Raw genomic sequence first — 72,089 nt, forward strand, 5'->3', positions numbered from 1 at the left:
CCAACATAACTGGAGATAAATCAAATTAAATAAAATAATTAGAAAGGACTATTGTGTGACTAAATATAGATTTAAATAATATAAATATAATTAAATAAAGAGATAACAATTGAATGAAAGCAAATAAAATAATATAAAATTTGAAATAAATAAAAGATAAATATGACAAACATGAGTTTACCAATGTTAACATAGAAATAGCTTAACCTCACTCCCATTTACCTTGTGTTAATTGTGGAGACATTCTAACTATACTTCTAGAAGACTAAGATATCTTTCAAATTTGTTGCTTCAACTTTATCTCTTTCTCTCCCTCTCTCTCTCTCTCTCTTTCTCTCTCTCTCTCTCTCTCTCTCTCTTTCTCTTTCTCTTTCTCTCTATCTTTTCTTCTTTCTTTATTTATTTATTTCTTTCTCATATAACTCACCTTTCACTCTTTCTACATTTCTTCCATGTATTCATAGACTTTGATAAGATTCCTTTCATTAATGAAATGTAAGCCAAATTTTTCCAAATAATCCATGTGTATTAAATGTAGTACATGTGGATTAAGTCATCTTATCTCATCTTTCCTTCATCATGCATTTCATTCATTTGTTTATAAGTCATACATGTGCCAACTTGTCAAATAATGAATGCATGTTAAATGTAAGATTATCAATTCTAATTATTTTTATCTTCCATAAAATTCCTTTCATTAATGAATAGATATATCTTTTTCGCTGTCTTTTTTTTTTTCCTTTATTCTTATCTTATCTATTAGAAGATTCATTAAGGGTGTGTTCTTTTGTGGGTGATGATTTGAGGGAGAGGGAGAGGATTGATTTGGGTTGATTAGAAGGTGATATTTATGTTGTTCTTTTTTATGGATTTGGGGGTGATATTGGAGTGGATTTGAGAGTGATTTTTGTGAAAATTTGTGAAAGATTTGACTGATGTGACTAAAAGAAAATTAAATTTAATAGATGAAAATGTATAATTACCTAATTGTCCTTGGTGTTAAAAAGGTATAATAAAATGATATTTAGATAAGTTATAATTAGTTTCTCATATATTATTATCATAAATAAAAATATTTTAAATATTTATTTATTGAAAAAAAAATATTAAATTATATTTGATTTAGAAAATTTAATATTTTAATTAAAAAAAACATTTCCAACCACAAAATTAATAAAAAGTCAACTCCAAGCATAACATAATATATAAAAAAGTACACACATGACAACATACAATATGATGAGTGATACAATCAAAGTCAAGCCTCTCTACTCATATAAGTTTGCAACCTATTCCAACGATTTTCTGCAGGCATCCCATCAGAAGTCGGGTATGAAGTGGATGTGAACAAAGAAAGTCGTAGCACTCTCTTAATAAGTTGTCATCTGAAATGTTCATGGTTCTTAGTAGCTCAGAAATTTGGTCTCCTCTATATTGAGCTGAAGGTGTTCTAGGAATTAGGTTGTATTGGTCATTAAGTAGTGCATTGCGTCGTTCAATAGCTGCAAGTTGGCGGTTAGTAGCTGCAAGCATTCGTCGATCAAGAGCATTTGCTTCCTCAAGTAACTCTATTATTTTGGAATCCATCTTATTTAAACACACATAAGAATCAATTAAAATAAAAATGATAAACACATAATACAAGATGAAAATAATTTCAATTCATTCAATTCGTCTGTTGCTTGATTTTTTCCCTTACGGCTTCTGGATCTTGTTGAGGAAGACGCCATGCTAAAAAAACTTCAAGACATAAATGTTAATTAAATTTAACATACAAACTATTTGCACAATAAAAGCACTATTGCAAATATAAAGGTTTAAAAATAGTCATTAACATACAAGATCATAACAATCTTTCATACACAAATTAAGCAAACAATGTCATGAATTAAAAACAACTAAGTCAAGTAGTCCCTCTCATCATCTTAACTAACTTATTCCATCGTAGACCCGAAGGTAGGCCCATTAGTCGTTTTGTATGCCCTGGATTTGCGCAGAGGAAATCATAACATTGGTCCATGACATTTTCATCAGGTATGTTCATGGCGGCTAACATCTCCCATATGTCGCTCTCTGAATATTGGAAATTTGTCATGCGCCTCATCATGCTAACTTGTTCAATAAGAATTTCATTGCGCTTCTCAATTGCAACAACCTGCCTTTGTGCTGCCTGTGATATGTTTTCGAAATGTGAGTTACCTGATCCCATGACATCCATGAACCCATCTAGCTTTGTTGTTAGTTTCTCGATTTGTGAGTCCATCAAATCAACCATTGGTGCTTTTCTTTTGGACCCTCTTGACGAAGAGGTCCCACAAGACGGAACTGATGGTTGTGATTGAGTTGGCCCAGGACTGTACTCATCCATAGCAGGCGGTGATGGTGGAGTTGGGTAAGTACCTCCTTTATACAACGGTGGATCAGGCACGTATTCCATTTGATCATTAAGATCAACTTCTAACCTTTGTTGTTGACGCTTATATCGTGCTTAACGTGCTATGCGGACACCACTTCCAGTGGCTCGATCTGCTCCCCATAATTCCTCCATTAGGTCGTAGTGCCTAATAGTAGTAAATTTCCATTTAGCTGCAGTGGGCTTTGCCTGAAATTATAGTACAAGACCATAAATAAATAAATAAATAATAATCTTTTGATCATTATTGTATGCAATTTTAATTACCTTTATCAAATCAGACCATACTTCATCCTCTGCTTCAAAGCGCATTGAAAGTGAATTCCATGCAAATCCACTAAGTGAAGAGAATAAATGATGCACATCACGCCATCTCTCTTTCAAGACCTTTTGTCTATTTTTCACATTGTTTTTTGTAACTGTAGTAAACCCCGATTCATGAAGATGTAGAACCATGTTATTGTATGCTTGGGTTATCCAACTACCGTCAACCTTGTTGCCTAATCGTGCTTCATCTATCATGGCATTTAGAAGTTTTTCATCCATTTCCTCAGTCCATTTGGTGAACTCTCAAGGAACCACAGAAGAACCGGCGAGTGTTCCCTTACCCGTATTCATCTGTTGATACCTAAAGCAAACAAAGGCACATGATAAAATGGCAATGTAATAGTTCATAATCAAACAATATTTTATTTAATGGATCCATATCAAACGTGCGTAGTAAAGTACATGTAGCTAATTGTTTTGGTAATCAAACCACATTTGTTGTGCTAAATCATCTCTAATATTACAACCAACCCTATAATCATCATCACGGTCCACTTGAGCATTTCCTGTTTCATTAGCATGTTCCATCAATTCACGATCAACCTCATCGATTAAATATTCATCATTATCAGAACCTCGTAGGAAATTATGGAGGATGCAACATGCTAAAACTATATCTGTCATTGTCTCCAAAGGGTAATGAGGCTCAGTTCCACTTGCTATGATAGGAAATCGTTTCTTCAACACTCTGAATGTTCTCTCAATTACATTTCTCAAAGAAGAATGTCGAAGATTAAAAAGCTCGCGTGGATTTTGTGGCCCTCTTCGTGCATACTCTTTAAGGTGATATCTTACACCTCTATACAGAGTCAGAATTGATTTTTTTAGCATAAAACCAGCATCCCCGAGATAGTATTTGCCTACAGTAATGATAACAATTTAGTTATCGTTCACCAAAGACCTAAATGTAATTAAAAAAAACAAAATTAACCTTCAGGTATGATCAAAGGATCATCTCTAATAAGAGCATCTTTCAATATTCTGGAATCAGATGCTGTCCCCTCCTAGCCTGCCAGCACATAAGTGAATTTCATATCAAAATCACATGCGGCAAAGACATTTTGAGTTGGCCAATCCTTCCTTCCTCGATATCTGGGAGCCTCAGATCTAGGGACCCTTACCCGAACATGAGTTCCATCTATGGCCCCCACGCAATCCTATATCATTTATATTAAAATTGTTAATGAAAATTGTTCAATTTTAATCAGTCTCTAAAAAATATATAAAGTAATATGGCCGATGATACCTTGAAGTACGGGTAGAATCGACTATTGTTCAAGACATGATCTTGCACCTCTATGCCGGACGGTTGAATTAAGAACTCTGATTCCAAACTTAAGACTGCATCCAACACATTATGAAAATGTCTGCTAACAGTCGAGCCAGAACGATAGAAAAAAAATGACACACTACGATTCTTGACATTATGCCCAATGATGTGCAGAAACTTAGCAACTTGTTCCCCCAATGTGCACCTTACAACATCTTTCACTAACCCAGTTTCCCTTAAGCGCTGACATAGGTTAATAAATGCCTCTGGTCCCATCCGAATAACGTCGCGACATCTATTTGTATGTACTAGGTAAGACATCAGCTGCTCTCGGCGACGATCTCTGTCCGGAACAAAATCTGTAATACTATTTCTTGACGTAGAATATATGTTCAATATATTCAACGCATGCGCAACAATGCATAACATTGTTAGCTCAGTTATGGCTGTGCGTAATTGTAATTGTCGATGTAATTGTGCAACTATATTGAAGTCGACACCCACAACATCATCTACTAAATCTTCAGCATCGAAAAATGACATATCCAATTCTTCTTCCATCTAAATTACCCGAATAAAAATTATAAGCAACTACCAAACAAACAGATATAAAGAAAGATAATATATAAATATACATGTTATATACCATATCAAGTTAAAAAACAAATTATGAACCCCACATGAAAAATGCATACAACAAGTCATACTTCACATAGTCATAATACATATAATTTATACATCTTAATTTACAAGTATGAAGTTCCACACACGCAATATTGAAGTAAGCACCTCCTTCCAATTCATTTAAATTTGCTTAGGATTCAAAATCTAGATAGAAGGGGACTTGTTACTATAAAAATGATGACACATCAATTATGATAGAAGAGAAATCGTATTTGGCTCTTATCATGGTTACGGTATGCCCTTCTTATATGGCCTCAATCATGGATCTCTATTAATTACTTTGGTTTTCTTCTTCCATTCTTAATTATTATATTTGTGTAAAGTAATGGTTTTCTTCTTCAATTCTTAATTATTCTATTTTTATACAATATCAACTAACTCAATACTCAACTATTTAATTCTTTGTTTTTATCTTCTACCGTACTCAACTTTGAAATATTTCTTTTTACTTTACATGACATAATTATTAATATTTATAAACTTTCTTTAAATAATTATTACAAATTTTATTATATATATATATATATATATATATATATATATATTAAAAGCATGTTTCTTATACTATCCGTCGATCACAACGAACCATTTCTTATATGATTTAAAAGCATGAACCATTTCTTATATCAAAAAAGCATAACTTTCGTATACCTAACTACAAACCAAAACGAAGCATTTCTTATATATATACATATATCAAATGCATATGTTTCTTACAGCTACCACCAACCACAACGAATCAGTTCTTATAAAAACATGTGTTTCTTATATAACCACCAACCACAACAAACCCGTTCAAGCATTGGACACCAAGACAAAAAAAATACTCAAATATAAGTAAATATTTAACTCACCCCGCACCAGTTCACCACTTCCGAACCAACTTTAATTACTGCTACACCACGTCCAAACTTCAAAACCCACTTCAACTCACCGTTGCACCAGCAAGGATGCTCCTCGTCCTCCCGCTGTCGTGAAGCCGTTCACCAACCAAAATGCGTATCAGTATGAGTTTCTGGTACACAAAGCAGATCAGTGAAGTGAAATAGATTCAAAAGAAAAGAGAACCAGTTAAACAATGCTAAAATGTAAACAATTCCATTCTGAAATTAGAATGGGATCCAGAAAATGTTAACAGGTTCCATTTTGAAATTGGAATCGGATACAAAAAATGTTAACATGTTCCATTCTGAAAGCACAAAAATAGATCCCATTCTAGAAACAGATGTGGATCCACCACTACGTCTACACTGAACTCCTGCACTGTTAACTCTTCCACGAGCCGTCAACCTCCTTCGTGCAGGCCACCGTCCCTCTTCTCAACAACCAGTGGCCACCGTCCCTCTTCTCAACAACAACCAGTGGTGGTGGAAAGGTACAAAGTGCAGCATAATATTCAAACAAAGATAAACAAAGGAAAGATGAATGATAGTGGTATTCAAACCAACAAAAAGAAAGAAAAAATGCATGGGAGTGGTAGGGAAGAAGCTCACCCCTGCTGAAGTGCAAACTGTTCGCGAGAGTCCCAGAGTTCTTCCCAGTCCATACATACAAATATAATACACCAACTATTCGAATTTATTAATGACAATTCAATGCTGCATTGAAGATGCTCAACGATGCTCAACGGTCAAAACAAGTCAGGAATCTACACTAGTCATGCATCAGGAATCTATCCTGTTCATGCATCAGGAATCTCGACTGTGCTTCTTTTCATTTGAATTCCACTCCCAGCAGCATGTTAATTTATTTGAAATCATGTTAATTTATTTGAAATAAAATACTGAGGGTAATTATGTAAAATGACCCTTACTCACTCTCTGATCTTTGCCTATCAGAGGGATGCGAGAAACCCATTCATCCCGCAAATCATCGCTCTGGATCGCTTTTGTATCGTTGAAAAAGAACACAAACATTCTGTAAATTCATCGTTTGCTATCACTCATATACAGTATTTAACCCCATAAAAACACGGTCTAAAAGAATCACTTATATATATATATATATATATATATATATATATATATATATAATTTAGTTTTGTTCTTATGATCTACTTTTATCATTATTTTTATTTTTCTTTTGTTATAACATTTCTTAAAACTACTTCATTTATTTGTCAATGTTCAAACTAAATATAATATGAAACATTAAACATATAAGATTTTCAAATTTTTCTTTTAAAGATAAGGATAAAATAAATAATATAATTATTTAAAAGTAGGGATATTATAACAGGTGTTAGGACAGGCCGGATATGTACATCACATCTTCATCTCCATCCTCATAACCAATCTAAAAAGTCAAGTATCTTTCAACCCATATTCATACTCAAATCAATGTAGAAATTCCTTGTCAAAACATGAGTTCGAACAATATCCATGACAGGTTTATTTATAATCCCTAGTTAAATGTATGTTTTAGGATATATAAAAGGGTAAGAAGAGGTACAAATTATGATTTATTAAGTCAGATTTAAGAAATGTGTTATCATTTCGTCAATAATAAAAAAAAAATTTAAGTTGATACCAGAAAAAATTTTCAATAAAAAATGATGGTAAAAACTTCATCTATAAAGTGCTTATAGATAAATGATATATAGATAAATGATATAGCTAGAACGTTACCTACAAAACTGAACAACTACTTGTTAAGAAAAATCATTTATTATTAAAAAAAGTTAAGAAAAATAATTTATTATTAAAAAAAGACAAAACAGAAACCAGAAAACAATTAAATAATTAAAAAATAAAAATATATGTATTTATAATCAAGTAAATAAAACTATATATTCAAGTCTGATAGTAAATAAAATACTAGAAATATTTCTTACAAAAATATATAAATATATATATATATATATATATATATATATATATATATATATATATATATATATATATATATATATATATATATATCACTTACAACAAAATTTTATATTAGAAACCAATTTTAGTCATTTTATATATAATGACCGATTTACAAAATTAAAAATTATTAATTATTAAAATAATCATTATTATAAATAAAAAATTATAATTCATCATTGTTTTAGTAATCAATTAAATAAAATTAATTTAATTATTTGTTTTTTATAAAAAAAAAACATTAAATTGAGTATTTGGTATTAAGTTGTAGCCTATAGACAACTACCATTCATCAAATAAAAATTAGAGAAGACATCCGATTTGTAATATATCATTCTCTCTTTGAAAAAAAATAAAAGTAACAAGAAATTTTAGAAATGAAATAAGGATCCGATATTAGTGAAAATAAAAGTGGATATTACAGTTTCAAAAGACGTAATGAACACAAATCTTTGTCATCATGCTAACATGCAAAAGGAGTACTAATTTAAGTTTTTAGCATTAAAAAAAGTTGCATAATACGAACGCAACAACAAAACCCATGTCAACTTCAACATAATCCAAAACCAAAAGAAATTAAAAAAGCATTCCAGAATGAACCAGATTCACAGGCAGAAAAAGTTTGAATGTAGCTCCATCACATTTGATGTAAACTCATTGAAATCTACCATTTCTGAGTTTATAAATTCATGAAAGTTAGTTTTGCAGTTGTGAAACCATGCATGAACATCAGAAGCTCCCCTTATGCAGAAACCTTACTTTCTTTCGACTATACTCACTGTTGTATTCGTCACCTTCATTTTCATGATCCAACTGTGAGCTGCTTCCATTAAGATACTGTTGATCACTAGCAGATCCTTTCTCCTATATATGAACCAATAAATCATGGGTCATAACCAAAATTAAGGCAACAGGGGTGAAACAAAGTGTGTGACTCGTTAAAACAGTTAAAAGAAAGTACCATGTCGATTGGAAAAGTAGCACAAGTGACACAATCATTGTTGTTGCCATTGTTGTTGCCTGCACCAGTACTGAAAAATACCAACACTGTCATCAGTTTCCAATATAAAATCTCTCAACAACATGCTTATGCTCACTCCTTCCCAACATAGAATCTCTAGTTACACAGAAGAAATATAAATAAAACTTTACTATAGAGGATGACATCTATAGGTACAAATTGGGTGATACTTATATGAGGTTTGAATTGTTTAGTTACTCAGTAATATACATAGTCGATGACGCACAGATACATACATGCATCAAATACAACAAATATTTGATACGTCAATACTCTTATTTTCAAAATGATAGTGATATATATATTATTAAAGAAAAAGAAGGGAGACTTACTTTCCCGTTTGCTGATACACCATCCCTCCTTCTGATACTGAAATAGAGCGATTGAGGTCAACAGTGTTATGAGGTAAACCATGAGATCTGGGCTGTGACTCTGCACAAGGAAATGTCAAAGTTAATCGTCTTTGTACAGTACAAACTTATTTTACTTTGAAAAAAAATAGGAATCATAAAGTGAATTGTGAAGATCATGTACCCTCAAAATTAGGTATTAACAAGCCAGAATATGGAGGTGGAATCCTGGTCAACAGCTTATGGCACATGATGCTACCCTCAAAATTTAAGAAGGTGTTGTCCAGAAATTTAGACCTCTCAAAAAGATTCATCTTTTCAAAACCAAAAGAGTCCATCCATGTCCTTAGCGTACTAGGAACAGCAGGTAAAACAAGCCTCCCCACACCTAACTGCATCAGCAACTGAACAAACCAAACTACAACTCAGAAAATCATAACTTCAATGAGCTTTTCCTTCACAAAGTACTTGCATAATTGCTTTGTTTAAGGATGTTAAACAGGATTACGATTTATGGGAGCAAAATATGATTATTGGGACATTAAAATGAAGACATTTTCTTCCTCTCTTTATGAGAGATTGTCGAAGATGACTCAAAGGAAGAGTTGAAGGATAATAAAAAAATTAAAAAAAAAAAGACTCAAAGGACGTTATATTTTCTACGTCATCAATTGCTCCAAGATTTGGTCATTTCAATACCAAGCTTTGAAGTTACTATATCAAAAGAATATGATGACATGATTACCATACCTGAAAGAAAATAATTAAACTTGTGAAGGATTTCGTCTAAGGAAGCAACACAAATTACCATTTTGAACAAACAATGAAGAAAATTAATGTTCTTGTTGAGAAACAAAGTGGTAGACATGTAAGTTATAAGAATTGATCGAAGCAAAGAATTTAACTCAAATGGGTTCGACAAAATTTTGTTAAAATGAAGGAATAGAGGAACAACTTAGAGTTGCATATTTTCCGCATCAAAATGGTGTGTCTGAAAAGGAAGAATTGCACAGTCATGGAGAAGATGAAATCAATGGTAAAAGAGAGAGACTTGCCTAAACCATTTAGGCTGAAGTGGTACACATTGTCATAAACCTTTCTAAATGATGTTCTTGAAGAAGAATATATCTAGAGATTTATAGGTAAAGGTAATTATTTATGGAAACTTTGTCAGTTTGTCAAAATAAAATTTATCAAAAAATAATTTTCCTTCTTTATAACATTAACGTACTTCATTATAATAATAGAAAGCATATGTGTGCGTATTACACACTATATTCGGTAATAAATTATTGCCCCAATATTTAAATTAGAATCATGAGAAGATAGTTTATAAAACACGGGGTATGACAATAGATTTAATCAAAAGTGGAAAAAAATCTTTGTTTGTGTGTCTTCAGAAAATGACGCATGCAGTTACAATACAATATATTAATAAAAAGGTTCAAATGAAGGTAAAAAGACAATAAAAAAAAAAAACCTGTTCAAGACCACTCATCAGAATGCGACAAAATCCATGTTGACGGTAGTGTAATCTTGTACCAACAAAAGGTACTTCTGCCACCTTATTCCCGTGGACCCTTACATATATTGCCACAAAATATCATTAGGCTCATAAATTGGTGCATCAAACAAATCTTAATTTCAGTTATTTCAATATAAAAATAATTTACTAATCCATTTTGACCAGATGAACATTTTCATCAATTTTCATTCTATAAAAGTAGAGACAGTGGTACTCAGTTATTTTGGATAACATATTTCATTACCTTTTTATAGTATTTGCTGTGAAGATATATAATAAAATCTTTTTATTCATACACACTAAAAATATGCTCTTCTTTTGTTACAATTTTATGTTTATTTTATCTCATCTTCATTATCCTTGTATCTACGATGTTCTTGTGTTTTTAAGTTTGAGTGTACATATTTAGACAAATATATTATGCAAACATCGAAAAATAAAACAAATATTAAGTTGTACATTTTAGACTTCTCCTTCTAAGATGACAATAATTCTTCTCATACTTTTCAACCATTTGGAAGCATTTTCTTAATGTTGCCTAGCTATTATTGTTATAAAGGTTTATCAAAGAAATAACATCTTTTTAGAATAATAGGATGTTTATTAAAAAACTATAGTTAATATAAATACCAATGTTTAAGATGAATGCAAGAAAAACATTGTATGTAAACTTCATGAAGAAATTATAAATCTCAATGTTTCTTATGTTTAGGACAAAAAAAATATATTTTTATATTGCATAGGTAAAACACGTTAAAAACTAATTATTTTTCAATAAGGATTTAAGCATGAAACAAATAGATTAAGAATGATTTAAACATTAAGTATTGATCATCAAATTTGTTGGAATTTAGAAAATAGTGAACAGTTCATCATCAATATATATCATCCATAATTAAATTGTTTAATTCAATGTAATGCAATCTTTTTTTTTTCAGTAAATGAATTTCATCTAATACACTTCATTTTTTTTTCAATAGATAAATGGAATAAACTGGCTCATAAATGGACTCTGATAATGATAAAAAGAAGAAAAAAGGCTATTATTTGATGGTGAAAAGATCTTAAGCTCACCTAACAGTAGCCACAGAAACCACTTCTTCATTTCTCGCAAGTAGTACAGTATAGAAACCCTGGAAATTTAATCGCCTTAGCTCTGACCTACAAAGTTCCAAAGTACAGATATATCAAAAGAACAACAATGTAGCAAAATTAGAAACACAAAGTTGTAAATAAAGTAGATGACAGAAATACAAAGATCAGCACAAAATATTATTATTTTGAAGGATATATAGCAATATTTGACCTTCTGCCAAATATAACATCTTCAATGATATCTCTGCTAGATAAACTTTGCTCTAGGGACTCAAAACATTCATGCATGACCGAAAGGGCAAGATTGAGTTTGCTGTAACTTTCTGCTACTATGCTATCATCTCTAATTCTAACAACATCATCACACTCAGGCTCAATAAACTTCACCAGTGTCCATGTCAGATTGTCCACACCCACTGGAACTGCCTTTCCTAATAGCCCATGAAGGCCCTCGTGTATCTGCAAAATGTAGACACAGTAACCCTCATGAGTAACTCTTCACCATAATCACATATGCAGAAGCACTAAATATAGGTTTGTTTCAAAAGAATCAGTCAAAAGTAAAATAATGCTTCCAAAAATGATGGCTACAGTTTTCGAAGAAAGAATGGAGATGGAGTTGTTGTACCTTTTCGCAGCTTTTTCCACAGAACCAGTTTTCTGAACATCTTGATAAATCTATGCCTCCATTTTCCAGGCACCTAACATGATCTGCACAAGTTTGACAAATATAACTCCGGATTTATAAATACACACTCAAAAGATATCAAGAAATGGATGAAATATTAAAGTAAAAGTTCATGGTAGCGTTGCTTACATTTATGTTCACACTGTACACAAGTAAGTGCAGCATGGCCATCCTCATCTTCATCCAGTTTGCTTTGGCAACAAATACCGCAACGACATTGTGGGCAAAGCCATTGACCATCAGGGATATGCTATACATAGAACAAGTTGGAGGAAACAACTAATCATTGATACGAAAGTACAAAATGGAAGTAACATATAGCAGTAAAAACAAAAACAATGATTGAGAAGGAGAATGGTTAATCTACCTCCAACCCAAGACACGTCATGTGAAATGAAGATGGACACTGATCACATAAGATAAGTTCACCACCATAGAGGCAAAGGGAACAAATCAAGTCATTCTCGTCCAGAGGGAAATTAATGCTTGGGTTTTCGTTAGTTTCTCTTGTCAGCCGATTTTGCATTATTTCCGTTTGGCATTCTAAGAGTGATTTACCATCTCTCAAAAAAATACAAGCAGATGGTGTGCAGGTACTGATTCCACTGGCATGATGCTCAAACCCAGCAAAGCTGTAAACTATGTCACAACAGTGACACTTGATTCCACTGCGAGTTGCTTTCCCTCTAGTCCAACTAGAAGTTGCATGGTGCCAAGCTTTTTCGTTGTAATAATACACGGTAGATCTTGGAAACACCATTTTGTTGTCGATCAACCAAGACAAAATAGTTAGAGGTTTATCCGGAGGTAAAAGACTAGGAGCAGACACCTTTGTTGATCTTTGTGGAGGCATTCCACTGCTTTGACTCATAGATATTTTGCCCTTTGAATCCCTTGAGCTTTCACATCTCTCACCAGACACTACTTCAGGAGCACCTTCAAGGTCAATTTCTATTTCAAACTCAGGTAAAAGCTCTCGAACACGAGGACCAGCTTCTTTCTGCACAAAATTATCTCTCTCAGACAAGGCCATGTTCAAGTCAATACTAGCCATTGGTTCAACCGATTCCTGTTCTGGTGGAAAGTCTAAAACTGAGAAAACATTGTTCACTCTGAGTCTTGAGTACTCACAAATTATCATTCTCACAGCTTCTCTGTACAATTCTTTCTCATTATATGCCCACTCTCCCCTCATTCCAAATCTCAGTTTTACCAGTATATCATACCATATTTGTTTTGCTGAAACACTAAATGCCCCATCCTGGTACTCCTCCAGCAATTCCAGAAACACCCAGTTTCTTCGTAGTTTCCATTGTCGTGTAACTTCATTCCAGTCCTGAGTAATCCGCATTTGATGAATTTCAATCAGCATTTCATCACCCAAATCTGGAAAAAACACGCTCCTTCTCAGCATTCCATCGCAGTGATCAAATATCACTCCTTCCCACCAAGCTCCCTGACAGTTTACATCCACGCACAAACCATAGTTAAGGTTAAATCTCCCAAACTGAATCAGAGGTGGCGGTGGCCGAATGAAACCGCGCATGCTATACTTTGAAGATTCCGATGCTTTTGAAACCCTCACTGCAGTCACAAGATATTCCGAACCGTCGCTTTTTAGAACATTCTTGTATCTCACAAAGCACTTCACTTTCCCACACTTGAGAACTATCCCAGGGTGCCATGATCCTAGAAACCCCTCCTCTACACACCTCACCTGAAAAAACATCAAAACATCCTCAATCCCTACACATGCAAATCTCAGATCAAAACAACTCAACTCTTTCGGAGAAAGTGATCACAAGAGAAAACATTACCATCTTCATTTGAAATACCCTTTGCATGCGGGACAAAGAGAAGAACAATGCATCGGTAAGCACAAAAACAAAACCACAAATTAAAAAACCTTTTGCATGAACCACATTGAGAATCGCCCAAAACTCATCCACCGGAAAAGACCAAAACTTAATAAAAAAACAACAGCGGCGGCATGCTTAATGAAGCTAAAAGAATTCAAACACAGTAACAGCTATCAAAAGTGCAGATTAACAACTCAAAAATCACATGCACAAAGTGTAACAACGGGTAGAACACAATTTTTTTATGGTTTTTTTTTTGGAGGTCAAAAAATTCAATTAAAAAATTTTACATCTTTATCAAATATTTGATATTACCTCCACCTCTTCATTCATTTGAAATATTCCCTCATCAGGGCTTCCATTAAGCTTGTTGCTCATAGAACCATGAGCATTTTCCATGGTCAGTAGAGATAAGGTGGTGAAGAGATAACACAGTTTTTTTTTCTCTTTCTCGCTTCGTTTTCTGCGATGTTTCCAATGCTTGAAGCTCAAGAATTTTGACACCTTGAAGTTTGATAATAAATGCTAAAAAGAAAAATAAATAAATAAAAATAAAACAAAAAGAAGTTTAACGGACGATATGCTTGAGGACTTACTATCTCAGAATCTATGTAACAAAACACTACTCTTCTTAATAATAAATATCTTTTTACTTGTATTAAATTAATACTCCCAACTTTTATGTTAATTTATTACATATATTCATGAAGTATTTATTTTTATTTTTTTTATATATGATCATCTTTTTGTATTTTTTTTCATCTTCATATTTCGTCTTAGAATACTTTCTTGAGTCTTGACACTTTTATTTCATATTAATTTTATTATCTTTTCTATTAATTATTGGTTTAAAATAAATTTTACTTTTTAAATAATTAATATGCTTTTTAATTAGTCTTAAGTATATAATAGAATATTTGTTAATTAAACATGTATACAATATCTGTCTGGATATGCTAAGAGTTTCTCTGCTCACTTCACGTCTATCTCAAACAAAGAAAATATTTGGATACATAACGTTCAGTAACTTTTGAATTTTACTAAAAAATTGTTCATCAATATAAATAGAAAATTAACTTGTCAAGTTTCTCTAATTTCAATCTTTTGGAGAGTACATATATATATATATATATATATATATCCTAACTATCTTATATTTTATTATTAATAAGGATGTGAAAATAGATAAATTGATTTGTAAATAATGTAGGAATCCACTATTCATACTAATTAAAAAAATTTATAATAATATTTATTTTTCATTTTATATTTTATATCTTATATATTGTATCCTATATTTTATATTATCAATAGGGATACCAGTAAATAAATTGATGTATAAATAATGCAAGAATCTATTTTTCATGGTATGACACAAATTAAAAAATTGATTAATTATAAATTTTATAATATAATATCAATAAATTATTTTATTTAAACACTGAATTATTTAATTTAATTGAAGTTTTTCATGTTATATTTTTTTATAACTATTTTTCTATAAGTTCTTTTATATAAAATAATCTAAATAATTTTAGAAATTTTAATAATCAAATTAAATTTTAATGAATTCTTTCCATTTCTTCTCACTTAATCTCTTCCTTCAAATTCTCAGTTCATTATCTCTGATAGTCGCCATTCAAACATGGGACTTATTAAAGCTTCATTAATATATCTGTTAACTAACTTACTCCTACTCTAGTAATCTTTCAGTCTCTATATTTATATTTACTTATTTTATAAATTTATATCAAAATTTTATAATATAGATTTGGTAATCTCATTAAGATTTTTAATATTTTGATTTGAGTTAGCATTACATTTAGTTAATTTAAGACAATTTTGTGTATTCATTAAACACTAAACACTATCAAACACACTAAATATTTAAAACATTTTATGTCAGACAAGTATATAAAAATACCATACATATAACTATTTGACCAAGATTGATTAATTACATTGTTTTTTTTTTTTTAAGAAATTATCAAAATATAAAAGTTATAAAACTTTTTTATAAACGCTAGTAAAAATATATAAAATAGTTTGATAAAATCAGTTTAGTCCAAGATCACTAGTATAATCTAAATATGTCCTAATAATTAATTAGCTATTATCTTTTATGAAAATTAATTTATGGTCAAAGATCATAATGAGCGACCATATCAAACTATAGGGGTAATTATTTTACTTCTTTTGTGCATAAGCTTAAATGAAAAAATATTAATTTCTTACTTCTGCTATTATTTTTCCAAGTTTCACGCAAAATTATGCATCATAAAACTATTTCTTAAATCGGTATAAAAAAAAGTCAGGTAAGACGCTTAAAACTAAAAAAGAAAAAAATCAATTTTTTACATACTTTGACCACTAAGCAATTTGTTTTTTTATTAGCTTTCATTTTTTTAATCTTAATAAATTTAACTTAATTTTACTTCATTTTATGTTGATTTGTCACTGCAATAACTTATTTTCTTATTATATTTTTTCACAATCATAAATGATTTTATTTTCTTGTTATTTGGTTCACATGAAGTGAAGTGTATATATCCCGAACAACCATTTATTAATCCTTTTTTACTTTTCATCTGATATAACTTTTTAACTATGATCCACTAATCTTCATAACTATAAATGTGGTTAAGTTTAACTATAAATTTATGTTTGTTTGGTTTATTTTAATATTTATGTTTAATTAGTTTTCAGTTAAATTTTTTTTTTAGACCATTTTTATTTAAGGTTGTTTAAATGAGTTTTTTATTCTTGTTCGATTGGAGATTGGAAGTCTATAATTAGAGCAATTTTTCACGTAATATTCCAATATTTTAGATTATTGATAATTTTGACTTTTATTGTTTGTTTGAAGCATAATTTTTGTTTAAAGTTACTCAATTGAATTTATTATAATTTGTATTGTATTCTTGATTAAATTATATTTAATTTAAATGTAAGAACCTAACTTTTGAACTTTTATGAAAGTTGTAGTTTTATTTTTTAAAATCTCAAAAATCTCAAACAGTTGTACATGTGCTGTTAAGTTGTTATGCAATATACTTGAGAGAGAGTGATATAAAATGTAAAGTATGCATGTTGAGTTTGGATTAAGATACAGTATCTTTGTATGTTATGGTGTGATGATTTAAGTTCATATGAGAACGTGTGATATGTTATATGAATATTAATTTGTTAAATCATGGTATGAAAGTGATGATGATGTAGTGATTTTCAGGGAGGAAATTCTATCTTGTTTGTAAATCACTAGGTGTGCATTGCAGTAAGGATTGTTCCATCATGTGAAGTTATTTTGAACTCTATTAACCATTCACATTCATGTAGAAGAGAATGATTAGTTGGTTAGAGTGGTAGGAGGTCCTGTCATAAGGACAACCATCTAGGGTTCTTATGATCGTGATAGGAACTAACGTGTGGTATCTCGGTTGATCAGTGTATTACCTTCATAAGTGTATGGCTTCACGAGTCTGACTCAAATGCACGTATTTGGATAATTGAGTTTAGAAGGGTCTTTGGTAGAATGGCTTATGTCTTTATAAATGTCGAGATTACTTTGTGATACAACATGTTCATTGATATATGATATTTCTTTTGTAAATTAGCTTACTCTCGTATGTTGTTGGTGTTGTTTGGGTTTGTTTCTTTATTTTTCAACGATCACTTTATTAGTGTGAGTAGATGAAGATGCATATATAGAGACACTTATGAAGAATTGGGAGACAACTATATAAATTGTTAGACGTTAGAAGACCTTGAGTTGTATAGTTTTGCATCAAAGCTTTAGTTATAATAGTAGGAGATGTATAAAGGTTATATTATTATAGTTTTGTTATAGTTTTTTCTTTTAAATGACTATTCTAGTATACTTTGAATTATCTCCTTTCTGAAAATTAATTTTGAGATGTTTTATATCAGTAATAATATACTATTAAAATAAGATATGTTACATCCATTATCATCATTGATAACATAAGAATAAATATATTTCTAAATGTGGACCAAACTTGATTGATTAAACAAGATGAAATAATTTGTTACTTAATTTAATTTGTTTGGTAAGGGTCCCAGCTGACAGTATGCCTATTATATCAAATGGGAGTTGTGTGGGAAGTGAACATGAGAGAGACCCATGCTAAACAAAAATTCGAAGATGATAACACTTTGGTTAAACCAGAGTGCAATATTTTGGTTAAATTAATATAGTTGTTAGAAGTCCAGATAAATGATGTCAAGTTGGTTTATGCAACTTTTCAACACTCTTTTTGTACAAAAAATTTTAAAATTCTATTAAAATATTCAACCTCTTACCTTACTTTGTGTCACTCACTTGTAACATCGTTTCTTTCTTAAAAGGCAACAATTACTTTTTATTATTAGTGATAATAAAACATGTAATTATACTTTTAAAGTATAATACATAGAGAAAAACAAGACATTTAACAATTGTTTGCATTTTTTTATCATACTCAAAACATTTACCCTCAAAAGGTCTTTACCCCATGAGTTATATGCCAGTAAACACTTAAGGATGTTGGTTTTACCAATTTGGTAACATTTTTTGACAACTCCACTTTGTATTGTACAAGAAGATGTTACCCTCTTAAAGCTTGTGGCACCAGTCATTTTTGCATTTCATACTGCAAAATCATAGGATTTTCGTTCTATGATTTTTCTAGTGTTCATATAATATATACTCTTATACCATGACTATAAGGTTGAGATTTATTTTCATGTCATCTTGTGTCTTTTTTTAACCTGAAAAAGAAAACATAAATAAACGACCACTATGGAAATCATAGTCGGCTCAAAAATAAAAGAAGTAAAACACTCGCTTTAGACCTCAAGGAGAAGAAGTCCTCAATTTTTTTTAACTACTAATATTTCTCTATTAAATTAATTTTAAAATTATGTTTAAGAAAAAAAAGACCTCAAATTTTTTTAGTACTAATTAATATACTTCTATTAAAATAATTATAAAATTATGTTTAAGATAAAAAAGGCTTAAAAAATATTTTATTACTAGCTCTATTAAATTAATTATAAGTTTATGTTTGGGAATAAAATTTAATTAAATTATTATTAGTGTATGTTAATTTTTATTGGTAGTAAAATGATAATTAATGAGTTAAAATATGTTTTTAGTAAATTATGATTTTGTTTACAAGAAAGAAAATGATTAGCTATCTTTGTTCTCTATAATCAAGTTGGATTCTATTTTTTTTCTTTTATCTCTATGTGACTTCTTTTGTCTCTCCTAACTTTCTTCTCTTCTAAGAGTCCTTTTTTCAGGGTTTGGGCATATTACATTCCTTAAATCTCTTGAATCTCATGTTGTCCGTGTGTACTAACTTTTTCATCCTCATTTTTTGTTAGTATGTTTTTTCTTTCTATTTGTGTTGTTGTTATTTTTATTCTGTTTTGGATTTGTATTAGAATTATAAACATATTTCTTTTGCCAAGTTTTGTTTCTAGGTACTTTTAGATTTTCAAGTTTCAAGAGTTTTTTTTGCATATATCTTGACGAAGAAATGAATTTTTCTACAAAACTATTAATTAGATTACAGTTTAATCTTTTGGTGGATAATAGATTAATTGGAACATAATTCAAAGTTATGTTTTCTATAGAAAGATAATTAAAGTTTAGGAAAAAAAATCTTACTATCTAGTTGAGAAGAGCAATAATTTTTTTTAATTATTTATTAATGATTAATCTTAAAATAAACAACTCTGCAGGTTTGTGAAAAAGTTAAGACTTGATAACGAAAAAGAGACTTGAGACTTCAAGATACTATAAGTCTATTGTCGAGTTGATTTTCTTGATAACCAGAATGAGGTTTTATTGTTTTAATTCATTCGTTTTATATATTTATTTTTAGTATTGTTTTATATATTATAACTTTTTATTTCATATAAATATATATTTTATAAATATTATAGAATTCAATTTTTTATCGAATATTTTCTAATTTTAGTATTATATTAATGGTTTGTTTATATGAATATTGTTCTTATTGGATTTGGCTGAGTAGTTTCTAAGGTGGACTAACTTGATGACTAACGTGTAATCGGACTTTAAATTGTCACTAGGGGAGGTCCACCTACAAACACTCTTTGACGCTCAAGTCAATAAAAAATGCTAAGTGAATATATGAGAGTAAAGTAATTATCAAATCCTCATACTTCCTATGATAGCATGTATTTATAGGCTTCTTAGGCCATAAGTAAACAAATATATTAAACACAAATAATCAAGTATTGTATCTTAAAGATATTATGTAATCAATTATTATATCATAATATCTTGGAGATATCTAGTAACCACCTTGGTAAGGATTGTTTGACCCAGAGATATTCTCTAACCCATGGATCTTCTCTAAGAACAAAGTACCAATACTGATTAATCCTCTAATGAAGTGGCATCTCAATTGGATGTACTTTGTCTATGCATGGAACACAAGATTTTTAGCAAGATGAATGGAACTCTGACTATCAGAGTAGAGAGCACTGTCACACTACTTCTTGCCCAACTCCTCGAGAAAACTTTTCAACTAAATAATTTGCTTACATGATTCTGAAATAGCCATGTACTATGCTTTTGTGGTTGAAAGTGTGACGCTTTTTTGAAGTCAAGACATCCAACTAAATGTTGTGCCACCTACTGTCAAAACAAATATTAGTACTCTTTCCTGTGTTTGAACAACTTCCCAAATCTGCATCAGAATATCCATTACAAGAAAAGCAAAAAAAAAAACGTAGCAACAAAATGCTCTCAAAAGGTGGAAAATTGACTTTTATGCGTCTTTATGTATTCGGTTAGTGTGGAAAATGAGTCCATCCTTATACCATGGTGGCTAGTTTAGTGGAGTGAGGGTTGACACAATCATCTCACAAAAAGCGACGGTAAGACCCTTTCTTCATTCTCCAGCATCCACATTTTTATTTGTAGAAAAATATTAGTAGTAGTGAGGCTTAAGCCCTCGCTAAAGTTTTATTTTTAAAAAAATATTAGTAATAGTAAAGACAAAATCCTCTAAAGTTTTATTTTTTTTAAAGAATTATTTTATTATGTGGGTTAAGTCATCATTTAAATTTTATTTTTTAAAAATTTGTTATTTCTTAGGAGTGTTTAGCCCTCACTACATATATTATTTATAATAATACTACGATCCCCTGCGTAGGTTTAGCCCTCACACATATTTTACTTTTTAAAATAATATTTTTACTAGCACTACAAGAAAATATCTCATTAACAAAAAAATTTATTGACCAAAATTTATTAGTTACTATAGTGACCAATTTAGATACCAATTTATAAAATAAAAAATTATAATTGATCGTTAAATTAGTTAATAATTAATTAGAGACTAATTTAGAAACCAATTCCTTTGATAGCAAATACCTTAGTAGCTCATTTTGAGTGACCAATTTTCTTTTATAGTTAAAACCTTAGTAGCTAAATTTTAGAAACCAATTTAGAGACCAATTATATTTTTTTATTCATAATATTGACTATTTTAGTAACTAATCATTTTTTATTTTGTAAATTGATATCTAAATTGGTCTCTATAGTGACTAACAACTTTTTATCACTGAAATTTATTGTTAATGAGACATTTTCTTATAACGTAGCGTGAGATAAACCCTCGCTACACAATTAATAATTTATTTTTTAATATATGATTTATGGTAGCATATCGAAGCCATCACTTTAACTAGAATATATTTTTTTGTTATATGATATGTAATGCAGCCTTAGCCCTTGCTTGCAATTAAAATTTAAATAGATTTATCATGCTGTGTCGATTGGGTTAACGCTTGTTAGGGAAAAAAAATATTGAAATGCTTTATTATTTATTTACTATCGAAACTAAAATTGAACAAACCTAATTCAACAAATATATATATATATATATATATATATATATATATATATATATATATATTCAATTTCAAAATCTAGACCAACTCATACCAATTAAAATTTATATCCAACTACATAATCACATTTTCAAAGATCAATAAACTACTAATATAATTTAAGTTTTGTCTGATTAAAATTGGAATAAAGGTGCAATGTCCCTATATAACAAAAATAGTAGATATGCACATTAGAACAACATAACATTTCATTTACATTAAGTAACCAAAACAAGTGGATTCTTCATTGCAAAACAAAAGAATCCTCTATGACAAAACAATATTGTAGTTCTTTCTCGATAAGGTGAAATAGTTGTAAAAACAATAAAAATAATTAGAATAAGTACAATAGATAGAATGTAAATATAGTATCAAAATTGTTAACAAAATTATCTAAATAAGAAATAATTTATATTACATTGAAGGTAAACTTCAAGAAAGTGATTAGTCATTAGCGTCAACATAGTCAGGGTGGATTTGACTCGTATCTGTTGAAGTATGACGAAGATTTCGCTTCATCATCATGGTCATTTGTTGTTGCATCAATTTTAATGTTTCCTCCACTTATGTGTACTTTTGAATTGTGACATCACACTTTTGATTAGCCTCATGAGTATGTTTTTTTGCTTCCTTGACCTCTTGACGAAGTAGTTCATTCTCAACACCATAGTAAGTAGTAACATCTAATAAAGAGTACTAAGTGAGAAACTTTGTGCCGAATGTTGACATCCAAGTCTACAATTCCATAAACTCTACCTTTGCTCTTACCTCCAATAACATCCTTTCATCTAATACTAAATATTTTTTTATGATAGAATTTGCAGGAGCTCAAGACTTGATCCTTTGGAAGTGTATGCTTAGATGGTCCTAAATTGCTCATGGTACTTTTCCTAATAAATTAGTATAATTACTTTTTGTGTTTTCTTATAATTTTATATGATGAATGTGAGTTAAAGTGTAAATCCAATCTAATTTAAATTGATTTGGATTGGATTATATTTTTTTCATTAATTTTTTAATACGGAAGTGCATATAAATATATCGTATACACTAAACACACGTTTAAATAAATACATCAAAATGTATATCTAAATTCTAAATATAATTTATAAAATATCAATCATATCGTTCCTGCATTTTATATCCAAATTCAAGAGAAGAAATTAAGCTTGATTTTGTGGTAGAACAAGGAGACTTTGCACGTTAGGTATGGAGTAATATAATGGAAAATGATATTTTAACCCATATTTTTTTACCTATTTTTAACCCAGTACTTTAATCACCATTAAATCATCTATTTTGATTTTTTTTTAATGATGTGATGATCTAATGGTGATTGAAGTGGTGGGTTAAAAAAAGTGGATTAAAGTATCATTGTCCAATATAAAATTGGTTTAATTAGTCAGAAGATATCCACGTCTATTCGGACGTGTCATTTTAGTACCCACCTTTAAAAATGTGTCAATTAATTTCAATTTTTGAAAATATGTCTCAACGATATTAATATTTAAAATGACTTATAAAATTAAGTATTGATATTTATATTAAAATTTAGTGGTAAAAATCATGAATAAAATTACGTTAACAATTTTTGTAAGCAATAAACCTAATTGAGACACTTTTTTCAAAAGTTGAAACTTGATTGATATGTTTTTTAAAACAGATACCAAACTGACACATATGAACAAAAGTGATTACCATCCGACTAATTAAACCTATAAAATTTTATTTGGCAAAATATTACTTCCAAAAGTATTATCTATAAAATTTTTGTCTAGTTTTCAGTTTTGGATCCAATAACCGATCCATTACAGTTAGTTTTTCAAATTTTTGCATTGGATTGGTTTTGTTTAGAACAGTCATTTATATTGCATCCTTCTTGGGTGCAGAAATGTGAAAACAAAGCTGGAAAAATTATGAACGAAGAATACTCGTTGGGGTCATGCATTTTTACTTACCTATTACATCGCAAAAGTATCTGAAATTGTTGGTATTCTGAACTTTTTAGCTCCAAAAATCACCTACTTTATGATAAAACATCTAAACTTTTCATGAATTACCTATAAAAATTCTTTACTGATATACATAACGAAAACTAGAAATTGAAAGGAAAGTTTCAATTATTTAGTATTCTAAAATATACAATTCAACATAAGTATGGATAATATCTGTGAGAATCATACAAAGGATCTAATTATCAACTATTGTCTAAAATAAATTTGCTAGTTTTTATAATAATTTCTAAAAAAATATATTATCATTTTTCTGTTTGAAAAAGCCAAGAAAACGAAATTAAACTAAAGATATAACGAAGCACAGCATAAAACATATACATGTAGATAAGAGGTTGGTGATCCTGATCCAAGGTTTGGACCAGAATTACAAAAGGCAAACAGAGAACATTCCAAAACAGATAGAAATTAGAACCCTACAATTCTATCATCACTAAGCATCGAAGTGCAAAAGACACAAATGAAAAAACTTTCAAATAACCAGAAGATCAAAGATTACTTTTTCACAGTTTTCCTCATCCCTCAAAGCCTTCCGGCCGCCACCTTGGGCGAGGAAAAGTCATTCCACAAGCTTTGGCCACTTCCAACAAATTCATATTATCAAAATTTGGTTCTTCTTCCTTACTAAACTCTGTAAGAAATCTTAACACATCAACCACATTCATTTTCACACGTTTCACATCACTCTTCTTCCCAGTTCCAGAACCTTCCACAGCACCATCACTTGACTCACTTTCCACCACTTTCTCTGATTCACTCAAACCAACGTTCCCAACGACGGTTTCTAAAATCTTGGCAGAACAGTCTGAAGCTTTTTCTGCTTCAGAAACCAGCCCCATACCCTCTGAAGAATCCACACCCAGATCGACCTCCGAAAGTTTTGATTTTTTCGCCGGTGGCTCCCCCGAACGAGACACTTCCCTATCGGAAACCGCAAATTCATCAAACCGGCCATCACGAATCTCGCCCACAACATCTCTTGGTTCTCCGTGCGAGCATTCACCGACGCCCATTTCCCGCGTCAGCTGAACTTCCGAAAACCCTAACTCCGAATCCTTACCCAAATCAACAAACCCCAACCCGTCACATAAATCGACGGACCCCTGCGTCCCAGCGTCAATATCGGCTGCGTGATTAACCGTGTAAGGGTCGTTGCCGTCGGTGGCAGCCTCCGGCGGTGTGTGGAAAACGTCTTGGGGGACGGAGTCTTGGGAGTCGGACAGCGACACCATGACGATGGAGTTGAAGTGCGGCGGGGACTCGGCGGAAGCGAGTGAGGGGGAGTGGTCACGTGAATCGTCCATGAATTTTTGCTCGGACGAGGAAACACGGAAAGGATCGAAAGGAAAAGGTAGGGGTTGATTGTGAACTTGGTAAATGTTTTCTACTGTAGGGTAAACTGTAAATGGTGAAATAAATAATATATTTTATATTTTACAATAAAGAGATAAATTATTTAGTAAATTGTAATCGTGAAATAAATAATAAATTTTATACTTTACAATAAGATAAATTATTAAAATTTAATTTTCCTGTTCATATTTCATCAACTTTTGAAAGTAAACTTCTTATACTTTTAATCATAACACTTTTAATTACATTTAAAATTTATTTTAATTAAAATATCATTTATTAGTTTTAATTGAATTTTTTTTAATTGAAATTTATTTCAACAAAATGTTAAGTAATGTTACAACTTATAATATCAATAAAATAAATATTTAATTGTACTAAATTTTAATGAGATCAAACATAAAAATAAAGTGAATTTTAATTATATTTATTTTTAATTAAATAGTACACATAATTATAATTTTTTTATTGTATTAAATTAATTAAATTTAGGTTTTCTTTAAACGGAATATATTCTCCTAAAATAGTTATCAGGCGGTATAACAAAAGAAATTACGATTTACAGTTTTATTCAAGGATCCTATCAATTCTACAATATTAAAATTGTGTGGATCTAATGAATATTATGTAAAATTATAAAATTTCACAATTTTACTATTTAAATCTTAATTTTAAGTATAAACGCACTTCTCATTAACTTCTATATCTTGATACAATATTAGAACACTTGTAATTTTTCATTTTTCTTAGTTATTTTAGACATAATTTACTAAAATTAATCCTTATGTTTATAAAAATAAAACATCGAAAGAATATTATATATATATATATATATATATATATATATATATATATATATATATATATATATATATATATATATATATATATATATATATATATATGAAAGACTTAAAGAAGTAATTCATATAATTAATGTTAGATAATATTGATGAATATTTTTATAGTCTTCTAATAAATATTATTGGTGGTGTTTTTTCTTTTTTCAAAGTTAAGAAAAAATAGCTATTATTAACTATTATAATTAAAAAAGTTATGAACAAATATATTAAAAATTTAATTTTTTTTTGCTTATTTAAGATTTTGAGATATTGAAAAATAAAACCCAACCAAACCCTTGTAAGAAAGTTACAAAATTATATATTATGAATGTTATATGCGGATGAAATATTTACATTGAAGGTCATTTGTGTATATTAAATTGGGAAATTTCTATCATATATTTTTATTCTGATAACATGTTATGAAAATAAAAATAAAATAAATAAATTGAATTCATCTATTTGATTTATGTATAACTAATAATCTATTTATTATTCTTTAAATTTTCACATCTTTTCAAAAAATCATTTATAGGGTATCAAATTTAACTTAGTCTATTTTGTATAATTATATATTTTTTAATTTTACAAAATTTTATTTTGAAATTTTTAGAACTGTGATATAAACATTCAAACACATTAACAACTATCAAAGCTAAGAATTAACATTTTAAAATGACATGTACAAAAATAGGAAGCTTATTAAATCAACAATAGTAACACAAGAAGGGTGTAATGTAACAATAGGTATAAAAATTTTTTTGTATTTTTAAAAAGGTAAGAAAATGTTACATTGTAAAAAAAATTACTATTACCTCCACTTCTTCATTGGCTTCATATATTCTTTCTTCTAAACTTGTTGCTCTTTCATCAATATTCAGCATGACCTTTGTTTGAGAGAAGGTAAAGTGAAGAGATAACACTTCTTTTTCTATTTTTTTTTTTTTTTATGTTTTCAATGAAACTTAAGAATGTTGACCCCTTGTTTGGCTCTAAGATGTGTGTGTTAATTTTTGCTAGTGTGTTTGTAATTCTACTATATTAGTTTATTTATCTTAATTTAACGTTTATATGTTTGTTATATTTTTCTAATTTCATGTTACTGACAGTGACTTCACTGTCGGTGATATGAGAATTAAATATATATTCTTCGCTTGAACAAAGTTGTTAAAATGTGATTAAAAAAAACTGTGGTTAATAGTTAATAAAATATTTTTAATATTATATATTTTAACAATCTTTGGTATCTCTGTTTACTTTTATTACGTTAACTTCATTATTGTTATACATTGATGTATATATTAAATATATAAAATCACAACTAAATACTTTAAATGAGATTACACAATTTCTTTTTTCATCGTACACTGTTAAACATTTATTTCAATATTTTAAAATATATTAATTTTTTTTAAATTTCCGATTGTTTTGAAGTCATATCACATAACAAGAAAAAGAAAATAGAGTATATACTCTCTGCTATCACCTACCACACTAAAAATATCCTTTAATGATTTCAACACGTAAATAATCTCTAAAATCAAATTAAAAAAAATCAGAGTCAATTATAGTTAATGGTTTTTTTATATTAGTCAACTATGAGTTGCAAAATAAAGATCTACAAAATTAATTCAAACAATTTGAAAATAGTTATTTTATTGTAAGAAGTGGTTCTCTTAATATATTATTTTACCATTATTTTAATACATTATTACTTTAAACCATTGTTTGGTTTGGCCTATTGGAGTGATCTAAAAATTAGCTTTTGCAAATGCTATTTGGAAACAAAATTTCCTGGATTGAAAAATAACCCTGTCTCTAAAATTTTGCTGTGAATAAATTGAAAAAAAAAGAAAACATTGGTTCCAAAAATTACTGAACCAGAAAAATAAGTGCAAAGTGTCTTGGGAGTTTGGTTATGTCCCTTTCAAGAACAAAGAATTTGAGAGAGAGGAGGAGTTAGCAGAAAGGACCATTGGGGTCAGACTCTAATGGAAAACATGTGGAAGAGAATAGTTTTTATTATTATAATAAAAATTAATGTGTAAATTAATGATTTTATTTTGTTGAAATAGCAACAGATTGTTGTTGTGATTTAGTTAAGGAAAATATGTAGTGATATTATTGTTTTGTTAATGAGTATGATAATATAATAGTGAAAAGCAAAACAAAATTTGAAGTTGAAAAAGATAGAAAATTGACTTATTTTGGAAACTGGGAATAGTATTATATATTATATGATGGTGTTGAATTATTTGATGATTCTATAATAAACAAAAAAATTAGGAGGTGTTTAGTTTCCGATTGGATCAACGAAGAAGCATTGAGGGTCATCGATGACGATGAGTTCTTTCTTCCAAAACGTGGACTGGCACCATGAATCTTACCCTGCATATCGCGATTTCTACTTTCTCCCCCTTTTCGCTCTTTTCTTCCCATCCATACGCTTCTTTCTCGACCGATTCTTCTTCCAGGTTCGAACCTTTTTCTCTCCGCATTGACTTCCAATTATTCAACGCGTTTCCGTTGTAATCAATTTCAGCTTTGACCTTCTCTGCACTCTGCTTGATTCTTCATCGCATACGCGCGCAGAAACTGGCCAGACGATTGATTTTCGGAAAGGGGAATGAGAATCTCGACTTGCACACAGATGAGAGAAGAAAAAAGATTAGGAAATTCAAGGAATCAGCTTGGAAATGTGTTTATTATCTTTCTGCTGAGGTTCTGGCTCTCTATGTTACGTATGACGAACCCTGGTTTACCAACACGAGAAACTTTTGGGTGGGGCCAGGGTCTCAGGTCTGGCCAGATCAAAAGACCAAGTAAGATTGTTAGCTTGTTTGTTTATTTCTGCATATCATCTCTACTTACTCCAATGTTGAATGTCCAATGTTGAATGGTGTTTTTTCTTTCCTTTATTTGTTTCTAACTCTTACCATTTCAGGTTGAAATTGAAGGCGGTGTATATGTATGCTGCTGGGTTTTACTCATACTCCATTTTTGCTTTAATATTTTGGGAAACCAGGCGCTCCGACTTTGGGGTCTCCATGAGTCATCACGTTGCTACTGTAATTCTCATTGTGCTGTCTTACATTTTTAGGTATCTTTTCATTCAAGGTTTTTTTTTCACCTCCAATTTAATAGTCTTTGTTCGTTTTTTCTTATTTGAGTTCTCTGAATTGACTTCAATTCAAGCACCTTATCATAAGATGTAATTTTTTCATCTGTTTCATACATTTACTTTGACTAATCAATTTTGTTGACTTACTGGTCTTTAGGGAAAACAAACGGTAAAATAATATTTCAAAATTTTATACTACCTTTTCATTAGCTCACATACACACACAAGACAGAGAGAGAATTATGGAGCTAGTTCCCACACTTGTTCTATTTAATTTTAGTGTATTTTTCCCTTGGAAATTTGATTGTGATTCTGTTCTATGTTTCCTGAACATATTCAGGTTTGCTCGTGTTGGATCGGTTGTGTTAGCAATTCATGATGCTAGCGATGTGTTTCTGGAGATAGGGAAAATGTCCAAATACAGTGGTGCTGAAACTGTGGCTAGCTTTGCTTTTATTCTATTTGTTTTATCCTGGATCATATTGCGCCTCATTTACTACCCATTCTGGATTCTCTGGAGTACAAGGTTCATATTATTTTGTTTCCAATTTACACTGTTTCTCTTCTCTCTGTTATATATTGTGGTCCTCACCTGCCTCTTATGTGTGTTCCTAAAATCTAGGTGAATAAAAAACTGATGTCCCTACCTATATTTATTAAGAGTAAAAAAGAATTAATGAAATACACTCTAAAGGATGATGGCCCCCTGTTGCTCTTCAAATTCAAAAAGTTTTCATCTTATATAAAATATACATTTCTCTCCATGCATTCTTAACAAAACAAAAGTACTTGTTTTTTGTTTTTTAATTTTCATTCCTTCGTTTGTCACTTTGATTTTGTGGATTACAGATTAACTGTTAACTATTCCTCCATACGAGTTTCTTTGTTACAAATTTAGTGCTTATATGCTTGAGTTGTTTTGAATATGTAGACAATGATTCATTGACTGATACATTTGTGGAGCAGTTGCAGTACCCATCCATGTCAAAGCATGCATGTTATCCTGTAATACAAAATTACCTAGGCTAGACCTGTATTCAATTGCAGGATCAACCATGAGTGTAAAGAAAACAATTTTAAGTACTATTTTAGGGATGAAGCCATTTTCTTAGTTAATGGTTAGATTGTCTAGAGTCTCTGACCTCAATCTCTTGTAGAACATGCTCTTCTGCTCAGGTTTATAAGAGACGGAGAAAAAAAAGGACCTGTTAGGTAACTCTAACTAGACAAGAGTTAGGTTAGCAGGAGTTAGTTGCTGACTTGGTCGGCTGTAGTCAGGATATGTAAAGGCCAAAGGTCTAAAGAGATGGCCAAGGAAAGTTTTAGACGTTGAATGGAGGCTCCAAGTTCCTTGAATTATATGGGTGTTCTTTTCTGTGATTTCAAATTGGTATCTGTCCTTTGAATCCAGGAGTTGTGTGTGGGGAGTAGAAGCATATTTATGGGGAGTACATGGAAGGAGTCCTGGGTGAAGGCTTTGGAGAAAGTGGCAATGAGCTGGAGTCAGTTCCTATAATGGTTGGTTGCAATATCTGAAGCAAGATTCATACATGAATTATGTGCATTAGACACTGGAGAGGTTGGTGTCTGTGATGTCTGAAAAAGGTTTAAGTACATGAGACCCCAGGGCCGAGATGGGGATAGAAGATGGAGTGGAGTCCAAATGGAATGAGCAATTCGAATTTGGAAAAGGGGAAAAGTCTAGGAAATCTTCGAAGGGATGCTTTGGGATGGACTGCAAAAGTATTTTTTATTAAGGGGAACTAGTGACGAAGAAAACGTGGGGGCAGTGATGGTTTTTCTTGAAGGAGATGTGCTGTCATGGTTGCAACAGTAGCAAACTTGGGAACAAATCAATCTTGGGAAGAGTTTAAGACTGTCTTGTTGGAAAAGTTCTCACCAGTCTTTATGGCTGATCCTTTTGAATCTCTTCTAACCTTGAAACATGAACAGGCAATGGCCATCACCTAAATTCATAGGCTAACAAGAGAGAGAAAGGGCTATATAAGTAAGCATTTGATGTGAATTTCAAATGGAAAGGGAGAAGATCAAGAAGAATAAAAATTTTGTCAGAGGAAGAGTCTTTCGTAGTTGATGAATAAGCGCACACCACTGAGGGAGTAAGATAGGATGGCCAGATGTAATAACATTTGGAATCAATCTTGGGGGAAGGGCAAATAATTATGCTTGTACCCTATTGCAGCTCTATTGTGGATGCACTGTGATACTGTAATTTAAATCCACATCGCAATGCAAGCTGTTGCAGTTGCAGGTAGCTCTCCAATAGCAATGTTGCTACCGCAACAGGTGTTGTGGTATGGAATTAGAACCTCAATTCTAATATAAAAGGAGGGTGAAGAAGGGGACAAAAACCAGGATGAAAGATACAGACATAGAAGATCAATTGAAAACTTAGCTTTCACATAGGATGACCAGATGTAATAACATTTGGAATCAATCTTGGGGGAAGGGCAAATAGTTCTGCTAGTAGCCCTATTGCAGCTCTATTGTGGATGCACTGTGATAATGTAATTTTAATCCACATTGCAATGCAAGGTTGCGGGTAGCTCTCCAACAGCAATGTTGCTGCCGCAACAGGTGTTATGGTATGCAATTTAGAACCTCAATTCTAATATAAAAGGAGAGTGAAGAAGGGGACAAAAACCAAGGTGGCAGTATTAGTTAATTGTGGGCTACTTAACTTTCTCAATTTTATTGGTTACAGCTAAATTTATGGGCGATAGATACCCTTTCTTATTTTGAGGTGTAGGGTGATTGTTTTAAAATAAGGTACATGAGGATGTGCTGATGGGTCAAGCTTGAGATGTAGGATATTGTTATTCAGTAAAACTTCATATTTGGTTTAGGGGGAGCAAACATCGTCTCTTGATCAATGTGTTGTTTTGAGAAAATATGCCCTTTTATTCTTTGATGATATCCCTACATATATTAATACAATGGATGAACATGTGAAGCACTTAAAGTTGCTCTTGCCGATAGAAATGCAACTTCATTTAAAGGTTAATCAAAAGAAGTGCATCTCTGGATAAGTAGCTTGTAGTCCCTCGGTCACATTATCACATATAAGGTGTGACAACTGTTCCTAATGAATTAGAGGCAGCATGATTGTCGCCTTTTTTAAGGAGTTAAGGTGATTTCTTGATCTTATATTACAAGAAATACATCAATGAGTATGGTAAGGGGCTACTAACGTTTACTTCTTTCTGTAAAAAGACATTGCCACTGGGATTGAGAGGCGTAACTAGCCTTTGGGAAATTTAAGGCTGTTATAACTACTTTTCCTTTATTGGAAGTTCTGGATTTATAGTAACAATTTTTTATGGGAACTAACTCTGCAGGGGGGGAGGGGGAGCGGTTAGATTGGCTGCAATTTTGTTACATCAGACTATTAGCATTATGGAACCAAATCTTATCTTGAAAAAAGCAACATAAATCAGTTTGAGGGGGAATTGATGGTTGTTGTGTTGGCTGTGAAGTAAACACACTATCCTTTGGGTGGGCATTTTATATCAGAATAGATCAGAGAAGTTTGAAGTTTCTTACTGAATATATAGTAATGACCAAGGCTAAAATTATAAAGGCCACTAAGTTGATTAGTTGGTTATGATTTTGATATACAATATAGATTGGGTAAGTATAATTCAGTTGCAGATACTCCTCATTGTGCATCTTTTGCTTCCCTTTCATTAGCCCGGGGGTGGAATACTTTATTCGGAAGATGAGCTGCAGTGGATGAGGAGGGGGTTGCATCTCAGAATTTTTAGAACTTATATATAAAGAGTGGCAGGGTCTATGTTTAGGGAAGGCACAAGGTCAGATATAAGAATTTATGTAGCATCATGTGTAGTTTGCCAACAAAATAAATTGAGCACATCATCACCTATGCAAGACTGTTGCAACCCCTACCTATTCCAACAAAGGTTTGGGTTGACATTTCTAAGGATTTTGTGGGGGCCTTACCCAGGGTCAAGGATACTGTTTTATTGTGGTGGATAGGCTAGGTAAATTTGTTGATTTATTTACACTTGCACACCTTTTTCAGCTAAGGATATTGCAAAACTGTTCATTTCAGAGAGTTCATTTGCATGATTTTCTGTCAATCATTGGATTGACAAAGATAAACTTTTTATGAGTTGGTTTTGGAACAAACTAGTAAAGCAGAAACCCTACTTCAGATGAGTTACTTGCCATCCACAAATGGATATGCCAACTAAAGTGCTCAGTCAATATATTTGAGCTCATCGACAGGTATAAAACCATGACAATGGTAGCTGCATCTAGCTTGGTCTGTGTTTTGGTTCAATAACAATTATAATGCCTCCACCAATGTCGCTTTTCGGAGTATTGTATGGAAGGACCCTCTATTGTTGAAAGGAACAAAAATCCTTTCCAAGATTGAGAAAGTAGATAAGCTGACTCAACAAAGATATCCTACTGCAAGAGCCGTTTGAGGGTTTTCTAAGAACATAATAGCAGATGAGATGAGACACAATGCCAACTGTCACAGAAGATGTGGTTTCTGGGAAGGTGACTGGGGAGTTTTGACGTTACAACCATATGATGAGATTGTTGGCTAAAAGACCCAATGAAAAGTTGAGCCTGAAGTTTTGTGGACTTTAAAGGTTTTAAGTAGGTGGGGGCATTTGTTTACAGATTAGAGTTTCCAGCAACAGTAAAATTCACCCTATTTTGAGGGTTAGCAAGTGAGAAAGAAGTTAACTTCTGATTTGAGCATAACTTTGTAAAGGTCAAAGGTGTAAAGAGTGAATCAGGAAAGATTTTAGACAATGAGTTGGTGGGGAGGAGCATCAGGTTCCTGGAATTACCTGGGTGTATTTTCTGGCAATTACCAGTGAAAATACACATTCTTCCTTTGTTACATTCTCTCTTTCTTTTTAATCTTACCCTGGTCCTGTTCTATAACATTTTGGAAAAGTATTGTTGTCATTTGGACTGTTTAAGAATGTGGCAAAATCTGATTGGGTAATGTCAGTGCTATAATAGTAAATTAGAGAAACAAAATGTATTATCTTGCTGCATTAGATTTACCTCCGTATCACTACACTGTTGTTTTTAACTCCTCCCAGCTCAAGAGTCCCTTTAACATTTTCAAATTTCAATATAAATGACTTCAGTTTCTATATAGTGTAGGTGTTTTTATTGGCAAAAAGATATAGCGTTAGGAATATATAGATTTTTAACGATCCTTATTCTGAAAATGTTTTTCATGCTCTTCTGTTTTATACCATCCATTTCATTTTTACTTATTTGATATTCAGGTCATTAGTTTTCAGTGTTCTAATGGGTTTTACATTGAATTTATCCAAAAACGTTTAGCTTTTTCATTGTTAAGTTTTTAGGTGTCTTGTTAATAAAATTTGTCTGCTGGGGCAAGTTTCGAAGTAAATCTCTCTTGTAAACACTATAAAAGAAATTTGTTAGTCTTCATAAGAATTTTAACAATTCAGTTTGAGGAGTAATACACAATTGTCTTTTATTTATGTCATTCCGATCCTCTGATCATTTGCTTTTTTCCCCTTTTCAGTTATGAAGTTCTGCTCACGTTGGATAAGGAAAAGCACCGAGTGGATGGTCCAATATATTATTATCTGTTCAATAGTCTTCTGTACTGCTTGCTTGTTATGCATATTTATTGGTGGGTGCTGATATTTCGGATGCTTGTTAAACAAATCCAAGCAAAAGGGAAAGTTAGTGAAGATGTTCGATCTGGTAAGTTGAAATTGTGTTGTGTGCAAAATGTAAACTTTTTATTAACTGAGCAACCTTGTGAAAAATTTGTTCCCCATGCCTAGTGTTTGCATTTAACTAGAAGAGAAAAACAACTATAGAAATATATTATGATTGTAGACGTAAGTTCTAGCTTTGAGTTATTATGAACAGAATCTGGAATCTAGATTAGAAATGTTATTTAGTTGACTTTTGCTTAGTTTATAGTTTTTTCTTCTAATTCCACGTGGACACTGAAGTTATTAATAACTGAAAAAAGAGGCTTACCAAAACTAAAGTTGACAAAAAGAATATGACTTCACATCTTTGTGATCTGATCTATAGAATAAAAATTGAATGTCTTTTGTTCAATTAATTAGAAGTTGATTTACTTTCTGGTATTGGCTTTAGTCTGTCATTTTTTATTATTTGTGTATTGGTTAACAGGAAATTTCCTTAATTGTTTATCTGCAAACTGCTGCACATTTTGTTTCTGCAGATTCAGATGAAGACGAACATGAAGATTGAGTAGGGAAGCAAAAGCATAATGTAATCTTTGGACAAAGGTGAATTTTTGAAATGACGATTGTTTTACAACATTACATATGAATGCATCTTTTGTGGTAAATATATTGATTATGTTAAACTGTCCATACTTTATTTTATTAGAAAGAGTTGGTTGCGTTTGTCCGTAATTATATTGTAAACTAGGATCAACTTCTAAGTTTTTTGTTCTTCTAGTTCAATGTAACAAAAGCTTAGAAGGAAACTACACGGAAAATATGATTAAAGCCTTTGCCGGTCTCATTGCATATTATGAACTCTTTAATTATATATTTTGCTGGCATTGTCTCATGTGGAAAAAGAGAGAATTTAAATTTCGTCTTTGTTAGGTGAGATACAGAGCAATAAAAAAATGTAAGACTAGTGCTGTATCTTTTAAGGGTTGCTACGACTTACTTTCCTTAAATTAAGTGAGATGGTGTTTGGTTTTATTTCTTGCAGATGTGTGATTAGCCTCAACCGTTTTCTGTGCCTTTGGCCACAACGCTAATATTTTCAACTCTTATTCAAATTTGAGAGGATTGTATCTATACGGATTGGAGTACAGACTTCGGACCTGGTATAAAAAGGGTAACACATGGAGGGAATTTTTATTCTTCTAAACTCTTGGTCTACACTGCGCATCCTGAAGTTTAGGTCGTACTGCCTGACATTTGGTTAAGACATTTTGACTTTCATGATTATTTGTCCCTCGTTCAAATTACAAGTATTGTGTCCATTAATGTTTTCTGCACAGATGTTATCCTCTTGCTTTTCATTTATTGGAGAAGAAAATTATTGGTGTTAGTTGCTGTGGTTCTGAACTTGTTCTGGGTTATGTTGATTCACGGAATTCAGCTTTAATTCACAATTAAATAAAAAGTAAAAGCCTGTCATAAATTATTTTCCCACTTTATTCTGATAATACTGTTTAGATGCTTTTTCTCATTTATGACTGCCAGGGAAAGGGGAAATGAGCCAAAAGATTGAGTTTAAGTTATGAATAAAATATTGCGTCAGGGGCTTAAAAACTCTAGAGTTAGTGCCAAGTCTATCTACAAACTCATTCACGAAGCCTAATATGGGTAAACATCACAGGTGCTTCAAATGTTCTATGTTTTCTTTCATTTTGGACTGTAGATCTCATCATCCGATTTCGTATCAATTAAAAAATATAAAAATGATTTTCATTATACAAATACAAATGATGCAAATTTTATTATAAAAGTTAATTTTGTAAAATTGAATTAGATTAAAATTTACTTTTCAACTTCTGATAAAATGACCAGTGAACAAAGATGATAATGAGAGATAAAATCCTGAAGCTAGAAGAAAGTTTTGGCCTTGTTGTGCGGAAGAAACAGTACATGACAATGAAGACCAAATTGTTGAGAGAAGAGAGCATGGACTTGGCACTAACGATCTGAGTTCAGATTTTTTATTGATTTTTTTTTACTGTTTTTAAATATCTTCTTAATATATTTTACGACTATTCTCATGACGACATCAAGGTGGGTACATGTCATTCGAAGCTGTCTTTCCACTTGGTCGTGATAACCAGGTTGCATCGTATAATGTGTTTGTTCAACGATGGGGTGATTTTCTTGGTTCTCCATCGTATAATGTGTTCGTTCCACGATGGGATGATTTTCTTGGTTCTCCATCGTATAATGTGTTCAAAAGTGTTGCATACACAAGAATAAAAAGGCCTATACAAGTTCTTTTAAGAAGCTCGATATGGGTTGTTTGTTCTTTCACTAAAACTTAGAAAAGAACCAACAAAATCATTTCGAAAGAATAATGCAACAAGTTCAATCATAATCATATTAATTTTATATATGAAAATTTAATCACAAATATAATAAATGTTACCACCATCAATATAATATATATAGAGAAAAAAAGTGAAAGAGTAATGAAATAGATTAGTTTCATTCTCAAACCTTTAATTTTATTTTATAATAAAAAAATAATAATTTATCTAGTAAAATGTGTCCTTAATTGTTGTAATTCTTTCTCTTCTTTATTAATATATTAAAAGCAAAGATCAAAGGCACAAAGAAGTAAAATAGTTGGAAGTGTGCATCTATTCTTTTTTTGTTTTCTTTCAAGTTTAATTACTCAGATGTTACCCATTTTGGTACAAAAAGTGCTTCAATTAGGTATCTTTTAGACAGAGTTGACTAACGACGTGCCACATGTTAGTTTGTGATTTTTTTGATTTTTTTTTAATTTTTTGAAAAAAATATTTAAAAATGTCACGTGTCAAGTTTCTATGTGTGACATATGACATTGTCAGTGTCACGTGTTAGTGTCACTATTAGATGCCTTGTGTTGATTTCGATTTAGTTCCCATATATGTTTTTTTGTTTCAATTTAGTACTTATGGGTATCTGATTCAATTTTGTCCCAATTTTTTAATAATTAAAATATTTTTGTAATCCATTTTTTATAAGATTAAAACTAATTAAGTATAAATATTTTTACAAAATTAAGTACTAATATTTATATTGTTTCTCTCAATTTCAAACCAAATTTATTATTTGTATAAATGTTTTACTAATATTTTTTATTAAAAATGACTTTTTAACATATTACTTTATTAATTACTTTTTTATTAAGTACTTATGTTTTTTAATTATTATTTTTTTCCAAAATAGAACAATATTGTCTGTTACTAATTTTAAACCAAAATTTCTATTTGTATGAATGTTATACTAATATTTTTTTATTAAAATGACTTAATAAAATGACTTTTATCACTAAATTTTAATATAAATATCAAATACTTAATTTTTGTAAAAATTTTATACTTAATTACTTTTCATTTTATAAAAAAATAGATTTTAATTATTAAAAACAATTAGGTCAAAATTGAATTAGATACACGTCAGTAGGTACTAAATTGAAACAAAAAGATATATATGGCGACTAAATCGAAATCAACACAATGACATCTGATAGTGACACTGACATGTGGCATTGCAATACCACGTGGCACTAACAATGTCACGTGTCACACACAAGGACTTAACAAATGGCATTTTATTTTATTTTTCAAAAAATTAAAAAAATTTTAAAAAAATTTTAAAAATAGAAAAAAACCATAGACTGACACGGTACACGTCGTTAACGACATTAGTCAACTCCGTCTGAAAGGGACCTAATTGAAACACTTTTTCAACAGTTGGGATGCAATTGACACTTTTTTAAAAGCGGGTACCAGATTGACACACATGTACCAAAGTGGGTATCATCCGAGTAATTAAACCTTTCTTTTACTACACATAGACAAGATATTAGTATTAAAAATATTGTAAATTTAAAATACATGGAGAAATCGTATGGAAAGGGGTGTAGTGCAGAAGCGACTCAAGAGTTTGGGAAGTCTTTTATTTAAAATTTATTTTTCGAGTTCTTTTGATGCAAAATTATTTATTAATTTTCATTATTAATTTCATTTATTTATTTTTAATAGGTAATAAGGTTAATCCATTTAATCATTCTTGAGACATAGTTGATCTTAAATAAGTTTTCTATTATTTTTAACTTTGAGAAAACTCCTTTCGCTTGAAGCACTTGACACTGAAATTGTTAACATTATTCCATAAGCATTTAGAACATTTAGAAAGAATATAATCTTCTTATATAATTAAGATGTTAATTGGTTTATCATTTTCCAAATCTATCATTTCTCTATGTTCTTACCCAGATCTTGAGGTGGACACTTCAAGAGGGGGACGAGCCTAGGATCTTCGAGTGCCTCATGTGATGATTCTAGTGAGAGGGATCCACCAGCAGAGAACTCTCCAATGCTCAAGACAGTAAGAGTTATGGATCATTGTATGCAAGTAATATTATGTATTGTTCAAGATGCCCGATGTATCGTAACAATGCCAATATAAATAGGGCCTACATGTTAATATTGTAATTAAGCAGAATTGATTACGATAATAATCACTTACCTATAATTATTGTAATTAAGGCATATCATTAATGCATGATCTTAATTGACGAGGGGGAGTCATAATAGCCACTTAATTATGATTATTTGGGTCCATCATGTCCAATTGGGTCGAGTATGCACACTTTCAAGAAATTTAATTCTGAAAATAAATCAAATCGATAAGTATCCAACAAATTATTATCTTTCAAAGATTTTTAAAAAATGTACAATTCAGTGACTTTAATTTTTTAACACTAAATATAAAAATATAAATATCTTTATATATTTTAAATTGTTCAAATCTAATTGAAAGTGTGATAATTTTTTTATCTACAATATACAAAAAATATGCAAAAGGTAATCAATTCTAAATGATTCTTGAAGAGATTTTAAAATTTAATTCTCAATATTTTCATCATATTGTTTTTTTTTTTGCATCTAATACGTTTTTCATGAAACTTATCTTCGCAACTCGATAGTAAGTCTTTTTTTTTTTCCTAAACTTGAATTTTCTTTCTACAGAAAACTCAATTTTGAATTATGCTCCAATTAATCTATTATCTACCAAAACTAAAAGTAACTCATAATCTAATTAATAGTTTTGTAGAAAAAATTCAGTTCCTCATCAAGATGTATGCAAAAAAACTCTCGAAACTAATAAATCGAAAAATAAAATTGGACAAAAAAACACATTTCTAATTTTAATACAAATCCAAAATAGAATAAAAACAATACAGCACAAATAGAAAGATAAAAAATATTAACTAGAAATGAGAATGTAAAAATTGGTATATACGAACAATATGAGATTTAAGGAATGTAATTTACTAAAACTCTAAAAGAAGGACTCTTAAAAGAAAAGAAAGTAAGGAGAAGCAAAAACAGTCACCTAGCGATAAAAAGATAGAAGAAAATAGAACCTAAATTGATTATTAGAGAATAAAGATAACTAATAATTCTCTTTTTGGTAAATAAAATTTTAATTTACTAAATAAAGCTTTTAACTCATTAATTATCATTTTTAATACCAATAAAAATTAACAGACACTAATAATAATTTAATTAAATTTTATTCTCAAACATAAACTTATAATTAATTTTTAGAGCTATATTAATAATAAAAAAATTTAGGCCTTTTTTTAAATATAATTTTATAATTAATTTAATAGAGGTATATTAGTACAAAAAAAATTGATGTCTTTTTTCTTAAACATAGTTTTATAGTTAATTTAATAGAAAAATATTAGTAGTAAAAGAAAAAAAATTTTGAGGCCTTCTTTGCCTGGAGGCTTAAAAGTGAATACTTTATTTGCTTTACCTTTAAGCCGACCTTGAGAGACTGATACCTAATTTAATAACTTAAGAGAATTCTATGTGATAATTCAAAAAGAAAAATCATATTTTGACTCTCACAATTTGACTATCATTTTGTACTACCTGATGTGACTTAGTGTGAAGCATTAATTAATGTACAATGTACAACTATCTTTTCCTTTGATAGAATCAATGCCCAATACTAAGGGACGTTAGGGAGTACAAAATAGAAGTTAAATTGTGGGAGTCAAAATATCATTGTCCAATTCAAAAAGAGATAATTCAATGATTCCATGTCTATAATGATAAGGAAGCAAGAAAGAAAACAAAAGGTTTTGAAAAGGATAACTATAAGTGTACTCATTGTAATAAGGATGTTATGAAATCACAGGATACCTAAGAGACAGGATCATAATTGGGCATCAAAGAATTAAAAAATGAAATACATTGTTGTAACTACTAATGGCAAAGAAGATAACAAATACATAATGCTTTTGCTAAAATTACAAGTAGTGATGATCTTAATAGTAAGAACTTAATAAGTACATAACTTATTTTAAGTAATGCATGGATAATTGACTCTATGTGTTTTTATCATGTGATTTTTTATCTTGGACAAATTAAAAATCTCAAACCTTCCTTTAAAAAAAATATTTTCACAACCAATGACAATAAATCAACTATAATTTGAGAAGGAACAATCTATATTTCAAGCAATTCGAACTTTTATATTATGCTTGTTGTTCCTCTCTAAAATATAATTTATTATCAATCTCTCTAAGAACAAGTTCTATTATTGCAATTTTTGGGTTTGACTCTTGTTTTTAAGGATATTCAAATGAGAAGGATCCATTGTGGTATTTAGTGAGAAAGGTTGTATTATTTGGATTTGATAGAAAAAGATTAAAAAGAAAGGCTTAGTTTTAATGAAAAAAAGGTTTCACACTAACACAAAAATAGACATTTACATCACCTAACTTACGTCTGACAATGAGAAGATCACACGTAAAAAAGTGCAGTGACATTTTTGTAAATAAGTGGAAGCAATTTACGTCAAACATCTTTTTATTTGACGTAAAATAGATCATTTACGTTGGACAAAACAAAGTCCGACGTAAATAATATGTTTTATGTTGAGAAAAAAATATATTTAACATAAATATTTTCCATATATCAAAACCAAAGTTCTCCTCCTCATTTGACGCACTATGCGAAAATAACAAAAATACTCTTGCGAGTTAGGGTTTGATCTCCATCGATGAAATGATGGAAGTTTGGAGATTCGTTTATGTGTATTCATTAGCTTTGCTTTTCCATTGAGGTTTGTTTGCTAATATTTCCTTTTTTTATTTGTGACCATGACTATTTATTTAGGAACTTAGTCATGGATTTATATCAATATCCTATTTATTTTGTTTACAGTGTTTGTTTGTAAAAATAAGTTGGTATTGTCTACAATGTTAGCTTGTAAAAATACATTGCTAAAAAAAGCTTGCATTTTTTACGTTTATGATATTTAAAATCAAAATAAAACCTCGATTCTCACCTTGGTTCATTTCTATCACAAAATAAAAAATGTATTTTATTTCTAAACTTGTTTCTGTTTGGGGTGTTACATATCATTTTGATAAAGTAGAAAAAAATTGGTGAACTCGGAAGCCAAACTTGGGAGAGAGGTTGGGCCACTCCAGAAGAATATTGAGTTGAACAGATTCAAGGATATCAAGTTCTAAAGAGTACTAGATACCCTTGAACCTGTACAACTCAATCTTTTTCAATTTAGCTTAAACTTTTTTCTAAGTTTGGGTTCTCTGTTTACCAATTCTTCTTCAACTTTATCAGAATCCTTCATTTGATTTACAACACGTTAAACTAAAACAAGTTCAAAAATGTTTATTTCAATGTATTTTTTATTAGTTGTAGACTTTTTAACATCAAACCTGGTATAGTCCAACGTAATATTACGTTTTTACATCAAACACGTAGAAGTGTCTACGAAATTTACTTCGTACACTACCAGGTTCGACGTAAATATACGTCATGTGTTTTTCATGTGATGTAAATTTACTTGTCCTACAATAACATCATATATATCTCTCTGATGTAAAAAAACCCAAAATAATTTATGTAAAAGGCCTTCGATGTGTTAGTGTCCAAAAGTGAGAAAAGGCAAGGATATTTAGTTATGACATAATCCTGTAATTTGGTTATATAAAGAAATTATTTCTAAATGTATTTGATCAATTACACCGTTCAACTTTGTATTTTGATGTTTGTAAGCTTGCAAAGAGTCACAAATTATTTTTCTTTAATTCCAAATGAAGGTTCCTTTTCCTTTTATGATGGTTATTCACTATTATATATATATATATATATATATATATATATATATATATATATATATATATATGATTTGTCTAAGGTTTCTTAAAGTTATTTGTAACATTTATGATGACTATCAAATGACTTGGTTATGTTTGACAGAGTCTAAAAGTGAAGTTGAAGACTATTTCAAAAAAAATTCAAAATAATTAAGATTTAGTACAAAACACAAGTTTAGGTACTCTGATATGATTATAGAGGAGAATAATTACAACTTCAACATTTTTTAGTAGTCAAAGCAAAATTAATATTTGTTTTTAGTTAGTTTTTCACTCAAGTGAGATATTTTTGTTTAAGAGAAAAGAAAAGCAAAATAAATTTCGTTTATTTTCGCTTAAGCAAGAGGTTTCTTAATCAAGTGAGAGATTCCTTTCTGAAGAAAGAGAGATTGAGAGCAATTTTTTTTCCTTAAATGTTCACTCTCACTAGATATTTTCATTCAAGCAAGATTCTCACTCAAGTTGTTTGAATATTGACAATAAACCAACTTTCCTTGCAGTTGATAAATTTTGCTCAAATTAGAATATGTCATTCAAACATCACTTATATGATTAAATTAGTATGTTTTTAAATTAATTATTGATGTGTCTTTATGTATAAAATAAATGAAAAAATTTAAAGACTTTATTTGCTCCATATATATGAATTTAAAGGGTAAAATTGAGTGAATTAGTACATTATATTATACCTTAATATAATCATATAGATTAAGGTATCAATGATGAGAAATTGAGAAAGAATATTTTTACATTGTGACATTTTTGTAGATGTACTACTTATATTGTAATGAACTCACTTTAATTCTTGGATTTGTTACTGATCTAAATCTTGAGTACATAAAGTCTTGATCTTTCGTAAGATAAATTAACATTATGAAAGAAACTCTGAAATAATAACCAGTTTTAATGACAAAAAATATAGTTATAGACCAATTTATGAGTATTTTTTAATTAAAGACCAATTTTTTTATAGTTAATGTTAGTGACTAATTTAGAAATCAATTTATAATAAAAATTATTTTATTTAATAATTTAAAAATTAATTATAAATTTTTGAAACTATTTTAATTATTAATAAGTTTTAGTTTATAAATTAATATTTAAATTGGTGACTATAATTATTTTTTATTATTAAAATTAGTCATTATTCAAAGATTTTCTTGCAAATATTTTAAAAGATGTATGTTGTTTTTATATTTAATCTTTTAAATATCTATTTACATACATATATTCATTATTATCCATTTGTTTTAAGTCTATATGATTTAATAAATGTAATTATGAAACTTTTTTTACAAGTCCTTTCTTTTTACATCGTACTTTATATATTATATTAACATTTTATTAGAATGATATATGCTTTGTTTAATATATTTTACGGGGTGTGAATATATTTTGCATTTTCTTTTCAAATTTAGTTAGGATAAATTTCTCTTCAAACTTCAATGGACTTAATAAGTACATGTATATCTGAATTTTAGTTAATAAACTAAGTTGAGCTTCAAGTTAACTTTTAAATTAAATCGAGCTTTAGTAAATATTATTTCAAGTTCAAAATTTTCACTGGATTTTAAGAAACTTTTATTTTGTATGTAATGCCTTTTTAATGTGTTTTCAAAAGACATTATTTTGATATTAATTTTTAAATATATTTTAAGATATCAAAATCAATTAGCATAAGAAGAATAAGAGAAATCCAAATTCTTTTGTTCCATACATGAAAAGAATTGTCACACAAGAGTATGTATAAATAAGTTAATATTATTTGAGTTGAACTCAATTTTTATTTTGTAATTGAAATGCAAACCCACTTTGGTGCCACTTACTTTTTACACCACCAATAGGATGGAAAACTTACCTAAGTCAGAATTTGGAGGAAAAGATAATAAAGACTTCATAATTACTGTATCGTACCTGTTATCATTAGAGATCAGATTGCATTAATTGTGAAATCCTCTTGAAACAATCATACAATTCAATGCTTTGCAACAACTCATAAACAAATAAGTAAAACATGCATCTATTATTCATCACTTATTCTTTTTAATTTCTTTATTATTATTTTTCTATATCATCGTTGCTTATCATCATTAATACTTTTCCCGCCTCTTTACACCCTTTTATATCCCTTGGTTGGTTGATCGAGAGAAGTGTTGATTTTGTAATTATTTTATATTAAAGTAACCGACTTTTCTTATATCTTGTTATAATTTTGATAATAATTTATATTTTTTTTAATACTTTGAGATCTCTACTTTAATAATAATTTTAGAAATATGATTTACTTTTTAGAATTTTTTTTTATCTAATAATTTTGAAAATATTCTTCAAATTTTTAATTATTTTTTCCTAACTAGTAAAATATAAACCAAATATTTATTTTTTTAATTTTATTAAATAAAACCTAAAATATTTAGAAAGATAATTATAAAACAACAATAAAAAATAAACAAAATAAAAATATGATAATGTCAATTATATGCAAGCAAGTGAGCGAATGAGTGTGCGTGCATGTCTATGTGTGTGTAGAAGCAAGTGTGTATCTGTGTGCATGTGTACATATAAGCGAGTGAGTGATCTTGCGTGGAAGGTGAGCATGTGTGCATGCATGCGTGTGTACGTGCAAGCAAGAGGGTGTGAGTAGGTGCGTACAAATTTTTTCACTTTTTCAGGCTTTTCTTACCTTCTTCATGCAATGTTTGTCTTGAATTTTTGTGATTTTCATAATTTTTTATTTTTGGATTTATCTTTAAGGTGTCATAAAACTTTAATCAATTTATTTTCACACCTCCATGAGTTAAACTTAATTACAACTGCACCAACACACCTCAAAATATTCAAAGAACATTTATGCAATTTTAAAATTATTTTTAACATGATTTTATATCTCATACTCAATAAATCTAATTATAAAAAATCTTAATTAAAACAATATTTTAAAACACAAAAACCAATTAGGGATATAATATTAAAGGCTAAATGAAAATATAAATATGTACTCATCAATACACGTGCAAGTGAGTAAACATGTCCGTGCACGCATACGTAAGAGCAAGCATGATATGTGTTTGTACATGTGTGTGTGCGTGTGTACGTTATTTCAAATAATAAAATTATAATAAAAGTTTAAAAATTTTATCAATTTTTTTATTTTTTAGAAAAAATAATAACATAAATAACTACAATAACTTCAAATAACTTATTTTTTTTATGATTTTTTAATTTTTATTTTAAAAATCAAATTATTTTTAAATTAGATGTAGTTTTTTCTAAACAGCTTTTGTGATTGAACATAATTCATATCCGATCCTATTATTATAATAATTTGATGTTATAACTCTACATGAGATGACAAAAACATGTGATATGAATTCCTATTGGGGAAACACCGAACAAACAAACAATGAGTACGTAATTTAAATTAAATCAATTTTTTTAATCATTTTGTATATTGTAGATCCTTTCTAAAAATTATTTATATTAATTTTTAAAAATTTGATTTTTAATTTATGAACAAAATAACTTTTAACTAAAGTTTGATTTCCTTTTTTCTTATGTTTTTTAGAAGTGTTCATGATTTTTTTAAGATCTTCAATATTACAATATTATCTAACTGAACTTTAAATGCTTTCGAGCTTAATATACTATTTTTTTTCTCATTTTATCTTTTAAAAATTTCAATTGTCCATTTAATACAATCTTAAAACTACATTCTTTCTTACTTACTAACAAGTCAAAACACATCCGTTCAATTTTTTATTTATTTTAAAAATAAATATAAATATTTTTTTAAAATTTTATTATAAATATATTTTTATTTATTTTATAGATTATTTTTTTCTGTTAAAAATATTTATTTTAGTTTAAAACAACTAATTTAAAAATAAAATTAAATAAATAAAACAATTAAATTTAAATGATATAAAAAACCATAGTAATATATAACGTATTCTAAAACAATTAAATAATTCACAAGTATATTCTTCTTCTTTTTCTTTACAAAATTTATATTGTATTCTGAACAATTAATTCACAACTATAAATTTAGGAAAGTGCGTAAAAGAATTTCTATAAATTAACTTTTAATTTGTAAATTAATGTGGATAAAGTCTTCGAGTTTTTGTATGAATAAGTGGAATAATAACATATAGATCCAGGAGCAAAGTGAAATGTATTTTCAGTCTTATAACTTCTTTTGAAAGAATATACCAAAGACATTTAACATCATCAGTGAGCCATTAAAAAATTTATAAAATATATAAAAATATAATTTTTAATTTAAAATCTTACAATAATAAATTTTACAAAAATATATTTATATATTATTCTTCTCTAAAACATTCAACTAACTGTAAATTCTTAAAAGTTCAAATAAAGTAAATTACTTTTACACGGAATGAATGAATACTAATCCAAAATTGAAATAAAAAGAAATGTTGAAATCTATCATAGTTGCAAAATTGACTTGACACATATCCACCACGTGTAAGATTTAAATACGCAAATCTACTATTAATAAAAAAAACTTAAATATTGGGTATAAGATGTGTCGCATTCAAATTCACAAAATTGGTAGAGTATATGTTGTGAGTAATTTAAATATGAGTCAAAATTTTATATTGGATAAAAAAAATAAAGTTAAACATTATATAAGGTAAAATACTCATAATTTTATTGTTTTAAGATTTTGGATAATTGTAATGTCAAATACTTTATGTATGTAAGATTAATATCATCTATATAAATTACAATCTCTCAATGACTATAACTTCATATAAAAAATATGAAACATAATTCATAATAAAAAGAATCACCGTATATAAATAATTGATAACATAATCGTAACACAAAAAAGTCACTATACATATATATATATATATATATATATATATATATATATATATATATATATAATCCCTACGGTAGACTCTCGTATCCAAAATCATGCATCAATAAACTGTTTTTAAAAGGGTTAAGTATGTTTTTAGTCCCTGAACTTTGACCCAAAATTGGAATTCGTCCCTAGTCAAAACTTTGATAAATTTTGGTCCCTAAACTTTATAAATAGATAAATCCTTTTAACCCAATTTTGTTAACTCTTTTTTAGGTTTTGAACGCATTTCTTAGTAAATATTGGAGTTGTTTACGCTGTTTGACACATTCTCAACTCAATATTTATTGAGAAATGCATTCGAAACCTAAAAAAAATTAACAAAATTGGGTTAAAAGAACTATATTAATTCATTTCTAAAATTTAGGGATCAAAATTTATCAAAATTTTGACGAGGGACAAATTTCAATTTTGAGTTAAAGTTCAAAAACTAAAAAATACTTAACCCTTTTTAAAATAACACAAACTTTATATCCATTTATATCAAAAAGTACAAATAGCTCTAAATATAGAAGCATTCATCTCCACACAAAAAAGACATCATTTTCCACGAAGCTTCTAACTGTCACCGAAATCATCCTTAAATAACAAAGCACTTCCTCCCACCTAATTTATTTTCCTAGTCATTACAATGGTCCAAACAGATTTTAGAACATTACTGCCACCAAAACTATGCAGATATTTTTTCCCCTATCATAATGCAGTAACCATTATTTAATACGATCAATAGGATATTTATTTCATTTCTAAAATACTAAAAAAAAAATGGAATCTTCTATAAGTTTACTAAATTAGTTACTTTATTAATGATTAATAACGGTAAAAAGTGGAAGGGTACGTAGTGAAGAATCAATAAAAAAAATAGGCTTTCCCCTTCAAGACCTCGTGTTCTGACAGTTTGAGAAAAGGCAGAATATATATAACATTAATACATTATTATGCATTTCCACTTACAGGTTGGACAACACTGAACCCAATTCGGTGAATGATAATGACATTATCAAAACTTAAATGAAAATACACACCTTTTCTTTCTTTTTTTTAAATTTTAAATTTTAAATTTTAAATTTTAAAAGAAATTGCAAATGAATATATTTTAAAATACAATATCATATAAATATTGTATAAATGTTAAATAAACAGTTACACATAATTGAATCCCAACCATTATCTTTGTTTCAATGTGATTCCTTTAATATTGGAATAATTTCTTATATTGGAATAATTTCTTATATTCTTTGACGGAAGTTATTGGAAAGATTAAAAATTAAAATATCGGAGATTTTATCATAACTAAAGATAAAGTTTGTTTGTAGTACATAATTTCACTTTATAATTATATTTAGTTATATTTAAAGTTCACTTTTTCAAATAATATTATATTTATCTTAATTCCATTTTAACGAGGTTTTGTTTGCGGGATCTATTGTGTTTCTTGTTATCAGTTATGAGACCACCTATTAATGTCTAGATTTATTCTTGATATGAATATGTTTTGATGTGAAGATGATGTATCAGAGATCCCACATCAAAATCAAGATAATGTGAGTTTATAATTTATAATATATGAATGGGTGCAAACTTTACTTTAGAGTTCAATTTTATAGAGTTTAGTTAAATTTAAAGTTTTATTCTTAAGTTAAAAAGTTGTGAAATAAACTAATATAAGAAACCAATATACCACCTTTAATCCAAAATTATAAAGCAATATATTATGGATCCTTGAAATTGTTGCTTCTTGGAGGATATAAAACTATCATACAAGAGTAGGTTAAACTAACATTATGCAATCATCTCAGAAGGGAGAATAATGATTGTTGGGTATGGGTAGACAAGAATTCACATACCTTTACTGTTAGTTCAGCCTATAGAAAATTGTTAGACGTCACTATCTTTGAAGAAACATTAGAGTTTGATAAATTTTGAAAAGTCAAGGCCCTTGCTTCCGCTCAACATTTTGCCTAGAAAGTTCTTTTGAACAAAGTCGCTACAAAAGATAATTTGGGTAGAAGGGGAATAAATATAACTGATAATTTATGCAATATGTGTAGGTTAGTTGATGAATCCAGCAGTCATTTATTTTTTACTTGTGATGTGACCATGGAGTGTAGAACATGTGCAACAAATGGGTGGATGTTAGCAATGTCAATCATTTCATGCCAATACAACACTTTAATCATTTTTATCTTTTTGGTATAGATGGTAAACAAAATAATGCATGGAAATGTATGTGGATGACAATAGTTTGGGTTATCTAGAAACAAAGAAATAACATTATTTGTAGTGGTGGAACGATCGACAATATAGAAATGTTCACTGTTGCACAATTGAAAACATGGGGATGGATAAGTACTAAATTTCCAAAAGCAGAATTTTCTTATTCTGATTGGTGTCTTAATCCTTTATCATGCCTAAAATCTATAAGATAACATGGGATTATCACGACCGTAGGCATGAAAAGTATTATTAGATTCTTTGGTATAATATATGAATGGTTCTATATTTCCACTCTACCTATCAGTATCAAAACTTTTGCTCACTAAAAATTTTTTGCTATAATTTTGTGTTTCCTTTCGAGGTAAAACTGATAGCTGAGCAGTGCAATGAGCATATAAAGAAATACAGATTAAAGACATTGGTAATTGGCTGTGGTGGACATTATCTAAAGAGGAATGTTGATAGACCAATGCATACATAAACACATATGAGAACTAAAACATATTTGCAGACACCTGTTGACAGAACACGATGCAAAGCATAATTAGGCAGATTATTTTGTGGGAGTTCGCTGTCAAAACATGATACAGTACATCGGCCATACTACAATTGCTATATATGGTGTTTGATTTACAATTGGACTGTCCTGATGGATACAAGTTAGGATTTTTTTGACTTATAAATGCACAAATCATTTTGTATTGTAGGTACACTATATTATGAAAAACTTTTTATAGTTGTATAAAGGTTGGAGCACCCCTAGTGTTCTAAAAAAATAAAGAATATATATATATATATATATATATATATATATATATATATATATATATATATATATATATATATATATATTATATATATATATATATATATATATATATATATATATATATATATATATATATATATATATATATACACACACACTTGCTGATAAAAAAAAAATGCAATCATATTTTGGTAATTTGATGAAGAGAACTAATGAAATTTTCCTAACATCAATTTTAGAACATCAATTTTACACTGAAGTCATTTATACTCAATAAAATGTGTAAAAAATTAGTTTGTTACAACGTGTTAAATAAGATCTATAATAAAGGGAGTAATTTGTTATGCAAATAAGATATGTTAGTTAATAAGTTTAACCTTATACTAATATTTGTAGGTTAATAATAATAATAATAATATTAATAATTATAATAATAATAATAATAATAATAATAATAATAATAATAATGTTGATAAGATGTCTGCTAAGTTTATATATTTAACTATATATAATGTTGATTATTATATATTTAATTGAATAATTAGTTTATTAGTGTATCTCATGATTTTCACGTGATCATATTTTAATCAGACAATAAATAATTTGATAGTACCATGAGTAAAGAAAACAAGTAAATATTTTATAATGGTTTTATTTTATTATTTGTGTTAATAGTTGAATTTTAAATTTAATTATCGATAAAGGATAGTTATTAGTATTTTGATAATGAGAATTGAATTCATAATTTCTTTTACTTTTTTTTTTCAAATTTATCAAACTAATCTTATAACTTTCAAATATTAATAAGAAGAATTAAACTCATATTTTTTTTTTTCTAACTTTAACATTAAATAACCTTATATCTAATTCTTATAAGGTGTTATCTCTGGTTAATGTTGGATTTCACTAGAATTACTGAATATAAACAGGTATAGAACCCATAAACTAATGTTGAAAGATAATGTTTGATTAGACTTATCTAAAGACTTTTCTTGATGTTGTCCAACAGCAAAATTAAGCTCAGTTTGACATAATTGAACCCAATTCGGTTGATTAATAAATAATGCATTCCCACTTACAGGTTGGACAACACTCAACCCAATTCGGTGAATCATAATCACTTTGGATAACTATGCATTCTTCTCGTACTCCTTTTTATGTTTCCATATTCTTTTAAGGAAAATTATTTTTGACATTTTTTTTTTGAAATATTTGACAAAATTTTTATAAATAGAATTAAAATAGATTAAATTTTTATTTTTAACTAAAATAAAATAATAAAATAGTACCCTTTTTTACCTAAATAGAAAGTTTATAAAACAAAAATTTTGTTAACCTATCATTTTTCTATTTATAATATTATCAAAATTTTATTTAAAAACACACCTTTTTTTTTAAATATTAAATTTTAAAAGAAATTACAATTGGATAGATTTTAAAATAGAATATTGAATAAATGTGAAACAAAGATTTAAAAAAAAAGAAGTTTCGTACATATAATTGAAGTTTTATGACACTTATAATCTCAACAAATATTTTTGCTCTAACCGCGATTCCTTTCTACACTGGAATATCTTTATATATCCCCACTAATAAGTAATAAATACTAACATCCATAGTAATAGCAGAAACTAAAACGAACCGAGGCTATTACTACCTAAAAAAAGAAAACCAACCTGCATATCGACATTTGATTTATCTTTTTGGAAAAAGAAAGTTCTAACCTCATCCTCCATTAATCTTCATCCAAATAGAATTGAATTTTGGAGACAGAAAGAGAGAGGACAAAGTCAAATGACACTGAAATATGGCGCCAACCAACTGGCTATAGTTAATGTTGATTTTGACCTAACATAATGTTCCAGGATGTCCAGGTACGATACTATATATATATATATATGTGTGTGTGCCTGCATTGTAATTGTAATATACACACAACCCTCCAATTAATTATTCATGTGAAGTACAGCCTCTGCAAGTTTTTCCTCACATTTACAATGAATCTATCTACTCTTCCCTTACTTCTATTCCTCTTCCACCTCACTACTCATTTTGTTTCTCATGAAGCTGCTTCCGTTCTAGATGGCCTCAAATCCTATTCCCAGTTTAATCTTCCTCACTCAGTTTTTGGTTCTGAAAGTGTAGCCTTCGATTGCCATGGTATAGGACCATATGTTGGAGTTTCTGATGGCAGAATCCTCAAGTGGCATGCCACAAATAAACAGTGGATTGACTTTGCAGTTACCTCTCCACACAGGTATATCTATATCTATATATATATATATATATATATATATATATAAACTATATATAATCAGTGTTCTAATCTGTATGCAACTTGCATCTGCGTGAACCCTACTACTGTTGAACTATAATATTAATCAAGGAAAAAAAAAACAAACACTGTGTTGTGCCGTGTGTTGTCAACAATATTATTCCTTAGGACCGGTCCCCGCCCTTAAGAATGTTATGTTGGAAGAGCGAAGGAACTGTCTTGTCTCCAACCTGAGACCAATGAGGGTGCTGCTATGTTCAAACCGAAGACCAGGGTTCAGTTTCAGACACATTTATCTTGGTTCTCATAATATAACTCTTGATCATTCGTTTTTTTTCTTTTCTGTGGTACTCACACACACCCTCTTTCTTTTTCTTGATTTGGACCACAACTCAACCTTTTCTCAACAGAATTTCATAAGCCAATTTGATCATAGGATTAGATCAGTTTGATTTGAACATGTCCTGAGAAAAACATGAGCACTGTTAGAAAACTGAGTGGTCACTAGCTGGTCCAGATAGTTAAGAAAATTGATAGAGTATTGTATAGTATTAGTCAAAAACAGGGTGTGGAAAATGAATTTGAATTTGTTAACTTAAAAAAGTTAATTTTTATTTTTCTTTTAAATAAAAATATTATATAGAGTGTCAGAGCTACTCTATTATATAAAGAGTCGAGAACCGTTAGTTCAGCATATAAATTGTTGTTAATATTTAACTATTTATTTTAAAATTTTATCTTGTAAAATGTGTAGCACAATCCTTATAAGTTTGCAAACTAAACTTACTTCAATTCTAGTTTATGTGATATATTATTCAATATAATATATAATGTTATACACTATCATCAATCTACAATAACTATTTCATAATTTTATATTAGATTATTGCTTGATATATTATATATAATAGAGTAAATTATAATAACAAAATTTGAATTTTTGTTGAATTTATTTTAATATTTTTCACTTTTTTACCTTTACGCTATCTTCCCTGCATTATGTGAAAAGCATAACACGGTGTGTGCTCATGGTTGCTATAAATAATAGACATGATCTAACACGAATATGTTTTTGTCGGTTTTGAATATAATTTACTTGGAGGGAGTATTATTTTATTTTATATAACAATGATGTTCTTGTCTGAGAATCCAAAAATGTGTAATCCTACACTTTAAGAGGTGTCAATAAAAGCAGGTATTTATAACAAGTACAGTGATATTATAGTAAAAATTAGGGCAGATTTGAAATATAAAAAAAAAAAAAACAGTTAGGAAGGTGTATAAGAAGAAACAAGAATTCCTCCGAAGATAAAGATTTTGTGTTGGTGTTAAAGTTTAGAGTTAGATATTGTTGTTTTTGTATGAAAGGGGCAAGTTGATGTGGAAGCCAGGCTGTTTAGGGTTTAGTTTTTGTTGTTGATAGTTATCCATCGTTTTCAGTTTTAGACAATTATACAAATGCTCATTTATTAGGAATTGACATACCAATTTCACCCTTCAGTGCTCCTTTTAATTATTGCTCTGCCTTCTGCCTCACCCTCTCTTAACCCCACTCATAAATGAATCACTCTGTCAATTTCTTTAGTCCATATTAATTAAATTCAAATATCCTAAAATTAATTATTTCTCAACAAAAAAAAAAAAAACTTGAAAAATGCCACTCTCTATGCAAACTTACTTCTTTACTACAACCACAAAATACTTGTTTAACTTAGGGTTTATGTGAGCTTGTTAAATGTTATTTTTTTGGGTAATGTGATACAACTGTAATGTGTTCAACCACTGGTATATAGATATGAGACCGGTTCTGTGATATAATGGTACAGTACTAGATTGTTGTTTAGAAAATTAATAATGGGTTATTTGAATTAATGAAGTGTCCTGTTTAATTGATGTTATTTATGAAGATATGATAAAATATAAGGGTAGATAAGAATATAGTTAAGAAAATAAGATAAAAAAATGATTTTATGAATTTTTCAGTGAGTTTTGATAATTATAATAATGATGACTATAATATCTATGTTGATAGTTATAATAGTAATAGTAGTTATTATGATAATGATGGTGGAAAAATATTAATAATAATTATAATAAACATAGTTATACGAAATAACAGTTCTCGAAGAAATAATTATAGTAATAATAATAATAATACTACTATTATAATAATAATAATAATAATAATAATAATAATAATAATAGTAGTATTATGAATATGAATCTTGTTTATTGATGATATATATAGTGGAATAGTGATGAGAATCATGGTGGGTAATCACCGCCAAAAATGATGATAGTAACAAATGTGAATAACAAAAATGTGCACATTATATTGATTAGTCAAAAAACCATATTAAAGAAAATAAGAGTTTTCTTTTTATGTAAACAGTGAATCAAATGTGATCAAGTCAATAGTTTCAGTATTTTGTCAAATACACATAGTTATGAAGGATTTTCTATCCATCTAAGAGTTATCTAGAGAGCATACGATCCATTTGCATATATATATATATATATATATATATATATATATATATATATATATATATATATATATATATATCGACCTCTAATTAAAATTTGCAATTAGATTATTTATTATCTCTGTTTTTTTTTCTAATTCCACAACAAATAATTAAGAATAGAATAAAAATATTTAATATTCATTGATATTGAGAACAGTACAGCATCAAACAAAAAGGAGGAAGACCATGAATACTTACTTCAATAAACTATTTTAAAATAAAAGACAGAAAAAATTTAACGAATTAAAATAAAAATTCTGTCTACTTTTTATTTAATATATTTAATTGGTTGAATGGGGCCATCCAGGTTATATAATAGACTAAACATTAACCCACCTTTTCGAAAATTTATTTCATGCGATGGCTCACAAATAGACTATACATTTTTTATTATTTAAAAACTTAAAAAAATATTTATATCTTATTGCTTAACTAATAACTCTCTCATCTGATTTTATAATTCATAATATAGTATTACATTTGTACACCTTTTACCAAAGAAAACTATAGTTGGCAACAAGGTTGTTCTTTCTATTTTGTAGCAGTTTAGGTAAAATTCTTAGTGTTTTTCTGACTTGTGATTCGATTATGCAGGGACAAGAAAGTGTGTGATGGGTTAACAGACGAAAGCATGGAATCAATGTGTGGAAGACCCTTGGGTCTGAAATTCAACAGTGTGACTTGTGATCTGTACATTGCAGATGCATACTTCGGGCTTCTAATGGTAGGACCAGGTGGTGGAGTGGCTAAGCAGTTAGCCACTTCTGCAGAAGGGGTTCCGTTTAGGTTTACAAATGCCTTGGACATTCACCCCAAAACCGGTGAAGTTTACTTCACAGATAGCAGCATCCTATTCCAGAGAAGGTAAATTCTCAACTCATGTTACCTTGTTAAAAATTCGAATGCTTTGTGAGTGATTATAGTGTTGTGGTTTGTGTGAACGAAAAAGGGTTTACATGTCGATAATTCTGAGCGGGGACAGAACAGGAAGGTTGCTGAAATACGTGCCCAGTAGCGGAAGAGTGTATGTATTGGTGAAAGGTTTGGCATTCCCCAACGGTGTGGCGCTGAGCAGGGACAACTCCTTCATTCTGGTGGCGGAATCAACCACTTTCAAGATCTTGAAAATGGCGCTTAGCGACGGCGGCGGCGGCAACAACATTGAAACTTTTGCGCAGGTTCCGCGTTCCCCAGATAACATAAAGAGGAACGCAAAAGGGGAATTCTGGGTGGCACTTAACAGTGGGAGGGGAAGGATCAATGGTTTGGAAGAGGGAACGGAAGTTGAAACGACAGTTCCGTGGACGACAGATCCTGTGGCGATTAAATTTGACGGAGAGGGGAATGTGGTTGAGGTGTTGGATGGAAGATATGGACAACAGCTTAACTCCGTTAGTGAAGTGGAAGAACATGATGGAACTTTGTGGATAGGTTCTGCAGTGCAACCTTACGTTGCTGTCATCAAACCCTAGTTTTTCTATCTGCTTCTGTTTTCTTTCTTTGTTTTTTATTTTATTTTATATCAAAATCAAAACTCCATTTGTTTGTGTATGTTTTCCGATGTATAATGAAATTCTCAGTAATGAGTACTTTCCCACCCAAACTCCTACGATTCCGCTCCAACGAAGTTCACCGTAGAGATCTTTCCACCTATAAAAAGACAGAACATTCATTTCACAACTACTACTGTATTTTTATTTTTTTTTGTAACTTAAAATATTAATAATATATATTATTCTATTGTTAAAATGAATTGTAAAGAAAATAGTGTTTATGTTGAAGGAGGTTTCACAATCACTCGAGGATGTAGAAAGAAAAAGAAAGATTCTCACTTGCAAATATGTTCTTTAGGTGAGTTTTAGTCTTCTCTCGTACGCTTCCAAGTGAAGGACGATCTCTTCTTACTTTTGCAAACATTTAAACAAAGAAAAGAAGAAAAAACTATCAAACAAAACGTAAATAAGTTTAAAAACTTATAATAAACTAAAAAGGGATAAAAACAAGAAAGTTTACACCTAAAAAAGACAATTGTTTTTGTGACAAATTGGAAGGAAAAAACGAAGAAAAGCTTGTCAAAAGACTTGATTCTTTTACAAGAAATATACCAATAAGACAACTTTTAGTGAAAACTTTGCAACCAAATATTATGCAAGAGTCTCGTAATTAATACTATATATGTAAAATAATTTTGCAAGCTTTTATAGGCCTATGATTTTGATGTATTTTTTTTTTTTGTAAAAAGAGATTTTGTGAATTTAAGTTTGGCTTAAAACCCACTTCTAACATGTGTTAGATGTGGGCTTCAAGCCTAACTCAACCCCACAAAATCAACTTATAAGGTAAGGTTTGCACCTCACTTATATATTATGAATTAGCCTTATTTCTAGTCGATGTGAGACTTCCAACTGGTACTCTATCACACAATCTCAATTTACAAAAGTTAAAAAAAAAATATCATACAAATTTAAGATAACAAAAGACTCTAGGAAAGAAAATTTATAAGACAAATGATTCAAAAAAGAAAAGTAACTGAACATATTCGACAAGAAAATTAGATCAATTTGTAGTTGTGATGGTTTTCCGAGAATCTTGATGTTCTTGGAAATTTTGCAATTTTGCTACACATATATATAAACTCTCCTTAGTGACACTCTTAAAAATACATGTGTTGGAAATATTTTAATATAATTTAAAAAATAAATAATTAAAATAAAAAATTTATTGTTACTCATGATTTTATAGACCTTTAATTTATAGGTTAATGTTTTTAATGGCTAACGGTTATATTCTTATTACTATTTACTTCTTTGTCTTCATTTTCTATCTATAAATACCACCTAGCACCAGTGCAGGAAGGGACTTTGACAGCGGTTGTTTTTAATATTCTGCACCGATTCCCGAACCGAAGCATATTGGGGCAAGACCGAAAGAGGATAGCGTTTGGCCTTGGTTAAGAACCGAAGCCATAGAGCCCTCTTCTGTCTCGGTTCAATGGAACCCGAGGCCATAGAGCCTGGCCTTTTGGCCTCGGTTTTGGTTCCACCCGAGGCCATATGTGCTTTTTTTTTTTTTTTATAAATTCGGTCCCCTTTTGGCCTTAGTTTTGGTTGCACCAGAGGCCATATATGCTTCTTTTTTTTTTTTTTTTAAATTCGATCCCCTTTTGGCCTCGGTTTTGGTTGCACCCGAGGCCATATGTACGTTTTTTGCTTCGGTTCTGGTATGAACCGAGACCTAATATGTTATTTTTTTAATGTAGTTTCTGTTTTGGTGTTATTCCCACATTTAAACCTGCAAATTTTGTTCAGCACCCAGCACAGACCAGAATAGACCAGAACAGAATATTTTATAACACATCCACAATTCAAATTCATTTAAAAGACAATTACAAATCATTTACAATCAAGATACATGTCCTAATCCATAGTATTGTACATTTCAATTATATATTTGGCATATGCTATCCTACCAAACTTGATGGACTTTGCGGGAATTGTTACAGGACTCTTGAATGTCTACAAAATAATAGATTAAGTTAAGTTAGTATATAAAAAGGAAATATTGCAAAGTATTCGTTTTAATTCAAATATATATTACCGTTTCCCAATTTGTTGTAATACGAGCACGCACAGTGGTTGTCATCCATTGCATTATATAGTAACCGCACTCATATGAGCCGGTTTGTCTATTACACTACATTATATTAACAACGTTACAATTAATTAAGGAAGAAAATCAAGCAAACAATTATAAAGATATGGATAGAAATATCAAACCTGGAGAGAACACCATACAAGACCTTTTGCCTTAGCCGTTGATCTCCCTAACAACATGTTATGTGCAGCAATTGAACTATGATATAGGGAATAAGTTAGGATATTTTTATATAACATGCCATATTCATAAGATTGATATTGAGGTTCTTACCAATCTATCACTTGTCTAAGATGGTTGGGGGGAGGGCGATGCAAAGAGCAAAACCATACAGCAAGGTTCTCCCTTAGGGAAACCACAAGTAACTTCCAATGACGCCTGATAAGAAAATAAATTCATTGTTATGCATTAAAATGACTGATTATATTCATAAGTTAACAAAAATGACTTACCCAGCAACATAAGGGACAAAATAAATTTCTTTTCCACATTGAAAGCATTTGGTCACATATGCTTGGATGTCATCAAACTTGTTGCCTTCATGGGTGAGTTGGGGGTCTATAAACCCATATAGATCATTCAGCCCCATAGTTTCAATGACACCAGACAAATACCTGAACCAAAAATTGATTTGATATAAGTAAATAGATAAATATATCAAATAACTATATATAATGACTAAAAGACTTACATCATCCATAACTGAATAATGGTAATATTGAGTTTCTCTTGTCCCCGTGCAAGCTCCAAGACATCTTGGGAATGCAAGTAAAGTGGGATGTCAAAATCTCTCCAAAAAATGTTAGCATCCCAAGGAACCTGCATCGGCTTATCAGCTATGATTTCTGCAAGTTGGAGCAATGCACTAAGAGGATCGTCCAAAGAAAGAAGAATCTTCTTTGATTGAGGTTTTTCCTATATTGATGCAATTTCAGTTAAAATGGAATATAATTTAAGTTTGAATATAATAAACATGTAAACTTAAAAATGTAGTATATTTGTGGGTTTAAGAGTCTGTACCGGGGGTCAGTAACAACCAAATCTCTAGGCCAGGCGAGGAAACACTAGAATGCTTGTGCCACAATATACACCTCATCTGTTGGCACAGGAACTAAAGCAAACGACATGAGAACCTCCTCTGCCGTGACCTTAACCTCATCCTCTGATAACTCCATGCCATGAAGAACTGTGGCTGCCTCAAATACTTTTCCACGAGCCACTAGTGTCTTCTCTGTACCATCCCAAATATATAGCTGACATGGATGAGTGTCATCCATGTCATCCCTGGGTGGAGTTGAACAACTCCCCTTTCCGCTTCTACCTGTTAGAGTCAACGATTTATCAATGTTATTCAATTACTTTATTAAATATCATTTATTCAATTCATAACTTATAGAAAACAAATTCACCCGTGGGAGGCACAAATGGGTCTAGTTCTGGCGGATGATCCACTGGCGAACGAATGCAATAATGCTCAAATTGGCGCATTAGTTCTTCTCTCACCTGCGTCGTGATCATTTCCTTTAGTCTTTGTTCATAATCAGCACCATGACTGCATGAAAACTGACGAGAGGAGGAACCAAAAAATTGGCGTATGCCGACTCCTGATCCAGCACCACGCACACGTCCAGGGTGCTTAGGTCGTCCAATTGCAGCAACAAGTATGTCATGACGACCTTCTGGAATGAATCCTCCTTGGGAGGTCTGCTCAATCAACGAATCCTACAATGTAACAAAAAAATTTATAAAAAAAATACAATATAAAAACATGAACGAGCAATTTAGATAAGAATTGTATCTTACAATTTTCTCAGAGATTTCTCGTGCAGATTCAGAAGTGTAGTTGCCCGATGAGCGTAAACGGGCTAACTTCCACTTCTGATAACGTGGTGGTGGTGAAGGAGGCTCAGTATCTTCAACCTCAGAAGGTGGGGGCCTAGATTTTTTCTTTTCTGTCATTATCTTCTCTTCAAGTTTTCTACACCCACCACGAGATAATATGTGCGGGTTTTTATTTTGAACACTTATGCTTTGAGCCTTTTTCCTTTTTACCTGTAACATATAAAACCCACTTTATGAATTAGTTAAAATTTTGCATAATTATCAATTGTGCTATTGATGATTTCAAATAAACATATCTGTCATCCCTCAGATGTCCGAAGCTCAAGAAATTGACGCCATGTGTCTTCATCAATCCAAGTGTAATTTCAACAATGGATTTTCATTCTTTTTATGTCCAAAGACATACCTAGACGTCAACTTGGTTTTAAAACCACGAAATTTCTCAGCCACTGATGACAAACATTTTTGTTTAAGCGTCGGCACATTTGGAATATCAAATGTTAGCTGCAATATAGAAAATGTCATCAACAATATTTATCATATTATCAACAAAATCAAAGTATAACGTTAATAACATTAATATTTGTTACCAATAAATCTTGCCATATTATTTCCCGATCAACTTCAGTGACATGATCAAAAGATGGCGTAAGGATTGATATTCTCTCTCGTGCCAACATTCCTAAATAGCTTTTGAAGACGTCCCCATAACGACCACTAGGCTCATCAGTGTCGACGTTAATATCAACATGTGTTTTCTGACCTTTAGCTCTTCTAATTAAGAGCTCTCTCAACCTAGTGGCTCCTCTGGTGGGTCTCTTAGTAGGTGGTTCATCCTCTGATGAAGTATAATGTTCAGCCATGTATCTGTGAAATGAAAACATAAAAAAACATTAATAAGAACCATATAAAATAATATATAAAACATTATTTAACAAAACACCTAAATTTTAACAAGAATATGAAATTCATACATAAAGTTATTGATTGGTCATATGTATATTCCTTCATCGTGATCTTCTCGAATTGCATGTACATCATCAACTAGATGGATTTCATCAACATTTATCGTTCTTCTAAATGGGTGGGTGACATCAATATTAAGATCACTCATATTCTCTTCATTAGGATCAATCTGTTTTTTTTTCATGAAGAGCGACAAACCAATGTTCAGACGCAGGATCTTTGACATAGAAAACCTGAGATGCTTGTTGTGCCATGATAAATGGCTCGTCTCGATAACCCACCTTTCAAAAATCCACTAGAGTCATTCCTGATTCATCTATTTTGACACCACTCTTATTGTCAATCCACTTACATTTGAACAGTGGAATAGTAAACATGGTATAATCAACCTCCCATATCTCTTGTATTACACCATAATATATCATTGATCCTACTACGGGATTTTGATCTTTAGATGTAGAAAATTGTAGCGACTCAGCTTCAAGACTGACTCTACTATTTTGTACTGTGCTTTTATCATCAAAAGACTTTGTATAGAATGTGCAATTATTGATTTCATAACCTGTACAACAGATGACATCAAATTTCAACCCATTTGCTAACCATATAAAAGTCTCAGAGCATTGCGAATCTTTCAAAACCTCAGATTTAAACCAAGGCATGAATGTTCTATTATGCTCCATCAAATGCCATTTCTCTGATTGTCTTGGATTGTTCTCTTTCACAATGACTTTGTGTGCAGATAAGTAAGGCATTACCTCATTTGTGTTGTTCAATATGTATAGGTGTGCTTGCATCAACTCTTCGCGATTTTTGGTAACCACACTCACACCTCAGATGTTGTTACTTATAGAACACCTGTTCAACCATGATCTATGAGGAACTCCTATCGGTTTTGCTTTTGCCATGTAATCTGAACAAAACTCGACACTTTCTTTAGGAATATATCTTTCGATCATTGAAGCTTCTGGACAATATTGATTTTTCACATACCCTTTCAAAATCTTCATGTAACGTTCAATGGGATACATCCATCTTAAGTATACTGGTCCACAAAACTTGATTTCTCTCACCACATGAACAAGTAAATGTACCATGATGTCAAAAAATGATGGAGGGAAAAACATCTCTAGCTGACACAAGATGATAACAATTTTGGCTTGAAGTTCATCTAACTTTAAAGGATCAATGACTTTGCTACAAATTGAAGAGAAGAATGCACACAAACGCATTATAGTTTGTCTAACATTTTTGGGTAAAATTCCACGAATAGCTACAGGTAACAATTGTTGCATTAAGATGTGGCAATCGTGAGACTTTAGGCCAACAAGCTTCAAGTCTTGCATGGACACTAAACTCTGAATATTTGAAGAGTATCCTTGAGGTACCTTGACACTCTTTAAACATAAGCAAAAACTTATCTTCTCTTGTCTGGACATAGTGTAACATGCAGGGGGCAAATAAGTGCGCCTACCAACCTCCCTTGGTGCCAAGTCTTCTCGGATCTTCATTTCAACCAAATCCAAACGAACATTTACTCCATCTTTTGTCTTTCCCTGAATGTTGAGTAGTGTACCAATCAAGCTATCACACACATTCTTCTCTACATGCATGACATCTATGCAATGCCTAACTTCTAACTTCGACCAATATGGAAGGTCAAAGAATATTGATTTTTTCTTCCAAGGGCTCGATGCAGATGACTTCTTGGACGTTTTACCAAATAGATGATGTACTTTATTAACTTTTTCATGAATTTGAATGCTAGTTAATGGAGTTGGTGCTTTGTCATTCTCTTGATGTCCATTGAATGCTTTCTTTAACCTTCGATAAGGATGATTAGCTTGTAAAAACCTTCGTTGGCGCAAATACACGGTCTTCCTTCCGTCTTTCAATTGATGAGATGCAGTGTTTTCTTCACATATAGGACATGCTTTATTACCCTTGACACTGTACCCTAACAAATTACCATAAGTTGGAAAGTCATTAATGGTGCAAAATAACATTGCATGCATCATGAAAGTTTCAGAAGCAACAACATCAAATACTTCAACACCATCAACCCACAACAACTTCAAGTCTTCAACTACAGGATTGAGATATACATCTATGTCATTTCCAGGCTGCTTTGGACCATATATCATCATAGACAACATCATGTATTTTCTCTTCATGCAGAGTCCAGGAGATAAGTTGTAAATGAATAATATAACAGGCCAACAACTGTGGTTTGTACTTAAATTACCAAATGGATTCATTCCATCGGTAGCTAAGCCAAAACGAATATTTCTACATTCTTCACCGAACTTAGGAAATTCTTGATCAATATTTTTCCATTGCATTTAATCAGCTGGATGACGAAGGAGTCCGTCACATCTTCTCTCAATTGCATGCCATCTAAGGTTTTTAGCGTCTTTAGGATTTGCAAACAAACGCTTAAGTCTGGGCACAATTGGAAGGTACCAGACTACTTTCAAAGCAGATCCTTCCTTCTCTATTTCACCATTATCTTCACTGTTTCTTTTCTGCTTGTACCGTGATGACCCACACTTTGGACATTTTTTCAAATCTTCAAATTTTTTTTTGTATAATATGCAATCATTAGGACATGCGTGTATCCTTTTATACTTCATACCCATCGGACAAAGAATTTTCTTGGCGTCATAGTTTCGAGTGGGTAGAGTATTTCTTTCAAGAAGCATTTCATTCAAAAGCACGAACAATTCTGTGAAGCTTTTATCTGTCCAACCATTGGTCGCTTTCAAATTCATAAGTCTTAAAACTACTGATAATCGCGTGAACTTAGGTGAACCAACATACAACTGAGTTTCTACATCAGCAGACATCGTCTCATACACATGCGCTTGTGCAAATGCTTCTGCGCCAACATCCCGTATCATGTCCTCCATATTGTCTTCTTCTACTTCTACTCGCTCTTCCCGTCGCTCTTTCATGGAGGAATTGGCAAGATATTCAGTCCGAGAAATAGTTGGAATGTGTATTAATTCGCCATGCCATGTCCATATTGTATAACTTCTAAGGAAACCATCACAAATAAGATGTTCTCTAACTTGAGTTGTATTCAATTTTCTTCCATTCAAATAGTTGACACAAGGACATCTGAACTTCACCTCATCATCACTTCTCCCCTCATAACGTTGCGCAAATTTTATAAATTCCTTTACTCAATTCTCATACTCAGCGCTAATACGTGGTAAATTAATCCAATCTCGATCCATACTAAAATTGCGTGAACAATTTCAGTAATCTTTGAATAAATGCTCACGTCGTAATCAAGGTGTGACCCTATCCCATTTAAGAAGATTCACTTTCTTTATTTTATTGGTACATATTACTTTTAAAATACATTTCTTAAATTTCATGAAATTTTGCCAGCATTTCGCATTTGCCTTCAGGATACACGAAATGAAAGTGATTATAAACCACAATCAAATATGCACCCGAAGATCAATACAAAACACAATTGACAAATATTCATGAATTTTAAGATATGTATTTTAAGATATATATATATATATATAATATATATATATATATATATATATATTATATATATATATATATATATATATATTATATATATATATATATATATATATATATATATATATATATATATATAATATATATATATATATATATAATATATATATATATATATATATATATATATATGAACTAATAAATTACTAGAAAGTGATTAATCTTCTTAAACTGTCCAATCGGACAATTCAAGATTCAATACATTTAAATTATTAGTATTGTATCCCCTTATATCTAATTTAAAAAAAAATGTAATTTTTTCAAAATGAAAACTCGGGGACAATACATAATTTTCGTATTGAATCTCAAACGGGAAACTAAGGCTAACTCACATATAAGAAAAGCAAACAACATGTTTTAGCAAATAATTAATCAAATATATAAAGCAAACAACATATTGACATCATAGGAAAATATTAGAATTAAGAACCTGAGAGCACGTAAAAAGTAGATGACAGTGGAAGATGATGCAATTCAACGCGTTCGAGAGCTACAAGAGATAACAAATAACACAAGAGAAAGTCATAAGTAACAAATAAAAGCAAAAACAACAATTTTCGTAACATCATATATTACCTATTTAATTATAGTGTTCTTACAATTCTCTTAAATTCAGACTTAATGCTCTACATTTGAAGACACCATGCTCTTAAATTGAGACTCAATCCTTTCACAAAATTAATCAAAACACTCTAAACAATTTCAATCTCAATGCAAATTAACACTCTCAATAACTAAAATTGAAAATTAACATACACAAAACAGAAAACCAAACAAAAACGCGTTGGAAATTTACCTTAAAGAAACCGCGGCGCAACAATTGCGGCAAAAAAAGGAAAATGTTCGCGTACGAAATGGAGGTGCAGTGACGGTGGTCGGAGCAGAGTGGCCGGAGGCGCGAAAATTCGATGGCAGTTGGTGGAAGAAGAAGAGGGTCTCGCGTGGTGGTGGAGGGACGTCGAAACACTTGTGGAGAGACAAAGAGAGGGACGACTGGCCGGAGCAGTGTGGCCGAAGGCGGGACGAGACAGCGGCAGCACAACGGTGGCAGGGGGCTCGCGTGGTGGTCTCACGTGGTGGTCTCGCGAGGTGGTCTCGCGTGGTGGTCTCGCCGGAAGTCGCGGAGAGAGGAGGAGACAACAACGACGGCAGCGCAACGGTGGCAATGGAAGCACGGGAGACGGTGGCAGTGGCAGCACGGGAGCTCGCATTGTTGGAGTGGCCGACATTTGCAGAGAGAAATGGAGGAGACAACGCGCGCAAGGAAGAAAGGGGTTCGCGATTTGAGCCCTAAATCAACTATATGGCCTCGATTCAGCTTACAATCGAGGCATATAACACCTTTTGGCTCCGGTTCCCTAACACCCGAGGCCTAAAACCCCTTTTGGCACCGACTTTTCCCCTACCGAAGCCTATAAGTCCCAACGTCAATGGCATTTTTGAAATTTCTGGCAACCTTTTTGGCTTCGGGCTTCCTTAATCGAGGCCTATAACCTCTTTTGGCACATGTTTTTTTTAACCGAGGCCTATAACCGCTTTTGGCTTCGGGTTTTATGTGAATCGAGGCATAAAAGTTGCCTGTAATTGCAAAATTGCCACCGTGCCATTATATGCTTCGGTTCCTCGCCAACCGAGGCCTAAAGGCGAGGTAAAAATGCAATTTTGCACTAGTGTAGGTGCATGGGAAAAAAGACAACAGAGACAACAGACACTAGAGTTTTTCTTAAAAGTGTTATTCTTTCTTCTCTATATTATCTTTAAGATTGTGGTGTTCACAAGGTTCGGAGATCCTTCGCTGCACTCGATCGTTCTAACGGGTTGTTGTATATTGGGAGAGAAACACATATGATTTGAAACACATACGAATGTGTATTTGTTTATCCTTGTGCAGTAGGGGCATTTTGTCCATAAAGATAGCGCTATACGTGCCTCAACCTAGGATATTTTTACTCCTTACCTTTTATATTTTATTTATTATTGTTATTATAATTGTTGATCTCTGATTAATATTCATTGTTTTATATATATGTTTTAGTATTATTATTACTTTAATAATTATTATTATATCATTTTATATTTTTATTATTATTAGTATTATTTGAGTAATCATTTTCTAACAACATATTGTTAAGACTTTGGCAAGTGTACCAAGTCGCACAAGTAGTAACCGGTAAGACCGGGATATCGTTTCCCAAGAGACTCATGTATACTAATTAATTGCGTAATTAGTGACTAATTTAAACTAATGAATAAATCCATATTTTGAGTTTCAATGTATGAAATTAAATTTTGCATAAATAATTAAAATTGAACTTTGGAAGTTAAAGGCACTTAGTGAATGGACAAGATTAGAAATGAAATGACTTGATATTGCCGGGGTTAGAATTCACCAACTATGCTCTCATGCAACTACAATTTAACATCCTCTTCATTAATATGCTAATGTCAACCCACAATTTTACTCAAACCCTAATTCCTTAATGGATTGAGCCTAAATTTCCTTATTAAAAGTCAATTCCTTGAACTCTTAATAAGCAAATTTGCTTTATGCACTAAGGTTTAAGACAATCAATGGGTCAAGCCCCATTCCTAGGTACAAGCTCCATTGAGTTTTCTTATTCCAAATCTAGGTTTCAAAAGATATTTCCACACCCAATGAACCAAAAATCATGCAATGGATGGTTAAATCAATGCAAGCATTAAGTGAAGAAACAAGAAGACTAGCAATTAATGAAAGAGTCATATATATAATCAAAACATTTGCATTTACACAAGAGTTTCGTGGCTACATCTAACCCCAACAAAAATGGGTTTAGCTCTCCATTGTCATGGAGAGCTCAAGCTTGCAAATGAAAGAGATGGAAGAGAAAGAGATACAAAGAGGAAGACGGAGTTGTTCCCACAAGCCCTATAACTCCTCCAAGCTCTCCAAATGTGTTCTTCGTGCCTCCAAAATGCCAAAGATCTGTTTCCCTTGCGAAAACAGAAGAAAAAGAGTTAACTTGCCACATAAGCAAAAACGGGCGCCTGGCGGAAGGGTCTCGCTGCCAGGCGCTAGCCATCAAACAGGGGGCAAATTTCTCATTTACCGCCCGGCGGTGGCCAGGTGCCGCCAAGCGGTGATCAGTAGTGGCGCCTGGCTGGCGCTTGTCTGGCGCCTGGCGCTGGCGGCCTGCTGCGCCTGGCGCTGTCTCTGTGTCGCCGGGCGCTTCCTGTTGATATTTTTGCTCTTCTCCTTGCTGTTCCGGGTCACTCATTTGTCTGAACTTTTGGAGCAAAGCTTCCAATCTACAAAAAGGACACAAAAAATGGGGATTAGTGGTATATTTAGATCAATGTAACCCACAATGTATTTATTTACAAAAGTAAGGTAAAATTGAGGATTAAGTAGGTTAAAAGCTTTGGAAGAGATGATTTTGCTAATGAAATATAGCTTGGATAATGGTAAAAATTAACATTATCACATATACATATCACTGATTGATGGGGTAGGATGCAGCTTTCAAGTTTTCATGGAAAGGGAAAGGACGATCATGGTAGAATTATTGGTTGAATGAAATATGTTCAATAAAGGTTAGTTTTTTTTTTTTTAATTTAGTTTTAGACGGTTTTTTGTAGAGATGGCAAATAAACCTGTCCCCGTGAGTATTGCCCAAACCCGTCCTCGTTTTGACGGAGAATCTCCGCATTGACTGGGTATGGGTATGGTTACGGGGAATCCCCGATTTTTTCAATTGGGTATGAGGATGGGGATGTACATATCCCCGCCATAATACTCGTCCCCGCCATATCTCCATCCTCGTTTAAATTATTAAAAATATTCACAATTAATTAATTAACATTATATATATATATATTCTATTTTTTATTTCTTCTAATTATTTTGTTTGTCATGAAACTAATTCGTATCTCTACTATATTTTTCATCTTATAATAACATTTATATAATTATGTTAAAATGATGTATGTCAATTAAAAAAAAATTATGTCTCACATTTTAATATTTCTATTATTTTTAATATTTTTATTTATTGTATATTTTTCTTTCACATGAGAATGTTTAATACTCTCAATTTAAGTATTTAATAGCACAAACCTTTCATTTATTAGGTAATATGATTTTTTAATTTTTTTTACTTACTATTACTAATATTTGTTTGATTTGAAGAACTCTTTTGTTTTCCTAAAACAATTTTTGTTATTTCTCAACCATATTAAGTATATATGTTGATATTTGAAAAATTTTCTTAGATCTGTAAGATATTTTTCATCTTATCATATCCCTTAATAATACATTTATTTTCCTTTGTGCGATTCCTTTCAATAGTCTCCAAATTGTTTATAAGACACACATTTGTTAATTTGTTAATATTTTTATTTTTGTTTATTTTCATCATGTAGAATACTATTTCGATATATTTTATCTAATTATTTTTTATTTTCTAACTTATTACAATCATATTTTAATTTTTTGCACTATAATTGTATAAAAATTTTTTATTTACTACAATATATAAATTTAATGTAATTACCGTGAATATTTTTTATCACCATCCAACATATATTGGAGTTTAAAAGATACAAGATCTATGTTAAAATTTTATTATTATGTTTATTATTTGTTCTTTGTGTCATTTTGATCAAGTGATGTAATATAACTTGTATTACTGTATAAAAAAGAGATTCATTATAATTTAAAAAATTGAAGTAAATAAACATTTAAAATATATTTTAATTTGAATATTATTTTTCCTTTTATATTTTTTTAAAAATATTTTTAAATTTTATCAACTAGGTTTCATTAATGTTTGCAAATTTAATAAATGTTTTTGGTTCTCATGAAATTTTATTTGGTATTATAATCTAAAATGTAAACAATTATAATTTATTTCAAAGTATTTGATATCGAAGAAACAACCATCCTTCTAATATTAAATATTTGATAATATTATGTTTTATTTACCGTAATTTTTTATTATTTTATAAAAATTAATTAAAATTAATATTAAAGTAGTAAGAAAACGGGTATGGGTATGGGTACGAGATCATACTCGTTACCCGGTGGGGATGAGAGAAAAGTTTGATACCCGTTGGGTTTGGGTATGGGAATGAGGATGATTTTCTTTTACGGAGATGGGTATGGGATAACAAAACCCGTCCCCGTCCCGCTCCGTTGCCATCCCTAGTTCTTGGGAAGTTATGGTGGTGGACATGTGTGGATTACTAGAAAATATGATATTATCAATGACCAAAATGTATCATTAATCACAAAAATTCTTTGGTAAAGTAAAATTATCGATGACTTACCAATAGTAAAAAAAATTGTCGATAAATTTTACCTTTGGATTGGTAATTATCCACTAGTAATTGCCGATGACCTAAATCCATCAGTAGTTATCCATTAGTAAATATTCCTTGATATTTAATGACATGTTTTTTTTAACGATAAATATCTTGATTTTGTCTTCATTTTCCTCTCCTCCTCATCCATTTCTTAATTTTTTCTTCTTCTTCCTTATCATCCTTTCCCGTCATCGCATCTATTGTCTCTACCTCCTTTCCTTTTTCTCCTATTCTCATTCTCCTCTTCCTTCTCCTCTCCCTCTTTTGTCTTTCTTCTTATGTCCATTTAATTTATAACAAATATTTTACGAGATTTAGTGGAAAAATTGACATCCATTTTACATATGAATTTAATTATAGAATTATAAAAAAAATTTTAAAAAAATATAATTACTAACAAATTTACTTCAGATTTTAAAAAAATTAAATATCGATGAATTTACAAAAAAAATTAAAATAAAAAAATCATTAGCAATGGATTTTATCGCGACATAGTCAAGTCTAAAGTTAAAACTTTAGTGCTCATTTTACTATGAAAATATCTATTGGTAATAAATTTTTTTAATTATTAACATATCCATTACGATAAACATTTTGTCAATAATTAAAATCCTAAAATCTGTGAGTAAATGCTATTTTACTAATAGATTGTTTTTTGTTAATAAAATGATCAGTCGTTAAAGTTGTGGTTGAAATAATATTACATTAATCACCCAAAATTTATTAGTTGTTAAAATATGTTTAATATG

General features: G+C 30.3%; 5 protein-coding genes across 6 annotated transcripts; 2 read left to right on the forward strand and 3 right to left on the reverse strand.

Moving 5' to 3' along the window:
• Positions 1 to 2,488: 2,488 nt before the first annotated feature.
• LOC114175400 lies at positions 2,489 to 2,959 on the reverse strand. Its single transcript, XM_028060168.1, has 2 exons — positions 2,681 to 2,959; positions 2,489 to 2,602 (listed from the first exon to the last, which is right to left on the reverse strand). The coding sequence occupies exons 1-2, from the start codon at positions 2,957 to 2,959 to the stop codon at positions 2,489 to 2,491; spliced, it is 393 nt and encodes a 130-aa protein (XP_027915969.1).
• Positions 2,960 to 2,983: 24 nt separating this feature from the next.
• On the reverse strand, positions 2,984 to 6,610 carry LOC114175401. The gene is made up of 6 exons (XM_028060169.1): positions 6,512 to 6,610; positions 5,629 to 5,709; positions 3,987 to 4,571; positions 3,750 to 3,897; positions 3,171 to 3,600; positions 2,984 to 3,041 (listed from the first exon to the last, which is right to left on the reverse strand). The coding sequence occupies exons 1-6, from the start codon at positions 6,608 to 6,610 to the stop codon at positions 2,984 to 2,986; spliced, it is 1,401 nt and encodes a 466-aa protein (XP_027915970.1).
• Positions 6,611 to 8,028: 1,418 nt separating this feature from the next.
• Positions 8,029 to 14,680, reverse strand: LOC114177149. Of its 2 annotated transcripts, none has more exons than XM_028062405.1 (11): positions 14,418 to 14,680; positions 12,611 to 13,960; positions 12,373 to 12,493; positions 12,184 to 12,266; positions 11,767 to 12,014; positions 11,535 to 11,621; positions 10,416 to 10,515; positions 9,195 to 9,339; positions 8,918 to 9,017; positions 8,526 to 8,595; positions 8,029 to 8,428 (listed from the first exon to the last, which is right to left on the reverse strand). In XM_028062405.1, the coding sequence occupies exons 1-11, from the start codon at positions 14,499 to 14,501 to the stop codon at positions 8,294 to 8,296; spliced, it is 2,523 nt and encodes an 840-aa protein (XP_027918206.1). In that variant the 5' UTR covers positions 14,502 to 14,680; the 3' UTR covers positions 8,029 to 8,293. The 2 variants fall into 2 exon arrangements, with proteins under 2 accessions (XP_027918206.1, XP_027918205.1); XM_028062404.1 differs by having other exon boundaries at positions 9,120 to 9,339.
• A 13,748-nt stretch (positions 14,681 to 28,428) lies between these two features.
• On the forward strand, positions 28,429 to 36,550 carry LOC114178984 (ASC1-like protein). The gene is made up of 7 exons (XM_028065157.1): positions 28,429 to 28,712; positions 28,831 to 29,060; positions 29,183 to 29,338; positions 29,700 to 29,885; positions 34,926 to 35,110; positions 35,607 to 35,673; positions 36,113 to 36,550. The coding sequence occupies exons 1-6, from the start codon at positions 28,575 to 28,577 to the stop codon at positions 35,633 to 35,635; spliced, it is 924 nt and encodes a 307-aa protein (XP_027920958.1). The 5' UTR covers positions 28,429 to 28,574; the 3' UTR covers positions 35,636 to 35,673; positions 36,113 to 36,550.
• A 16,540-nt stretch (positions 36,551 to 53,090) lies between these two features.
• Positions 53,091 to 57,663, forward strand: LOC114177120 (protein STRICTOSIDINE SYNTHASE-LIKE 10-like). Its single transcript, XM_028062371.1, has 3 exons — positions 53,091 to 53,425; positions 56,566 to 56,835; positions 56,921 to 57,663. The coding sequence occupies exons 1-3, from the start codon at positions 53,166 to 53,168 to the stop codon at positions 57,441 to 57,443; spliced, it is 1,053 nt and encodes a 350-aa protein (XP_027918172.1). The 5' UTR covers positions 53,091 to 53,165; the 3' UTR covers positions 57,444 to 57,663.
• Positions 57,664 to 72,089: the final 14,426 nt, after the last annotated feature.

This window comes from Vigna unguiculata, chromosome 3 (genome assembly GCF_004118075.2).
Source record: "Vigna unguiculata cultivar IT97K-499-35 chromosome 3, ASM411807v1, whole genome shotgun sequence".
NCBI lineage: Eukaryota > Viridiplantae > Streptophyta > Magnoliopsida > Fabales > Fabaceae > Vigna > Vigna unguiculata.

Coding starts and splice junctions, on each gene's coding strand:
- LOC114175400 (XM_028060168.1), bottom strand. CDS start 2,959: ATGGATGAAAAACTTCTAAATGCCATGATAGATGAAGCACGATTAGGC. Junction 2,603..2,680: donor TATGGTCTGATTTGATAAAG/GTAATTAAAATT, acceptor CTATAATTTCAG/GCAAAGCCCACTGCAGCTAA.
- LOC114175401 (XM_028060169.1), bottom strand. CDS start 6,610: ATGTTTGTGTTCTTTTTCAACGATACAAAAGCGATCCAGAGCGATGAT. Junction 5,710..6,511: donor TGATAGGCAAAGATCAGAGA/GTGAGTAAGGGT, acceptor TTTGTGTACCAG/AAACTCATACTGATACGCAT. Junction 3,042..3,170: donor GATTTAGCACAACAAATGTG/GTTTGATTACCA, acceptor TGTTTGCTTTAG/GTATCAACAGATGAATACGG.
- LOC114177149 (XM_028062404.1), bottom strand. CDS start 14,501: ATGGAAAATGCTCATGGTTCTATGAGCAACAAGCTTAATGGAAGCCCT. Junction 12,015..12,183: donor GTGGAAAAAGCTGCGAAAAG/GTACAACAACTC, acceptor TACATTTTGCAG/ATACACGAGGGCCTTCATGG. Junction 8,429..8,525: donor CTACTTTTCCAATCGACATG/GTACTTTCTTTT, acceptor GTTCATATATAG/GAGAAAGGATCTGCTAGTGA.
- LOC114178984 (XM_028065157.1), top strand. CDS start 28,575: ATGACGATGAGTTCTTTCTTCCAAAACGTGGACTGGCACCATGAATCT. Junction 29,061..29,182: donor TGGCCAGATCAAAAGACCAA/GTAAGATTGTTA, acceptor TTACCATTTCAG/GTTGAAATTGAAGGCGGTGT. Junction 29,339..29,699: donor GTGCTGTCTTACATTTTTAG/GTATCTTTTCAT, acceptor GAACATATTCAG/GTTTGCTCGTGTTGGATCGG.
- LOC114177120 (XM_028062371.1), top strand. CDS start 53,166: ATGAATCTATCTACTCTTCCCTTACTTCTATTCCTCTTCCACCTCACT. Junction 53,426..56,565: donor GCAGTTACCTCTCCACACAG/GTATATCTATAT, acceptor TCGATTATGCAG/GGACAAGAAAGTGTGTGATG. Junction 56,836..56,920: donor AGCATCCTATTCCAGAGAAG/GTAAATTCTCAA, acceptor TGAACGAAAAAG/GGTTTACATGTCGATAATTC.